General features: G+C 39.5%; 3 protein-coding genes across 5 annotated transcripts; all 3 read right to left on the bottom strand.

The window, feature by feature from the left end:
- Positions 1–13,508: 13,508 nt before the first annotated feature.
- LOC134796481 (alpha-amylase 1-like) lies at positions 13,509–20,085 on the bottom strand. The gene is made up of 8 exons (XM_063768673.1): positions 20,078–20,085; positions 18,661–18,836; positions 17,775–17,926; positions 16,827–17,007; positions 16,153–16,268; positions 14,681–15,188; positions 14,023–14,223; positions 13,509–13,703 (listed from the first exon to the last, which is right to left on the bottom strand). The coding sequence occupies exons 2-8, from the start codon at positions 18,829–18,831 to the stop codon at positions 13,509–13,511; spliced, it is 1,524 nt and encodes a 507-aa protein (XP_063624743.1). The 5' UTR covers positions 18,832–18,836; positions 20,078–20,085.
- Positions 20,086–28,690: 8,605 nt separating this feature from the next.
- Positions 28,691–55,623, bottom strand: LOC134795962 (alpha-amylase 4N-like). Of its 3 annotated transcripts, XM_063767854.1 has the most exons (11): positions 55,455–55,623; positions 42,630–42,809; positions 41,919–42,076; positions 40,534–40,705; positions 37,645–37,760; positions 36,773–36,962; positions 34,935–35,108; positions 31,914–32,045; positions 31,022–31,222; positions 30,083–30,244; positions 28,691–28,821 (listed from the first exon to the last, which is right to left on the bottom strand). In XM_063767854.1, the coding sequence occupies exons 2-11, from the start codon at positions 42,804–42,806 to the stop codon at positions 28,801–28,803; spliced, it is 1,503 nt and encodes a 500-aa protein (XP_063623924.1). In that variant the 5' UTR covers positions 42,807–42,809; positions 55,455–55,623; the 3' UTR covers positions 28,691–28,800. The 3 variants fall into 3 exon arrangements, with proteins under 3 accessions (XP_063623924.1, XP_063623923.1, XP_063623922.1); XM_063767853.1 differs by lacking the exons at positions 28,691–28,821; positions 30,083–30,244; positions 37,645–37,760 and adding an exon at positions 39,625–39,740 and having other exon boundaries at positions 30,986–31,222; positions 55,455–55,622; XM_063767852.1 differs by lacking the exons at positions 28,691–28,821; positions 30,083–30,244 and having other exon boundaries at positions 30,986–31,222; positions 42,630–42,806; positions 55,455–55,621.
- Positions 55,624–59,457: 3,834 nt separating this feature from the next.
- On the bottom strand, positions 59,458–66,781 carry LOC134796391 (splicing factor 3B subunit 4). The gene is made up of 7 exons (XM_063768585.1): positions 66,674–66,781; positions 66,312–66,395; positions 65,018–65,115; positions 62,052–62,228; positions 61,460–61,644; positions 60,727–60,929; positions 59,458–59,687 (listed from the first exon to the last, which is right to left on the bottom strand). The coding sequence occupies exons 1-7, from the start codon at positions 66,705–66,707 to the stop codon at positions 59,479–59,481; spliced, it is 990 nt and encodes a 329-aa protein (XP_063624655.1). The 5' UTR covers positions 66,708–66,781; the 3' UTR covers positions 59,458–59,478.
- Between the last annotated feature and the right edge of the window lie 5,308 nt (positions 66,782–72,089).

Raw genomic sequence — 72,089 nt, 5'->3', positions numbered from 1 at the left:
CCCGAAAATAGTAAATGATCACCAAACTAAGAACTCCATTTTAATGTAAAATTATAGCCAAATTTTTAAATCTTGTTATGCTATTAAAGCAAATTACTCCAAAATAATCATTGTAAACCCAAAAATAGTTAATGACCACCAAAATTGTAATCCCGTTTTTATTAAAAATGTGCAAATATTTAATATATCGTTATCCTATTAAATTAATTAATCCACTTCGTCGCCTTTTTCTAGTAGCATTTCATTTCTGTAACAGTCGCAGTTCTAACATAACCTACCCCACATTTCTCATAGCATTTCGTTTCTGTAAGGGTTGCAGTTCAAACCTAACCTAACCCACTTTTCTAGTAGCATTTCTTTTCTGTAAGGGTCGCAGTTTTGAACCTAACCTAACCTAACCCACTTTTCTAGTATCATTTCGTTTCTGTATGTGTCGCAGTTCAAACCTAACCTAACCCACTTTCTATTAGCATTTCTTTTCTGAAGGGTCGCAGTTCAAATCTAACCTAACCCACTTTTCTAGTAGCATTTCTTTTCTGTAAGGGTCGCAGTTCAAACCTAACCTAACCCACTTTTCTAGTAGCATTTCTTTTCTGTAAGGGTCGCAGTTCAAACCTAAACTAACCCACTTTTCTAGTAGCATTTATATTCTATAAGGGTCGCAGTTAAAATCTAACCTAACCCACTTTTCTAGTAGCATTTCTTTTCTGTAAGGGTCGCAGTTCAAACCTAACCTAACCCACTTTTCTAGTAGCATTTCTTTTCTGTAAGGGTCGTAGTTCAAACCAAACCTAACCCACTTTTCTACTAGCATTTATTTTCTATAAGGATCGCAGTTCAAATCTAACCTAACCCACTTTTCTAGTAGAATTTCTTATCTGTATGGGTCGCAGTTCAAACCTAACCTAACCCACTTTTCTAGTAATTAGCATTTCTTTTCTGTAAGGGTCGCAGTTCAAACCTAATTAACCTAACCCACTTTTCTAGTAGCATTTCTTTTCTGTATGGGTCGCAGTTCAAACCTAACCTAACCCACTTTTCTAGTCGCATTTCTTTTCTGTAAGGGTCGCAGTTCAAACCTAACCTAACCCACTTTTCTGAAAGCAGTTTGGTTCTGTAAGGGTCGCAGTTCAAACCTAACCTAACCCACTTTTCTAGTAGCATTTCGTTTCTGTAAGGGTCGCAGTTCAAACTTAACCTAACCCACTTCTCTAGTAGCATTTCGTTTCTGTAAGGGTCGCAGTGCTAACCTGGGTTAGGTTACTTAACTGATATCAGTTCAAACTTATAGCAGTTGAACCTACTTTTCTAGTAGCATAACGAAATGCTACTAGAAAAGTAGGTTAGGTTAGGTAGATATGCGGTGCGGGGTACGGGGGGTTGAGCGGGAGGGGCTAGTAATTTTGGCATCAGTTTACATTATTTGGTAATATGTATACATTTTTTGGTAATCAGAGTGGTTTATTTAGGTGAAAATATCGCATTCATTTGGTCTTCCAGATTTGGTGATCATTAATGATTTTTGGTGATCATTCAATATTTTTGGTATTTGAATACAATTTGAAGTGCAGTCGTAATTAAAGCGGTGGTACTTTTGTATTTTTAGGCCTTATTTTTTTGGTGTTCAGTATTTTTTTTTGGTAAGCATGTTTTTTTTATTTAGGGTACCAAAGTATTTTTTGGTAGTCGTTATATTTGTAGCCATAGTAATATTCATAATAAAAAAAAATCGATCCAACAATCTTCCAAAATCACCTTTGTATGAAAAACCCTCTCACCCCAAATACGAGGCACTACGGGGTGAGGTGGGTTTTCCTCTTTATCGTCAAAGTTATGAAATGGAATTACCCAAAATAGAATACAAACTAAAATACAAACGTCCGAACCACTTATTATATACACCATTCAGTTTTCACATGTAAAAATAAAATTTTATCGAGGTTTGAAAGTCAAATTTCACCCAACTCACCCCATTTTACGGTACCAAAGTATTTTTTGGTGGTCATTATATTTGTAGCCTTTATTGAATCGGTTTCATTTCATGTTATCAAAGAGATAGTATAGAGGAGTCCTGTTATAGTAAATTTTGTAGTCACAGTAAATTTACTGCCATCTATCGACACACGATTTAAACTCAAAATGAAAATGTATACAACTATCAAAAAAAATTATATATATGGATAAACGATTTTATTATTTTTATATCATTTCGACCCATGTTCTTTCACTGATACGTATGTGTTAAAATTGTTAAATATGAAACGGTGTCGTTAACGCCATCTAGCCGAGCATAGGCCAAAGGTGTATGCGCCTCTATCCGAGAATGACTTTTTCTTGATTTCCGAGGCACGTTTTTTCCTTAGACTTTATTCATCTTTATTCATGTTGAGGCTAAGATTAGCGATCGCGACGGTGACCTGCTCGTCTTCTATTCTCGAGTGATGTACTATCTCCAGACACCCCAGACACCCTTGTGTCGTTACAAGAAAAAATCCCGCAGGTCCCACTACTCCTTATTTTTTGGACCCTCCCATGGCAGACCAGGCCTGCCTGCAAATAAAAAATAAGACGGAATTCCGTCTTTCAAAGCAGGTTCTGCAGCGGGTCTGGACGGGCTTTCACCCCAGCATTTGAAAGACCTCACGACTCAATACGTGGGTGACGCGGGCGAACGTCTAATCGATTGAATAACCAAATTAATAAATTTTATGTATCTCGGTAAGGTCAACCCCGACATAGTTCCGATTCTATACGGGGCAAATCTAATCGCCTTGACAAAAAAGGATGGTGGCGTTAGACCAATTGCCGTTGGTACTAATAAGAGGGTCAAAAACAATACTGTGTTCGCGTCTTTCCTGTAGACATACACAAGAGTTAAGGACTATTTAAGGTTAATTTTCTTATTTAACCCTTATCCACGTGAAAAGGTCCTCTTTTTAATTAGAGAACTATCGTGTTCGCGCGAACTGTACATTTTTCTCTCCTGTGGGCAATAGTTAACAGCTTGTGGGCATGTAAGTAATGATTTTATCACAGTTCTCTGAATAAAAGGAGGACCTTTTCACGTGCATAAGGTTTAAATAAGAAAATTAACCTTTATAGCCCTTAACTCTTGTGTATGTCTACAGGAAAGACGCGAACACAGTTTTGTTTTTGACCCAAGACGTCTCGCCTAGAAAATTGCCGTAAGACATCCAAGTTACGACCTCTCTTTGAGCCAGTCCAACTTGGTTTCGGTGTGAGGGGAGGCTGAAGCTGCCGTCCATGCTTTACGCACATTCCTTTCCTGCGGGCCTTGTGATGTTCTGGTCAAAATTGACGTAAGGAATGCGTTTAATTCCGTTAATAGAGACGCTTTGCTTGCGCAGGTTAAGAATATAGTCCCGGAAATTTACAACTATCTTCTCCTTTGTTATGCAGCTCCTACAAAACTGCTTTACCACGAAAAAGGTTTAACCTCAGAGGTCGGTTGCCAACAAGGCGACTCACTCGGACCTGCAATTTTTAGTTTACCGTATAATTCAAAATTTAAAATCTAAATTCAATGTGTGGCATTTGGACGACGGAACCTTAGGCGGTGACTTGGAGTCAGTGCTCTCGGATCTGTCGGACGTAGTATCTAAGTTTCATTCCTTTGGACTAGATCTTAACTTTCCTAAGTGCTAACTTTTTAGTCGGAATCAATCTTTACGTTCGGAAGATGTGAAATAAAAGTTCGACAGCATGATGCCAGCCATCAAGGTAGTTGACAGAAGCTCACTTTACCTACCGGGGTCGCCAATTTTTGAAGAGTCATTTCAGGGATTCATTTCGGATACCATCCTTAAATTTCAAAGGTACGAGAGTCATCTTCTTGAAATTACCCCTCATTTCGCAATCACCATCATGAGGTTCTGTCTCTTTGTACCCAAATTAACGTATGTGCTCCGCTGCTGTCCTTTTACAAAATTCCAAAGTTTTTAACACTGGTTGATAATATGATTAAAGCAAATTTGGAATCAGTTTTGAATTTACAGTTGGCCGAGGAATCGTGGACCCAAGCGTCTCTCCCAATTCGATACGGTGGGCTAGGGGTAAGCAAGATATCGTGCGTCTCCGCACCGGCGTTTTTGCCTTCTGTTTATAGCACAGCAGCTCTCATAGGTAAGATACTACGAGATTTCCCATCAAACTATGAGACTGTTGGCTTGGCGGATGCCAAGAACGCCTGGTCTATTGCCTGCCCGGGCAAAGAATTTCCCAAGCAGGCAAATCGGGAATCACAGAGGGCCTGGGATGACGTGGAGTCCAAAATTCTATACGACGACCTTCTTAGCCGCAGCACTGGTTCAGAACGTACCAGACTCTTGGCGGTGGGGACGGAGGAAGAGGCCGGGGCCTGGTTGCACGCTGTTCCTTCGGTGCACACCGGAATCTTTTCGGAACCCAACACCATGCGCGTGGCAACCTGTTTGCAGCTGCGTGTCCGTGTTTGTGCTCCTCATCGGTGCCCTTGTGGTGCCGATGTCGATGTTCGCGGCCACCACGGACTTTCGTGCCAGAAGAGTGCTGGGCGTTTTTCCAGGCACTCGTCCCTCAACGACATCTTGCGACGCGCGCTCGCCAACGCTAACGTGCCGGCTTTGCTGGAGCCCTCCGGCGTCCTCAGGGACGATGGTAAGAGGCCGGACGGCATGTCATTGATTCCATGGGAGATGGGGCGAGTGTTGGTGTGGGACGCTACATGCGTCGATACACTGGCCCCGTCCCATCTTCATGGCACCTCCGTCTCACCGGGTGTTGCTTCGGATGCAGCTGAGCGAAGAAAAAGGGCTATTTAAGTACAGCCGCATCGACAAAGAATATAGCTTTACCCATTTTGGTGTGGAAACACTCGGCCCGTGGGGTCCCAGTGCCCTGAAATTTTTCGGAGCATTATCAAAGAGGCTGGTGGATGTGACTGGGGACCGTAGGGCTGGCATCTTCCTCGTACAGCGCATAAGCATTGCAATTCAGCGAGGTAATGCTGCCAGCGTCTACGGGACCTTGCCGAAGGGTGATTTTTTATTGTAGTTTAGGTTTAGGGATGTTTTATTTTTATGAATTTAGAATAGTTAGATACTTTTAGTTTATAAGTTTTCATACAATATTTATATTTATTTGTTAAATGTTTCAATAAATATTAATTTTAAATAAAAAAAAATTGTAATCTGTCTTGTTTTTACGATTGGCCAAAACAGGAGCGTAAGTAATCTTCAGTCAGTTTTCAGACACCTAATTTTTACCCGACTACGGCAACGCAAAAGGAGGGTTATGATTTTGACCGGTATGTTTGTGGGTATGTATGTATGTATGTATGTTCATCTGTTCCCTCATAACTTCTAAAGTACTCATTGAAATTTGACAAACGACGTGTCATTCGAATCGTCTTAATCGTCCGCTGGTTATAGGCAATATGACGTCACAAAAAAATGAACACGGCGCCCTCTAGAGGTCATAAAATCACGAACCAAAAAAATAAAAATAAGTAATGATGACGTGTTGTATATCATTTGAAAGAGCTCAATTAGCACATTTCAAATATATACATATTGTTAGCTTTTGCACCCTGCTTTGCTTGCATGCACCCGATAAAACATTAATTTATCTGGTAGGTAATTCGAACTACGAATCTACAACCGCTCTGGATTCTATCTATCCGCGTGTTACGCGACTACGGCGATACAAGAAGGATTCTTCAAAAGAAATTTGTTTGGCCGCTATATACATGGTGTTTTTTAAAATGACCTGCAATATTTTATAACGTGAATAGGTATAGAAGTCCAGATCAGCAAATTTTTTTACGAGGTCGGGTTAGGTCCCATGGTAAAAGTTGCTTAGTAATCTTAGTATATTCACCTCGTTAAAATTCGCAGTGGTCAGGCGAAGCATACTGAAACGTACCTATGTGACGCACCGAACTCGGTCCAAAAGGCGACACTAAAAGGGTCAGGCGTAGCCCGATGTACGTGGCGCGTTGTACGCGGTCCAAAGCCGGGCGCCTTCGGCACCCTCATACTAAAAGAATCGGGCGTAGCCCAACGTACGAGGCCTGATGTACGCGTTCCAAAGCCGGGCGCCTTCGGCGCCCTCATACTAAACGAGTCGGGCGTAGCCCGACGTACGAGGCTCGCTGTACGCGTTCCAAAGCCGGGCGCCTTCGGCGCCTTCATACTAAAACAGTCGGGCGTAGCCCGACGTACGAAGCACGATGTACGCGTTCCAAAGCCGGGCGCCTTCGGCGCCCTCATACTAAAAGATTCGGGCGTAGCCCGACGTACGAAGCACGATGTACGCGTTCCAAAGCCGGGCGCCTTCGGCGCCCTCATACTAAAAGAGTCGGGCGTAGCCCGACGTACGAGGCACGATGTACGCGTTCCAAAGCCGGGCGCCGAAGGAGCCCTCATACTAAAAGAGTCGGGCGTAGCCCGACGTACGAGGCTCGCTGTACGCGTTCCAAAGCCGGGCGCCTTCGGCGCCCTCATACTAAAAGAGTCGGCCGTAGCCCGACGTACGAAGCACGATGTACGCGTTCCAAAGCCGGGCGCCTTCGGCGCCCTCATACTAAAAGAATCGGGCGTAGCCCGACGTACGAGGCTCGCTGTACGCGTTCCAAAACCGGGCGCCTCCGGCGCCCTCATACTAAAAGAGTCGGGCGTAGCCCGACGTACGAAGCACGATGTACGCGTTCCAAAGCCGGGTGCCTTCGGCGCCCCCATACTAAAAGAGTCGGGCGTAGCCCGACGTACGAGGCCCGCTGTACGCGTCCAAATCCGGGCGCCTTCGGCGCCCTCATACTAAAAGAGTCGGGCGTAGCCCGACGTACGAGGCACGATGTACGCCTTCCAAATCCGGGCGCCGAAGGCGCCCTCATACTAAAAGAGTCGGGCGTAGCCCGACGTTCGAAGCACGATGTACGCGTTCCAAAGCCGGGCGCCTTCGGCGCCCCCATACTAAAAGAGTCGGGCGTAGCCCGACGTACGAGGCCCGCTGTACGCGTCCAAATCCGGGCGCCTTCGGCGCCCTCATACTAAAAGAGTCGGGCGTAGCCCGACGTACGAGGCACGATGTACGCCTTCCAAATCCGGGCGCCGAAGGCGCCCTCATACTAAAAGAGTCGGGCGTAGCCCGACGTTCGAAGCACGATGTACGCGTTCCAAAGCCGGGCGCCTTCGGCGCCCTCATACTAAAAGAGTCGGGCGTAGCCCAACGTACGAGGCTCGCTGTAAGCGTTCCATAACCGGGCGCCTTCGGCGCCCTCATACTAAAAGAGTCGGGCGTAGCCCGACGTACGAAGCACGATGTACGCGTTACAAAGCCGGGCGCCTTCGGCGCCCTCATACTAAAAGATTTGGGCGTAGCCCGACGTACGAGACACGATGTACGCGTTCCAAAGCTAGGGCGCCGAAGGCGCCCTCATACTAAAAGAGTGGGGCGTAGCCCGACGTACGAGGCTCGCTGTACGCGTTCCAAAGCCGGGCGCCTTCGGCGCCCTCATACTAAAAGAGGCGGGCATAGCCCGACTTACGAAGCACGATGTACGCGTTCCAAAGCCGGACGCCTTCGGCGCTCTCATACTAAAAGAGTCGGGCGTAGCCCGACGTACGAGGCACGATGTACGCCTTCCAAAACCGGGCGCCGAAGGCGCCCTCATACTAAAAGAGTCGGGCGTAGCCCGACGTACGAGGCTCGCTGTACGCGTTCCAAAGCCAGGCGCCGAAGGTGACTTCAAATATTATTGTAAGTAACGAAATCCTGACCCCAAAATTAATTAAATAAAAAATAAGTTCAAAAACTAAAACCCGACTACTGCAAATCGCGCTCTAAAAAGTATGAAACAAGATAGAATTCTTATCTGAAATTATCATATAGGAAAAGAAAAGATTCAGAGGATAGCCGTGGTCGTATGCCACTTTACCTTAAAGTTTATAATCGTGGCATACGTCCACGGCGATCCTTTGAATATCTCTGTAAATATATAAAAAAATGATAACTCTTATAATTTTCCTATATGATAATTTCAGATAAGAATTCTATCTTGTTTCATACTTTTTAGAGCGCGATTTGCAGTAGTCGGGTTTTAGTTTTTGAACTTATTTTTTTTTTAATATCTGATAATAATATCTAACACAATAACTACTGTGTTATTGAAAATAATAGTAAATACTGTGTTATATTATAATTATGTTATTGAAAATAAGGCTCTTAGATTCGACGTACCTATATTATGCGCATAAATAAAGTATCCCAATACTGTTTGTGAGGTCTCGTGTGTGTAGATAAGCATGCCACTTGATCATGTGTTATAATAGTTCGTTTTTTTTTTAGCATTAGAAAGAAGGTAACCGATCTTGACATGTCTTTTAATTGAAAAACTCTTTTTAAAAATCAGTAACTATTACTTATGAAAGCAGAAGAATATAAATGATCGTATTAAATAGATTCATAATTGTTACATATTTGCCGTAACTTATTTTTAAAACGTGTTTTTCAATAAAAAGACACATCAAGATTGTTTACCTTATTTCTAATGCTAAAAAAACGAACTATAGAGCAGCGGTCGGCAACAGGCGGGCCGTGGGCCGCCCGCGAACCTCTCACTTGCGGCCAGCGAGCCCCCTGGCTATTCTGTGTGTAATATTGTCTAACGACAATGTCTGATAGCGGCGCGCGTCAACTTCGTTAACTACTATGTGGCCCTTGGCTGCTAAAAATTTGCCGAACGCTGAGCAAGCCACCCACTAAGGCTGTTTCCACCAGAGATGTGCGAGGGTCCGTAGTCAGGAATGTGTTTGTTTAGAACCAATAGAATCACTTAATTTAAATATCCTTAGCGTAGCGTAGCGAAAAATAGAGCCCTTTCGAGCTAGTGTGGTCTGGTGAAATTGTATTTTATACAATCGTGACATAATGGAGAGCTTTTCAGTCGACGAGATTGAAAAGCTTGATTATATCACTATTGTATACAATACTTTTTCTACGAGTTAACTAAAATAACTAAAATAAGTAGTCAATAATACCATACTTTGACTTATAATACCATACTACCACTAATACCATACTTCTACTATCTGACTTATTTTACTCAAGTTAACAGAAATAGACTGCGTACATTTTTTAAGGTGCATTCATAATTTCGTGAAAAGAATCAAAAATATAGTGTTACAAATTATAAAAGAGGGCAAAAATGAATAATATAAGATAAAAATTAGAAGTAATCACGAACAAGTTAATTACGGTCCGATAGCCACAGATAAGATAAAAGATAAAAGATAAAAAATAGTTTATTCAAGTAGGCATATTACAATGCGCTTATGAACGTCAAATAAACCTTTACCGGCTCCAACCGTACACCTCTGCCCCGAGAAGATTTAAATCCCCCCTCAATTGGAGGAGGGTATCCCAATATGGGACCGGCAATAAACTCGGCGGGACACATCTTTTCAAAACATTATTACATCTTACAATTAACATGCATTACGAGTAATTAAGAAAAATACAATTTAAATTACTATAGAATTCATGCAATTATACTCAGTGAGTACATAACTTTATACAAATACGTAGCTCTTTCAGAAAACATATCAAATTCTTACAAAAGGAAAAGAAAATAAAATCAATAAAAGAAATGAGAATACATATTATATGAATCTGATTGATTGTTATGAGATGCTTTCATACAATTTGATGTGCTTTCTTACCCTGAGCTGAGTCACCTTTAACGGCTTTAACTCTACACATAATACAATGCTTTTAATAATTGCTAATTGTCGTTATTAAAGTTTCTGGTTTGGACCATGCATGTTTGTCTGTCAAGTAGTCCTCGACTCTGTAATAAGCCTTCAACATCAATGACTTTTTTAAGTAATTCTTAAGAGCTGGAAAGGGTAATCTTAAAGCATCCTCAGGTAACTTGTTATAAAAATGAATGCATTGCCCAACGAATGACTTCTGTACTTTACGAACACGAAACTTTCTGATAGCAAGCTTGTTTTTATTTTTAGTATTATAGTTATGGACATCAGAAATCTTAGTGAAGGAGTCTAGATTCTTAACAACATAAATAATACTATCGTATATGTATTGGGAAACTACAGTTAAAATATTAATTTCTTTAAAAAGTTTTAATGATTCACGCACCCTTAAATTATATATAGAACGAATGGCTCTCTTTTGTAAGACAAATATAGTCTGTATGTCAGCTACTTTGCCCCAAACCAGAATACCATATGACATTACACTATGAAAATAACTATAATAAACAAGGCGAGCTGTTTCAACATTAGTCAATTGTCTAATTCTCCTCACAGCGTAAGCGGCCGAACTTAATTTGTTTGCTAGTGTTCTTATATGAGGACTCCATTGTAGATTTTTGTCCAATGTTAAACCAAGAAACAGTGCTTTATCTACCGTCTCTAAGCATTCATTATTCAAAAGTATCTTAGTATCGACTGGTTTAACATTCGGCAAAGAAAATCTAATGCATTTAGTTTTCTTAGCATTAAGAAGCAAATTGTTCATAGTAAACCAGTTAAGTACATTAACGAGTGTGCTGTTAATTACACTGTAATCGGTAGATTTCCGATCAACCTTAAAAAGTAATGATGTGACAGCTTTTTTAACTAACCCTTAAGCGACGCAACGGACTGCGATTGCCTTAAGGAGGGAGGCAACTCATTCCAAAGTTGAACAGCTCGTAGGTACCGCAAAAGATTTACCATACGCACGAGATTTGTGATGAGGTGTTGCCAGTGCAAGATAAACTTGAATTTTTGTAAAAGATAGAGAGGAGAAGAAGGAATAAAAAGAACATTAAAAAGAAGAAAGAAGTTTTCTTTCAAGGCAGAGAAAATCTCGTGGGCGTCCATTGTGAAAAAATGTTTGTGTTGGCCAACCAATCACAAAGCAGAGGTGACGCAGCAGCGTGTTTATGTAGACGGAAGATGCCGCGATGGTATTAGTTCCAAAACGCCATCGTTGGCTAATTTGTATTGAGTCGAGTCTCCTTAAACAAGCAATATTTTATCGAAATGTATGAAGTTCTAATTTAAAATTATTAAAATTGACTAAACCGTATCGATACAATTATTATAATCGGAAGTGCCACAGACTATCCAACGTTGAAAAGAGTAAGGTTAATATAGTTGTATATGAAGTTGTAATACACAGATTATAGTCACAGTATAAGAACAGTAGTGAATCTTCATAGAAATGTGCCGCTGCCGGCTTGAATGTGTGCGTGCGCGCCGGGCGCCGTGTACGCACGCGCTGCCACGCACACATTAGCATAATATACGGGGGAATACGGTGGCGGCAGTGTGGGCCGTACCGCGACTGTGATCGCGCGCATTCGAGTACGCTACCCGCCCGCTCGCATTTGTCTGCTCTGACGGTACGCCTTAATTTTTTTGATCATGACTATGAACAGAGGCAATAGTATAAGTAAGGTACTAGATTGAAAAGCTTGATTATATCACTATTGTATACAATACTTTTTCTACGAATCAACAAAAATAATACTTTAAACTAGTAGAATCATACAAACAAACCAAACCAAAAGTATACAGCTAAGATCCGGGAGCAGCCGCGATACCTTCATAATACTGGTACGCGCCCCGGCCGCCGCGTTGGTTGGTCAATGACACCTTCTCGTAACTCATGAGGCCCTGGTACTTGCTCCGCGCTAAATTCAATTTTTAGACAGTTGTTTTCTCGATTTTGGCCACCGTAGCCTATGGAGACTAACAAGCAACACTAAGTGGTTTTCGTAGTCTATGGATGTTGCTATATTAAGGGTGTCACATGCGCGTTTCTGATTTATCAACCAATTGTTTCTACTATACAACCTAAAATTAATAATTAATTTGAGCTATGGTTTTGTTTCGCCCTCTTGACCGCGGCGAGCTGTAATTGGTCATTTTCATTATAGTTGACTAAACTGTATCGAAATGAATATTATAGTTGAGTTGGGAGCCCGTACATTAAAAATACCCATTTGCAGTTTGGTATAAGAAATCTTAATTCAAAAATTACAGTCGTACAGTAGAAAAAAAATATAGTGTCTCAATAACGACTCCTCAAACCCGGACTTGTCATTCTTCATAATACCTACCTACTTGCCCATGCTTCCCTAAAACCTTTTTACTAAATTTATACGTAAGGATGAGAATTTACTTTACTTTAACCGCTAACAATAAAGCGTTCCGAACATGCAGAAACCGGAGGATTTTTTTCTGTATCGAATTTATAATTTTTTTAATAACTGCCATTTCCTAATGTTAATATTTAAAAAGCGTTTTATTTATACTTCATTTATGAATTGATAGAACATTTCATTATATTATAATAAATAGAAACGTGAGTGCTACTCATAATACGCAAATAATATTTAACTAAAAATAAAAGTGACAACCCTAAGTGCCAACGCAAGAGTAGGCAAATAACTTGCCGAGCGGCCTTAGATTCACTACTGTTCTTAGTGTACTGTGTTATAGTCGACGAGTAGAAAAAAATATTTACTTACTAGCATGGTATAATAATATACTCCGCCTGGTACTCCATTCCCGTCTTTTCTAGGTCACCTAACTGACACGGGCCTACGTCATCATGCGACAGCGCTATATGATAATATGCGATAGCGCTATATATAGCGGCCATGTTGTTGTGACGTAGGCCCGTGTCACTCTGGGAATGGAAGACCATGTTTTATTAGACTATGCTTACTAGGTTAGGTACAAGAGTGGAATAAGTAGGAATGTAGGGAAGGTAGTAATCTCATTTCCAAACAATGTATAAGGTTCAATATTTATTTAACAACAACAAACATTAGTAAGTAAATAATAGACCAAAATAAATGAGTTTTCGAGTAGCGTAGTCTGATGATTACCATCTTGCTATATTCTTTACAGCCTCGACTGAAAAAGAAAAATAAATATTTTAAAATCATTAAAGCGAACTCAAAATTATAACACGGCACCAAGGTATATATTCTAGACGATATCAGCATAAAATGGCTCTTTTTTTTCATGATTTTTTTTATGAGAAATCATTTATTCGCATTGATACAGTAAACTTTCATCACATGTCTCTAGGCGAGATAACGACTCCATAAAGCGACTTGTGCAAGGAAGAGTGTAGGGAACCAGATCGCCCGGCAAATCACCTCTGCGCTGGCTGGACTGGCCAAATAAAATCCGCAGTGGGAAACCGAATATCTGACATGCTAGACATTCTGTCAACAGGGAGAGATGGCGGGAGACCGTACAAAGAGCTGTCGGCCTCTACTACTAATGCCGACGCCTCAACGTGATGACCACTCTGTCAAGAGCGATACGACAGAGAAGAAGAGACACTTACCCTTATTTATAAACGTTTACTAAAGTTGACAAGCCGATAATAATCGTTTGACCCTTTCCATCATACCAATACGTCGGAAAGGGACAAACGATTATTATTGGCTTGTAAACGTTTATGAATAAGGAGGTAATACTTTACAAGCCACCACTACGCCGTTCTATACTTACATGATCTCCTCTGTGTATAGCCAGCATCATGTCGAACTCGTGCGATGCGATGTAGATTTGAGCGCGCCCATCGTTGCCAACCGTCACGGATTTTCCCGTGCAGCTGTTGCCGCTCTTGGAGCCGCTGATCACGTCACAGTACGTGCCTGCTGGTAGGCAAGTCTGTAAATACGAAAGACGGTTAATTTCATGATAATTTCCACATAAAAACACCTAAAGTTACAAAATATCAAACAGTTCTCTGTATAGATGTGCAAGTTACGGAATATTTCCTAAAAGTTCCAAATATTCTCAGAAATTTCTTATTTTAATTTTCGAAACGGAAAGTCTCAATCTCTATACATAAATATTAGAAGTTTAGCAATTTTGGAAACTTGCTGTTATTGTTCTACCGTTCTACCATTGACATCATTGTACCTAGCTTGCTACGTAGATGCTACTTAAAGCCAACAATTTATAATCCAAGACCTGAATATCTTACCTGTAGACTCTGGTTGAAATCCCAATTATCATTGTTGAATGCGATGAAACCCTGTCCACCGCGGCAGAAAGCGATCTGGTTGCTACCGTTGTCCCACCAGTCGTTAAGGCCGGTGTTTTCAGCAACGTTTCTGAAGTCAACCATCGCGAAGATTTGCCGCCAGCGGTGCTCGCAGACCCAACCGTTTCCACAAGTGCCATCCTGAATAAAAAATATTTTGAGAACTTCCGAGTTCACTGCCGAAATAGGGGCATCCCAAAAAAGTGTCGGGTACGTTGGTACGTAACACTTCTGATAGAGCTAAGAAACTGATATTAAGCATGTTATAGTTTGATAACTTAGTATTAAATTCAACGGTATATGTGTAATACCTACAGCTTCCTCACTACTCGCTTTCGGTTTCGTTATATCCCCGATCAAGTAGACTTAACTAAGATCTTTTTGTGCAAATCCTCAATAAACACCTAAATTGAATATTAGAGTGAAATGTTATCATTAATTTCCATCTTCCAGTTAAGGAAACTCTTTCACTAAGATTTAAAATCGATGTACAGTCAGCTGCGAAATTGCATGGAGATACTATAAATAAATTCATTGGTTAATTCGCCATGCACTTTTGCGGCTGATGGTACGATGAGAAATTCATGTAAGCACTTACAGAATTGATAGATGGAGAAATAATATTCCCAGAGTTGTCCATAGGCGGTCCAGCCTCAGTATTAGTAAAATCAAAACTGCTCATCAGCTGCGGCTCGCCATATGGATGCGCCAACATGAATGCAATCGCGGCTTTGTACGGTTTAGCGTTCTTGTAAGTCAGGATATTACCGCCAGCGCCATGCCCTCTCTGGTTATCGTGGTTATCAATGAAAGTCAAAGCATCTTCATGAGCTAATAAAGACCACTGTGGTCCCCAGTTAACCAGCCATCTAAGTTGGTTACCGCCTTCGAAGGCGCGACTCAGCTCCAACCCGAATTTGAACTCTGTGACCGCTGCTAAACTGGTGTATTCGTCTCTCGAGATGGCCTCGCCTCCTAAATCGATGACTTCTTGGTAGATGTAAGGACGTGCGCCGGATGGGAAGCCGTGGGCTGTGTTCAGGTTGTTTAGCCTGTCGTAGATGATACGGAGATCCCCAGGCCACATGTGTTTGGCTGCGTCGATTCTGTACGAAAAACATTCAAGGAATTTAAACTTCATGTTGATTGAATTATTGTACACCTTACTTCTTTGGTTAGTTATTTCAAAGAAAGTTAATTACTGGAAATAGTTATTTGTACAACAAGAGATAAAAGTTTGATATTTCTTCGAGTGCTTATTTTGAGTCCCGTGTAAGCGAAAGATTCTATAATAGATTCACGAGCGTAGCGAGTGAATCTAATTTAGAATCTTGAGCGTAGTAAGGGATTCAAAAGCGCACGAGATGTAAATAACTTTGATCTCGTGTAGTACACAAAATTTTTCACCCTAAGCAGTGAGAACATACCTAGAGGGACAGAGATAATAGAACCCAAGTATATCGAACTTGTATTAGACCCCGCATGTTGAAATGACATTTGACTATAAAGGTCACTTGAATGTCATTTTGTCTCACTCAGTGAGCAAAATCGCATTTTGCTCACTGAGTGAAACACGCTCAGTGAGCAAAATGCGATTTTGCTCACTGAGTGAGACAAAATGCGATTTTGCTCACTGAGTGAGAGCAAAATGCGATTTTGCTCACTGAGTGAGACAAAATGATTCAGTGAGCAAAATCGCATTTTGCTCACTGCTTTTAAGAAGCAAAGTACCCTTGTTCGAGCTGCTGAGGTGAAAACATATTTGCGAATGTAAGGTACAACCAACGTTGTGAAGTTAATCTATTTTATCAGTTTTAGTACCTACGGAACACTATTTAAAAGAACTTGAAGAAAATTTAATCTATATATTAACCAAAAATGTTTTAATACAACTACGTTTCCACGAATATTTATGTAAGTATTAGAAACATTAGGTGTGTTTATAAAAATGCTTAATTATCGGCTTAATAATTGCAAGAGATAAAGAAATCGACCACAGGTTATATTCAGTCAAAACAAATCGATCGTAGATATTTTTTGCATAATGAATAATAATAAAATACACTGCACCTGAATCCGGCAACACCCATATCAATAAGCCTGTTCATATAGCCGGCAATCATCTGACGCACCCACTCGGTGCCCTGATTCAAATCCTTCAGCCCTGATAGCTCGCAGTTGCGGACCTAAAAAACATTTATCATTATTAAAAGCGGTTGAGTCATTGTTATTAACATTTTCGACTGGACACATAATACTAGTGGAATATATCTTATACATATTGTGCATAAAACACAACGTAAATTTCAAACCAACAATTAGTACATAGTCAATCATATAAAAAATACTATAATACCATCTACCCGGTAAAATATACCCCGTTTAAAAAGTAGTCAATATAAAACTTGGGAGTTGGCTATGTACCTATCAATGACAAAAATGTCAATCACCAAAGTTGTAACGTAGCTGTATACGACTGAGTATGGATGAGATTCATGTCTAGAAGTCTTCTAAGCTTCACTCGGATGCAAAAGAAAGTAAGCGGATCAACACGGATGCGGACTAAATTTATTGCTGAAATTCCCTCTTCATTTTTCTTGGACATCAAACGTATTCTCCTGAACGCACGTTTTTCAAAAAGTAATTTGCTACAAGGAACTAGGCTTGGTCGTTCTTTATTTTATTCCGTGATTCTACTAATATCAACATTAGCATTGTTAAGAAAAACAAATAGTTTCACTCACTCTTTCCGGACAGCAGCCATAATCATTTCCAGAGATGACACATTGGGGCCAGTTGAAATCATTGGTGCCAAAAGGGACCCCAGGATAGTGCCATTGGCCGAAGTTGGCTGTGCTTCCACCAGTGCCAACGTTTTCGTTCCACGAGCCAGACATGTGGTTGATAATGGCGTCGACGTAAATCCTGTTATTTACAATATTGTAGTAAGACAATTGGTAAAGAGAAATTGACCAGAAACCGCAATCATGGAGTAAAGGTTCAGGGGAGAGAGAGTGCATGTATAGCTTAACGGATTGCTGAGCGGTAAGCCGAACTTATTAGGACACAAAACTGACAATCTTATGTGTAGTTAAACGGGTCCTTTAAGTGAAGAATTCTAATCAGAGAGAACGGTGTAAGGACGTCATTTATAATGGCTGAAGTAACAAATTAATCCACGTGGATGGATGAGAAAGACCAAAGTTTTATACATATAACAGAAGAGATGATGTACTTTCAAAAGAAATAGCTTTTTGGTGATAAATCAGCCAATTATTTCTGGCTTTGGCATTATTTTTTTTATTATGGCGTGTAAAATGTTATGCTTTATTATGTCCTTCAAATAGGATAACGTTGAACATAATCATGGTGTGTTTCGTTCTACGGAATTCATAAGTAGGTGAGAAGGTTTCTCCACAAGAATGACAAAATTTCCTTACTCTAAGAACAAATAAATTACTTTCTATCTCGGCATCTGTCTGTTTACCGGACAGGTGCCGGGCAGGTAAACAGAGGACGCTGGTTCGATTCCAGTTCAGAACACTAAAGGCTTTGGTCATTTTTTCGTATAATATATGACATTAATTTCGGTTTAAAATTTCCTCATTTAAATCTTCTCTTCCCTGAATCTTCTCGTTAGCACTTAAAAAAAAGCAACTGGCACATCTATAGTCGTAGGAGGAGAAACCAACCTGACACCAACATTGTTGCATCGGCGGACCATGCTCTCGAATTGTTGCTCGTTACCCGAGCGAGTGATAAGACGGTACGACATGGGCTGATAGCGTTCCCACCACGGCCGGTTATGAGACCAGATCACAAGGTTCTCATTGGGCGGGGAAATCTGTAAAAAAGATAACCTCAGCAAACTTTCATAGTTTCCCTGGATTTGCACAACCTTCCTCGAGCCCTCCCCTCCTTCAAGCGCTCGATTTCGTCACTAAAAATCTGGCGAAATGTTATTTATTGATTTGTTAATTTATTTACATTTTTGAAATACGAGCGATAGAAATTGGGAATCTAGTGGTATTAACCCCTCGTTTTCAATTCTAGAATAGTAGAATTTAAATGCCTAGTAGTGAAGATATTAGGTAGGTACTAAAGGGATAACACGAAATCGAGCAATCGAAATTCGAAATGCGGCCCCCTGTACATGAAGGTTTTGAAAAAGATATGACTATGTAATACCAGGTAATACTGTAGCTCAAAACTGAACCTTGGAAAAGGCAGACAAGGAGTCTGGATAGCGGACTCCAGATAATGGGATAAAATTTGAGGCAAGATTTTATGTATAACTAACATTATTTTATCATTTTACTTGCTAAAGAACATTACCAATTTTTGATGCGTCAATAAATGTTCAACATAAATGCCATAACTGTGAAATAAAATCAATTTTATGACCTCAATTGCAGCTATTATGGAATACTCTGTATCAAAAAACAACCTTGGTTTTATGACGCCGGCGCCGTACCTTCACGTGTACAGCGTTACATTCAATTTATTCTCGTACAATATGAGCCTAGTTTTACTGAATGCCTTGTAGCCAACAATCTTTGCGTGTTTTTTTATGCTTACCTGAACACCACCGAAGCCCCTAGGTCCAAGGAATCTCTCGCACTCGGCCGCGATGTCGTCCCACTTCCACTCGAACAGATGCACCATGGTAGTGCGGCCCGCGGCATAGTGCGGGTTCTTGTATGCCACCGCCAGGCCCAGGCCGAACAACAGAACGATGAGGCGCATCATCTTGCCTGAAATAGGAAAAATGTTAAAGGGTTCTTATTTTCTATAATTTATTTCTATATTTCTATTACTTATTTTGATACACCCTTGAAGATTGCTCACGCTGAGGGCCTACCGCGAACCACGTTCGATGTGTTGCCTCCCTGTCACACTTACATCGAAGGTGATTCGCGGTAGGCCTTCTGATTGGTACATGCGAAATAAAGAATCGTACATAGGTCGTATCAAAACCGGTTCGTAACAAGTTGTCGAATTTGAATAGGGCTCCAGTAAATTTTGCTTCATATTAGAGACTCTAAGAATTTTTACTGAAACCAACTAGTTGTGAATTATAATAGCAATTATGTAATTTATTTACTGTTTATTCTGTCAAATAAACATTTTATCTTATTTGGAATCAATTAATACGATAAGGAATCTATAATAGAGTATTTGATTGCTCGATAATCAATAGCAGCACTGGTAGAAAAAAACTTTCTTGTTTTGGTAAAGAAATATGATTTCTGTGGCACTTTGTCCCTAGTCACAGTGACCAAAATAAAATTCTTATAGTAGGTAACCACGTACGCACGTAGGTAAATAAATTAGGTTCGATAAAATTTAAATCTTTTTCATTCGGAATACAGTTTTAAAGCATCTGTGTGCTTTGACGACCCGTCTGGCCTAGTGGGTAGTGCGTACCCTAGTGGGTACCCTACCTGTGAAGCCGATGGTCCTGGGTTCGAATCCCGGTAAGGGCATTTATTTGTGTGATGAGCACAGATGTTTGTTCCTGAGTCATGGATGTATACTATATATTTAAGTAGTTATTTGTATGTTATATCGTTGTCTGAGTACCCACAACACAAACCTTCTTCAGCTTATCGTGGGACTTAGTCAATTTGTGTAAGAATGTCCCTATAATATTTATTTATTTATTTTATCTGTTTTGTTTCGTTTAATTTCAACCTAACCTAAATCAATTCTATATTCTACACTATAGATTTAAATTTCACTAATTAAATTTATATTTCAAACACTGCCAAATTTTGAGTTTGTGGCTTGTATGGGTGGGTAGGCTAAAGTAATTAGTCAGTACTAAGTGCGATACCTACCATAAGAAATATGTAAATAGGACCCAAAAATGTTCCATGGAAGCAAGAAATAAATGAATACTGAATGAATGAATGTTGAATTATGAACAATTGAAATTATGAAGAAAAATTACTATTATCACTGATATATTATAATTAGGTAGGTATATACTTACTTCCAGACTGCTATATACCCCACGGCAGTCGCGAATCTGATGCCCACCCGCCAAGATATTCAATTTATACGACATAATTATCATCATATCAATAGATCAATAATCAGTAATTAATCAGTGCGAATCTCCGGTAGGTGTTTATTAAAAACAATAATAAAAATGATTGATTGAGATTGATTTTTATTGTATCCTATTTACGTATTTTAACACGTAGGTAATAAGGTAGGTACCTACGTAACGTAATCCCTATAACGGAAGTTAAGTGTATAATGAGATTGGTAGGACCATTGTTATGGACGGAAATTTCAATTTTATAGATATTATTGATTTTTATTGATTTTAGCCTTCATTGATTAAAAATCATATTAATCATCGCAACGTCGGGCTGTGCTCGTTGACATCACCATCCCCCATGATGAGAATCTCGTGAAGGCCGAGAAGGACAAGTCCAGTAAGTACCTAGACTTGGCTCACGAGATAACCGCCATGTGGGATGTTGATTTGACGATCATTGTCCCGATAGTCGTTTCAGTGAACGGTCTAATAGCGAAGAGTCTCGACCAACATCTTGAGAGACTCTCGCTAGGTGGTTGGATCAAGGGTCAGATGCAGAAGGCGGTGATCTTGGACACGGCGCGGATAGTCCGCCGGTTCCTCTCTCTGCGGCCCTGACCACCGGTATTAGCTTGGGGCTTGCCCCGCTGTTGGCGGCACCCTAGGTTAGGTTTTTTATAATGTGTTTATATGTATTTTTTTATCGTTTTGTAAGTGTTTTTATATTTTACTTTTATATTCATATTATAAATAACCTAACTTGAGATGAAAAATAAATAAATCGATATTAATCATAATTCTATATAAATTCACATTTTAATTAATTCCATTGTGCTACCTCAATTAAGGATGACTTACTAGACCGGGCCGTGCCCGGGCCGAGGCGTCCGATATGTCATTTTCTATGATGGCTGATTGGTGATCACGTGGCAGTTTCCATAGAAAACGAAACGCCGGAAGCTCCGGTCTGGCCCCGGCCCGGTCTAGCGTGAGTCATCCTTTACCTTTATTTCACGTCAACCTTGTTTAACCCAGTAGGTAAGTAGGAACTTTTGGTAGCACAATGCAAAGGAATCCATTTTTTTTTTTTCAATTCACCCAATTTCCATTTGGCAATGTCCGTGCCTCAATTATTTTCTATAATAAAAATATCATAGTTTAAAGGTAAAAGAGTTTTGTCCAAATTCAAATGAAATGGTTGCAATTGAATTTATTGAATCGGTTTCATTTCATGTTATACGGGTGTGGCCTGTAATATGAGCAAAAAATTAAACTGTAGGCTGTACTCCTCATACTGACCAACATTTGTTCAGCGACTTTTAAAAATAAGTTGTGGTTTGATTTTTAATACACTTAAAAGTTTATTCTAAGACGCAATGTATTGCTAATTTTGTTATGTTTAAGGCGTGACAAGCAACGTCAATCACAATGATATGGCGTGGCGATGGCGTCCATTGAAGATAATATTTATTTTGTATGAAAAATAGGGAGTCTAAATACTTCATAATTTTTAAAAGTTGTAGAACAAAAGTGTCACCGTTTGAGGAGTACAATCTATGTTTTAATTATTTGCTCGTGTTACAGGCCACACCCGGTATAACGACTCAAAGACACGTGCTTACCATCCAAGTTGCCGAGATTGAAGATGCTGACGTGGATGTGCGGGCTGTGCGGCGTTACCAGGCTCGACAAAATCCGTAACGAGTACGTACGAGGAAGACTGGGCGTGCGCGACATTGCCGATAAAATGCAGGAAAGCAGGCTGCGATGGTATGATCACGTAAAAGAAGGCCTTCTGACTACGTAGGAAATTTGGCACTACAACTTTCCATCCCAGGTCGAAGATCTAGGGGCAGACCCAGAACAAGATGGAAGGATGTAGTGCTAAAGGACATGAGTGAGTGCAAGTTATCCGAGGACGATGTCGTGGACAGGGCGAAGTAGAGAAGGTTAAGTAGGAAAGGGCTTGTGCACAAATCACGCGAGGTTCGATAGGGGGAGGGGGGGTCACGAAAAAATCACGATAGATCACGTTGGGGGTATAAGGAGACCTCACGTGTATATTTCTACAGTGAACGAAACTAAGAAAAAAAAACCTACCACATGAGTAGATACTTTCAGGGCTCGGAACCGGTATTGATATACCGGTTAATATCGTTCATAAACCGTTATATTATTTCGTTCATTAATAAACCGGTTAATTGATGGAACGCGAACTTTAAAATTTAGTTCTCTCTTCTAACCGGTTAGTTGAGAGAACCAAATGTTTTCGTTCTCGAGGAACGATATAATACCGGTTAATCTCAGCCGTCTACAATATTAATACATTATCCGGCTACCCGCTCTAAGTACTCGATCTCGATGTTGACTTGACGGTGCTGCTTGCTGACTGAATTGTTTATTTTTTATACTTTTTGGGCGTGTGAGTTTTGACTGTTGGTGTTGGTGGTGTTTTGTTACATTTAAAATGGATTCACAAAGTTGTAAATATATTCCGGACAGTCAACCATTTTTCAATGAAGAAGAGACCAATAATTTCGATTCTGACAACTGTAAGTAAAATAAGTGGGTACACATTTTTTTGATAATCCTAGTCTGAAAGGATATAACGGTCTGAATTGTATTAGCAGCTTGTCCTACTCTCCTCCTTGCATTTTGTATGCAAATTAAAAAGAATATTAAATGTTGGTGGACGTAGTTAAGCAAACAATGCTGACACGCTGGCGTGCAAATTATTTATTATCTATAGATATTCATTTTGAATTTTGTTAATCCTTTTTAACCGAGTTCCAAATCCCAAAGGAGGAGGTTATCAATTCGATTGTATGTTTTTTTTTTTATGTTTGTTACTCCATATCTCCGTCATTACTTAATTGCTGGACCGATTTTGAAAATTATTTTATGATTGTACGTATATGCATACAGACCGCTGTGATGATAACTGGGATGCTTTTAAAATTGCCAGAAATCGATGCAACAAGATTATTAGGGACGCTAAGCGTAGTCATATTCACAAAAATGTTGTTTCATGTTCACCAGCGGACACCTGGAAATTTCTTAAAACTATTGGCATAGGGAAATCGTCAACTAATTTTAACAATTTCTCATCATTTTCTTTAAACGATTTAAACATGCATTTTTCAAAATCATTTTCGCTAGACCCTGCCACTACATCTAAAAGTATCTCGTACCTCCGTGCCCTACCTTCCTCCTCTCGTTCTACGTTCACTTTCACACCAGCCTCTGATGATGAAATTCGTAAAATAATTAATTCTGTTAAATCAAATGCAATCGGGCATGACGAGCTGAGCAGGATCATGATATTGCGCATCCTTGAATGCATTGTGCCCATTATAACGCATGTAGTCAATCTTTCCATGCTTACAGGTGTTTTTCCTTCCTTGTGGCGTAGTGCTTTCGTAATCCCTCTCCCAAAAGTACCCAACCCTTCATTACTCAAAGAATTTCGCCCAATTTCAATTCTCCCGTTTTTGTCTAAGGTCCTGGAAGCCATAGTGCACAAGCAACTGTCCACTCACATCTCCAATAACCATATTCTTTCGCCATTTCAGTCAGGCTTTCGTTCAGGGCATAGTACAACTACCGCTTTACTTAAGGTTCTTGAAGATGTGCGGCTGGGCATAGAGGAATCCCTTGTCACTGTTCTCGTTTTAATAGATTTTTCGAACGCGTTTAATGCCGTAAATCATGAGCTTCTCCTTGCCGCTCTAGACCATCTCAATATTTCATCATCAGCGGCCGAGTGGTTTGCCTCCTACCTTTGCGGTCGTCGACAGGCCACCCGAGCCAATCGGACACTATCTGATTGGTGCGATCTTTCTTCCGGTGTTCCACAGGGCGGTATACTCTCTCCACTGCTTTTCTCTATTTTTGTTAATTTAATTACCCCCTTCATAAATTGCTCATATCACCTGTACGCCGATGACTTGCAATTGTACACTCAAGTCAAGATCGATGATATAGACGAGGCTGTATTGCGCCTAAATAACGATCTTTCTAGCATAGCATCCTGGTCGAATGATTTCGGGATCGCTGTCAACCCGTCTAAGTGTCAGGCTATCGTTCTTGGGAGCCCACGTTCAGTCTCACTCTCTGACTTCGCACATGTAAGACCGATTCTCTTTGAGGGCACCGTAATACCACTATCATCCCAAGTGAGAAACCTGGGGTTGATCATGGATCGGGGCCTAACTTGGGAGCCACAGGTTTCTGACGTGTGTCGCAGAGTTACAAATACCCTGAGAGCATTGTACAGGTTTAAACATTTCCTGCCGGCCAGTACTAAAACTTTACTCATTCAGGCTCTTGTGCTTCCAGTCATAGATTATAGTGATGTGTGCCTTACCAACCTTTCACAAGGACTCTTAGACAGACTGGATAGACTTTTAAACAGCTGTATTAGATTTATCTTCGGCCTCCGCAAGTACGACCATGTCTCTGCCTTTCGACGGAAACTTAATTGGCTTCGTGTACGGGAACGCAGGTGCCTCAGGGTGCTGTGTATGCTCTACAGTATATTAAACGACCCAGCGATACCGGAGAACCTGCGGTCTAAATTCCAGTTTGTTACCGCACAGCCAGGCCGTGAGCTACGTTCCTCCCGAAAACTAACTCTGTCAGTTCCATTGTATCGCTCCGGATCCATGACCAACTCCTTCACCATGTATGCGATTCGTCTTTGGAATTCCCTCCCTCTCGAGATAAGGCAAAGTCAGACTAAAACTCTGTTTAAATACAAGTTGCGCAGACATCTTTTAGAAAAGTCTCTTAGTTAAGTAAATCTCATAAAAATCTGAAAGCAGGTATATAGATATATATGTATATATTTATATATATATATATTGTATTATATGTACACATATGTATATTAGTATTTTATGTATGTAAGTATAAGTAAGTATATTATAGCAGTATGTATAGTTGAAATAGTATGTTGTTCAACATAAAATTTATGCTTAATATTAAATTTTTCGTACTTTTAATTTTTCTTGCACCTATTACGACTTGTTCTCTGTTTGGCTCGAGGGTTAACTGGTAGAGAATGCCTTCTGGCATTAAGTTCGCCTTTTGTACAATTTTTACTGTGCAATAAAGTTTAAATAAATAAATAAATTGGTCCCGTTTTTGTCAAAACCCAGTTCTGATGATGGGATCCATGAGGAATCGAGGGAACTCCTCAAATCTTAAGGGCATACATATAGTGATTTTTGGGTTTTTATCAACAAATTAAGCATATACATCCAAAAAAGTCGCATTTGATGAAGTGGAACTGCTGATGATGACTAGAACAGAACTCTTTAACGACGCATAGTTCACGTTTGGTGATTTCGAATTTCGATTTTGACTTGGACTGCGACCCGGACGCGAAACCAGAACCGGACTCATACCCGGATCCGGTTCGGACCTGGACCCGGACCTGGACTCGGACCCGGATTCGGACCCGGACTCGGACCCCGGACTCGGACCCGGACACGGACCCGGAACCGGATTCGGACCCGAGCTCGGAACCGGACTCGGACCCGGACTCGGACCCGAACTCGGACCCGGACTCGGACCCGGACTCGGACCCGGACTCGGACCCGGACTCGGACCCGGACTCGGACTCGGAACCGAACTCGGACCCGGACTCGGACCCGGACACGAACCCGGAATCGGAACCGAACTCGGACCCGGACTCGGAACCGGACTCGGACTCGGACTCGGAACCGCACTCGGACCCGGACTTGAACCCGGACTTGGACTCGGACCCGGACTCGGACTCGGACTCGGACCCGGACTCGGACCCGGCCTCGGACTCGGACTCGGACTCGGACCCGGACTCGGACCCGGACTCGGACTCGGACTCGGACCCGGACTCGGACCCGGACCTTGACCCGGATAACCACTATGATACCTTAACTAAACATGGGGGCCACTTTTAGGGGGTCAATGAGAAAATTTAAAAATAAATAGTTCAAACTAAATCGTGTTGATATGTATCAAATAAAAGTTGTGAGAATCCAAATATATTTTTTTTATAATTTTAGGATAAACATTTTAGAAGTTATTAAAGTAAATAGGCAAAACTGACCATTCCTCCCTTTATCTCCGACACTACTGGGTCTAAACTTTTGAAAAAAATTCATAAAATAGTTCTTTACCTATTAGATGACAGGAAAATCTATTAGAAATGTGCAGTCCAGCGTGAGTCGGACTTAATTACTTCGTTTTTGATCCGACCCTACGGGTTTTTCACTCACGTTTCACATAAAAAATACATTGTTAAAAATTGTGTAATGTTACATTTCTAATGTACGAACGGAACCCTTGCAACGCGAGTCTGACTCGCACTTGGCCGGTTTTTTTTTTAATTTTCACGCAGATGGGCTAATTGATGGTGGCAAATATGAAACTGATTAGTTTTCTTGTATAAATAAATAATCGGTTGATTTTAATCAATAATAAAAATAATTAATAATACCTTCTAGCAGCTTTAGAATGATTATAGATAATCATTCTAAAGCTGCTATAAAAAAAAAATATTAAATAAAATTATAAAATAAAACATCTGAAACTATTATTTATTAACAAACAGGAAAAACATGTAACAAACATACACTAATTAATTAATAAGTAGAAAAGTAATAAAAAACAATAAAAAAAAACACATATTTCGGCGCACACAGCGTACTGCAGGACGCAAAAGGATTCCTACGCAGCGATACGCTTCGCTTTTTCGAGGAAAGCACTGATATTCTGCCGGTTACAAGTAATAATACTCATTTTATCTTGCTGCGACGTTTTCAATTTAACCGGTTTATTTCGTTCCTCAAGAACGAAACGAGAACGTAATTGGTGTAAACCGTTATTTCAAAAGAACAGTTATTTAACCGGTAACCGCAAACGGAAACGAAATCCATTTCGTTCCCGGGCAAATGAACGAAACCGGTTTGAGCGTTGAGAACGGTTTCCGAGCCCTGGATACTTTTTCTCGGTTTCGTTAAACATAAATCTTCACTCTGCAGTCTGCACTTCAAAATAGCGAGTCTATTTAACGAAAATAGAAAAATAAGCAAGATTTTCTATGTACTTACAATACTATTTATCTTAAAAATAGGTCGAATGAAAAAATAAAAAATAAAAATACACGTGAGGTTGTGTGGGGGAGGGGGGTAACCAAAAACCTCACCAAATATCACCAAGGGTAGGGGGGGTCAAAAAGTAGCCGAAAACACCTCGCGTGATTTGTGCACAACCCCAAAGCTGACCCCGCCACCATGTGGGATGGATAGCTAGGAAGAGAGAGAGAGAGAGAGAGAGGTTTCATTTCATGTTATGTGTTGGTCGTATAATATTAGATTTATTAGATGAAGATAGATTTAATAGATGTAGCATAGCTAGGATTTGTGTTTTTGCATGCCAGTTGCTGGAAGTCCATCTTTTGTACCATATTTTAAGCAAAATAAAGATAATATATTTGATATTAGGTTTCCAACCTTCCACAGATAGTTTTCTGAAATCTCATATTAAACGTCACGTATCCGGTCCGGTACGACCGGTCTGGCCTAGTGGGTACTGGGTAGTGACCCTGCCTATGAAGCCGATGGTCCCGGGTTCGAATCTTGGTAAGGGCATTTTTTTTATGATACAGATAGTTTTTCCTGAGTTATGGTTGTTTTCTATGTATAGTATTATTTTATGTATATCGTCGTCTGAGTACCCACAACACAAGCCTTCTTGAGCATAGCGTGGGGCTTAGTCAATTTGTGTAAAGATGTCCTATGATATTTATTTATTTATTTATTAACGTATTTTCACTCTTCAAAGTTCCCTTTGAGCGATTCTGTTTTATTCCATTAGTGGAAACTGTTTTGGCTCATGTATCTGTGTAGTCATATATTATATAGTTTGTCAAAGGACTGTCTCATTTCAAACATAGACAGAGAAAATCATACTATATTTGTCTTACACTAGTCTAGTACTCAAAAGAAAAGGATCAGTATAGTTTTATTGTTTTTTTCACTGACAAATATGGTTTGACCAACTATAAAATCTATAGCCTGTATTATTATTGTAAACTGTTTCTTTCCCAATAAAATAAAATAAAGTAAGCTCCGGCCCGGACACGGCCCGGTCTAACTTGAGTCATTATTAATGTGGACACAGAATTAATTTAAATGTTATTTTATGTTTATGTTAAGGTAACTAAGGACCACTTGCACTTGCACCATCCCACTAACCCGGGGTTAAGCAGTTAAACCTAATAATCTAATGTCAAATTGTATTGTAATCAGGGTAATTCCAGATTTAACCGGTTATCCCCGAGTTAGTAGAATGGTGCAAGTGGGCCTTAAAGGTATTTAAGACGGTTAGGTATAGTAGTACCTACTGCCTCTTAGGCCCACTTGCACCATCCCACTAACCCGGGTGTTAACCGGTTAAACCGTTAACCCAGTGAGAAATTGTACTAGTAACCATGGTAACTCTAGGTTTAACCGATTAACTCCGGGTTAGCGGGATGGTGCAAGTGGCGCTTATTGTACAAATAAAACGAAATAATAAAGTTTACAAATGTATTTTATTGGTATAGTTATTATCAGTATTATCACACAATTTTGGCTCGTGATTCATTTTTACTTTAGGTACGATGATTGATTACTTGATTACAATCACAGCGACAGCAACTGAGACTGAAACAGGAAAAAAATAGTGGTTTATAAAACTCATAGTACGTAATACGAAGTTTTTTTTCGTACCATTCCCTAAAAATTACAGTATTCCCCCGGTACCGAATTTGTATACAAAATTAGTCCCACAACCAGAAATTCCCGGTTCTCGCCATACATATTCTGAAAAGCGATGGGTTATTGATTGTAAAGAGATGAAAAGTCAGAAAAAAATGTGGCGTAGTTGAAACAAATGGCTTTGTACTGTGCCATATATTATGTTTTATATTATCACTGAATAGGGAGTATTACTCCAATGTTCTGCCGCCAGAGTGCAGCACTACCGACTCAGTAAATTCATAGACTAACTTATACATACTGTGCCTTAAACTGTTTTTTGACAAGTTTTCACAGACAATAAAATATGACATTGATGCATCAAGGCGGTTTGTTAACAAGGGCCTACCGGTAAACGCGAAAATGGAAATTTAGTTATCTGCCTCTTTATCGCTCGAATATGCAAGAGTGATAGAGAGATTAGATAACGAAATTTTGTTTTTCTTGTTTCGCGGTAGGCCACGTGATTGACGTGACGTGTGATGTGTCAATGTGGTTTGTTTACTGTATGTGCCACAAAGGTGCCACCTACGCAGAGCTTTGCCTAATATTCCCTATTGTCAAACGACAACTGTTGACAACCAGAATGACTGGAACCGTACAGCGGCCTCTATTACTACACCAAGCGAAAACCAAAAATTGCCAATCTGGGGAAATAATTCGTGTATAAGCGTATTTTGGCATAGTTGTAGGGAAAGGTGTATTAAACAACATACTAAAAGTACCGGAGGGTGGGGGTGAAGCTAACGGGTAGAGGGGGATTAAAAGTCCCTTTTCACATCACCTATTCGAAAAAGGGCTTTTTCTTCCCCGCTAGGAGGGATCAAAGTGGCAGTTTTCTTTTCTGCTAGGAGGGATCAAAGTTGCACTTTTCTGTTCTAGCACACTTTTTTTATTTCATTTTTACATACAATTTTATATAGTGTTTTGATACATGATAATATCCTCATTTTTTTTTCCTCATAGTTGATGTGAAAAGCAGTAGGTATGTGTCACACGGTATCAAAATTATTTCGTCGTGGGCGTTAACACTTGAATCCCTCATTACGCTCAGGATTCAATGTACGCCCTTGACGGAAATATATCGTTTTGATCCCTTGTAACACAAATTACTATTTTATAATTTTTCGTAAATAACTCGTAAACGGTGGCCTGGGTAGAATCTCACCTCTTTCCCAACATGTATAGCCAAGTGCATGTCCTCGCCATTCGCCGCTACATATATTAGGGCGTTACCATTGTTGTCTACTGTCACCTTCTTGCCGGAACATTCGCTGCCCTGTCTCTTTCCTGTGATGACGTCACAATATTCACCAGCAGGCAGACCAGTCTACAAAAAAAATACAAGAGGAATTTTGTCGGTGTCAGGTATTATATTTTGTCACTTCCTTTTTAGAGTTCCATAGCCAAAGGGTAGAAACGGGACCCTATCACTAAGACTTCACTGTCCGTTTGTCTGTCTGTCCGTCCGTCTGTCTGTCTGTCACCAGGCTGTATCTCATGAACCGTGATAGCTAGACAGTTGAAATTTTCACACATGATGAATTTCTGTTGGCGCTAAAACAAAAAATATCCCATAAAACAAACGTGATTTTACTGCCGTTTTTTGCGTCATGGTCTTCGTCCGCGAGTCCGACTTGCACTTGGCCGGTATTATTATTCATAGTGTGGACACGCCACCATAAACAACAACAACAGAAAACTGCGTCACGAAAATGATTTTTTAGTATTTAAGTTTTTTATTATTGTATATATATGTTAGTTTGTAAGGTATGTATCTATGGGCCTTAGTAGCCTGAAAATAAATGCTTTGATTGATTGATTGATAAACATCAAATTCTATGAAAATATGACGATTTGTCGCCAACGATATTGACAACTTACTTGTAAAGTCTGATTCAAATCCTGTCCTTCCACATTAAAAACGATAAAACCTTTGTTTCCCCTACTGAATGCAATCTGGTTGTTCCCGTTATCCCACCAGTTCTGGATCTGTGTGTCTTTTACGGCGTTCCTGAAGGCCACCATCTGGTAGATCTGCCTCCAGTGATGCTAGCATATTAGAGTCTACTAAACTATTAGCACCTCAACGATATTGACAACTTACTTGTAAAGTCTGATTCAAATCATTTCCTTCCACATTAAATGAGATAAAACCTTTGTTTCCCCTGCTGAATGCAATCTGGTTGTTCCCGTTATCCCACCAGTTCTGGATCTGTGTGTCTTTTACGGCGTTCCTGAAGGCCACCATCTGGTAGATCTGTCGCCAGCGGTGCTCGCACACCCAGCCGTTGCCGCAGGTATCATCCTGGATTAGCAAGAAAGCAGTTTGATATTTAAAGACTGTTTCACCGGTTTGAAAAGTTGGATTGCAGAGGTAGATCAACAATGGTATAGAACATCCGAGGTAATTTATCAAACCGAGCAAAGCGAGTAAAGGATGACTAACGTTAGAACTGGCCGGAGCTTCCGACGCTTCGTTTTCTACGGAAAGCATCACGTGACCACCGGTCATCTGCCATAGAAAAGTAAGCGCCGGAAGCTCCGGCCCGGGCTAACGTGAGTCATCCTTTAGTCGAAAAAAGGATACTTTTTCTGTGCTCAAATTGGTTCATGTTTTTGCGTCGGTGTTTCATAGGATTAGGATTAGAAACCGGGGAACTACTTAGCACATGCACAATTTTATACAGCTTTCGATAATCATAATGACAAATTTACATACATATATGTGGTTTCTTCGGTCATCTGAGCAGGACAGGGCCAGATAGCCTGGAAAAGCTCCCAATTTCTGGCCGCATGGCAATGAAATGTAGAGATGGACATATAGCCACGCGTTGGGCGGACAGAATAACGTCAGAGACAAACGCCACATCGCAGGCTAGCATGCACTGGGCCGAAGACAGAGCGGCTTGGAGAGCACTGGTGAAGAGTGTCCACAATCATCACGTCCCTCAGCCATCAGGATACGACAACGAAGAAGAACATAAAATTCTACTCACGCTATTGATGCTGGGAGAAACAATGTTCTCATTGGAGTCATCAGGAGGCCCCTGGTCGCTGGAGTCGAAGAAGTAGCTGCTCATCACCCGAGGTTCACCGTAAGGATGTGCCAGCATAAAAGCTATTGCTGCCTAAACAAAAAATAATCATTTTATAATCTCCATTAGCTTACAGTGACGATGGCAATCTATCATACAGCTAGCTTGATAGAACCTAAGCTGAAATAGTATATAAGAGCTTGCACCTGGAATTGTCATAATATGCGAACTGCCAAAACTTTAAAACTTTAGACATCCGTTAGGTATCTGAGTGTGAAAACGCTCTCACACTCCATTATTGAAACACCTAATTAAATAATAACAAACAGGATATTTATAGAAAAAGTGTGTCATGCGTGAAAATGGAAACGAAAGGCCCAGAAATAAAAATATGCCGAGGAGTCAGACAAGGTGATCCCCTCTCACCTAGAATTTTTATTACTGTGCTCGAAAATATAATGAAAAAGCTCAATTGGCAGGGAAAAGGCATATACATAAAAGGCGACTTTTTAACTAATCTTAGATTCGCTGATGATATCATTATTTTCTCAGAATCAGCTAGTCAACTGCAGAAAATGATATGCGAACTCAACACAGTCAGTCTCAACATTGGCCTAAAACTAAACACTACAAAAACAAAAGTAATGACAAATTCTACAAAACTACCCATTAACGTTAACAACACGGCACTAGAATATGTATCAGAATACGTTTATTTGGGAAAACAAATATCATTTCACAAAAATAGACATCAGGACGAATTAAATAGACGAATAAACATAACATGGAATAAATTCTGGAGCTACAAAGAAGTATTGAAATCAAGAATCCCTATAAAACTAAAGAAAAAAGTTCTAGATTCCTGCATACTTCCCTGCCTGTCCTACGGCAGCCAAACATGGATATATGGAAACGACACCAAACACAAAATTCGAACATGTCAAGCAGCTTTAGAGAGAAGCATTTTAAATATTAAAAGAAAAGACAGAATACGCAACGTCCATATCAGGGAAAAAACGAATGTTATAGACGCTCTAGAATACTGTAAGAAACAAAAATGGAAGTGGGCTGGCCATGTTGCCCGTATGAACGCCGACAAATGGACAAAAAAAATCACTACATGGACAGGCCCGCCCAATAAAAGAATGCAAGGAAAGCCGAAAGATAGATGGAACGATGAGATTGTCAGAGTGGCGGGAAAAGACTGAATAAGAAAAGCAAGAGATAGAGACACCTGGAAGAGTATGGAGGAGGCCTTTACTCGAGAAAAGGTCCTTAGAAGATATTTTAACTAACAAAAAACATATATATACCTACTGCATGTTATACATTATTATTATTTTGAATTTTTTATATTTTTAATCGTAAGTTTACAATTTATCGAGATGAAATGCGTTTTAATTATTTACAATTTATTTTAACTTTTTTTTGGATTTAATAATGCAATACAAACAAAATGTGAACTATTTTTATAATGCAATTATTATTTTTGTTTTGATTAACTTTAAGACTGTGATATAGATATATTATGATTATTTCAATATTTTTAAACGGATTTTAAATAATTTTATACAACAATTTTGCTCATTTATTAAATTAATTATCTTTATTTCACGGTTTATGACCAAAAATAATTTATTATTAGGTATACTTTTTTATTATATTTTATTTTTTATTAAATTTTACAATCTTATTTTTATTCATTCATGACTTCCTAAATGTTGTTATTAAAATTATTTAAATATCTAGACTACTATAAATCAAATATATTTGTTGCTCTAAAAATTAGGTAACCTATTGTTATATAAAATCAGCATAGCATTAAGCATATTTGCAACTTATGATAATGATGAAATGTATTTACTACTTCAAGCTGTAAAAAAAAAAAAAAAAAATTATGTATATACTTGTAACTAAATGTGAATCTTTTTAAGGAATAATAAAGGCTATAATAATAATAATAATGGCGAGCTGTTGGGGATTAGCGACCTCACGTACCCGAGTGCTCCTGGGGAGTTCTGTTACCCGCAAGGAGGGTGGGTGGGACAGGATTTTCTGCCTCTGGCTTGCCTTAGCCGGCCGGCCAGAGTGGAGTCGTTAGAGCTATAAGCTCCAGGGGTGGAAGTGAAATATGCATAAGACGCGAGTTGGCACAGTGGCTGTTAACAGCCACTGGGTAGAAAGCGGCGCACACCTCTCGACACCCTTGAGCCGCTCACACCGGTGTTGCCCTTGAGCCATCTTAGATGTCGCTTTTTTGGGGGCCCATCTTGTGAGGGCGAGTCACCGTCTGCCGGAAATAAAATTGCATACCGTTTTATTAGGCAGGCGTCCGGTTTTTTTACCCCATAGCTCAGTACTTAGTCCATCGCTTTCACCCAATAACCTAGTTCATTTTAGATTCCATCAACTCTCAATAGCCCTTACACCCTGGCGGGTGCTGCCTCTGCGTGCGTCCCATGACACGGGCAAGGGCAGCATCCGCTCGGTGTACCCCTTACATTTCATTAAAGTGTCAAAAGGGCCTCTACGTGTTGGCTTCGGCTCCACGCACGCCTCCCAAAGGTCCGGAACACCATTGTTCCGTGATGGGAAAGACATACAAATAATAATAATAATAATTAAATAATAACCGTATTCCGATAATTTTTTACATATTTCTACACAGAATCGTGAGTAACTACCTACTTCCTAGTAACCTTTCTAAAAACCTACAGTTTCTCAGAATTCGAAAAACTTTTAAAAACTTACATCGACTTTCTCTTCCACTTTTCTACGAAAATGTACCATCAGCCGCAAAAGTGCATTGCGACTTTATCAATGAATTCATTCATAATTTCTCCATGTAATTTCGCAGCTCACTGTACCTACCACCACTGGACTTAAAGAACCTGGCCGAGGACTGCAAAACTGGCGCATACTCCACCGACAAGCTCATGCACCGGCATGCTCTTAAATTATGATGATGATGTACATATGTACCTTATAAGCCCTTGATTCCTTGTACGTCAGCACATCATTGCTCCGTTGTGTGTCGTGATTGTCTATAAAGACCAATGCCGTGTCACTGGGCGACAAGCCCCACTGTGGGCCCCAGGATACTAGCCATTTTAGCGGGTTTTGGCCGCGGAAGCAGTTCTTCAGTTCTGAGCCTACCTGTGAAAATACCATTATTATTGATATCACAAAGGGATTGAAAATCAAGGCTGTACGCTTTGGCTGATATTTATTCCAATGAATAATTTGAGCATCAATCGCCTCCCACTTGTCAATATCCCTGGGAGCCGCGTTAAAGCCTCCTAAAACCATGCGTACATATCTTTGTAAGTACATAATCTATTTTGAACTTTTATTGTGCAACTAAGGCCCTCAGTACACGAGGCGTAGGCGTAAGCGTGGCGTAAGCCTTATTACGCGACGCTTACGCCTACGCCTAAGTGTTCCAAATACAAAAACAAAACAATTACCCCTGGGTCTCAGGAAGAAAGTCGAGCATAACCGAGACTTCCACCTTTATATTAGGTCATAATACGTTATAATTTAATATAACGGCTCGTTGAATCGCAAATGGACCGTCGGCGTCGGTGCCATACAAGTTGCTCTATTGATACATTTTTTGAAATCACACACTCCCAAGCCCGGGTTCAGGTGCATTAAGATCAAATACCTAACATATCAAAGACCTCCAGTAGGGCACATTGATGCCGTTATCAAAAGGTTTCTTAACGATGTTGTTAAATAGTGATTTCCCTTCAGTCCAATGATACTTAGATTTTATGGAGTAATAAACTTGCTTATTGTATTTCATTCAACACTACGTTATTGTCAAAAATCTGTTAACGACACTCGAGGCGCCATCCCTTGGCCTTATACATAAAAGACATTTACTCGAATGCTACAGAAAAAAGTGTAATGTTTTTCTGTTATACTTACCTACGTTAAAGATCAGTGTTCTTACACTGATTTAATCTTTCACGATTTTTACACATTATTAAATTGCGAAACGGGACTTATTCGCGTATTTAAGTTTTAAGATTTACCTCCGACGTGTCTAGGATGTCGATGCGTTGTCCCCGTGGTCTCGGAGAAGACTGGCTAAAGTTGACATCAACCATTGGTCTTCTATTCCCAGAGTGACACAGGCCTACGTCACAATAACATGGCCGCTATATATAGCGCTATCGCATATTATCACATAGCGCTGTCGCATGATGACGTAGGCTTGTGTCAGTTAGGTGACCTAGAAAAGACGGGAATAGAGTACCAGGCGGAGTATATTATTATACCAAGACATCAACATCTTTTAGCCGCGCGAGTTTTTCGAACTACCCGCACTTGGTCTTGTTTATCAACTTGAACTTAAATACACGATTATCTCCCATTTTACAATTTAATAAATAATAAGACATTAATGAAGTTACTACGTTAGAGTTCTGTAGAATAAGCTTGTATGTAAAGAAAGTAGTTGCCATTTTGACTACGTAATAGATCGATTTAAATAGATTAGCATTCATATCATACAATACCGACCGGTCTGGCCTAGTGGGTAGTGACCCTGCCTATGAAGCCGATGGTCCCGGGTTCGAATCCTGGTAAGGGCATTTATTTGTATGATGATACAGATATTTGTTCCTGAGTCATGGTTGTTTCTATGTATTTAAGTATTTATATATTATATATATCGTTGTCTGAGTACCCACAACACAAGCTTTCTTGAGCTTACCGTGGGACTTAGTCAATTTGTGTAAGAATGTCCCTATAATATTTATTTATTTATTTATTTATAATACCAATGTCATTGAAAGGTTTCAAATACTTACTCTGAACTCAGTGACGTCACCCAAACTAGTGTACTCATTCGGTTGGATGGCTTCGTTGCCATAATATATAACCTCTTGAAAAATGTACGGTTTCGAATGAGGCTCGAATCCGAAATCGGTATTCAAATTGTACAGCCTTTTGTATATTTCCTTTAAATCGTTGGGCCACATATGCTTGGCCGCGTCGACTCTGTAAGCAATTTTGAATGGAACAAAGGCGTATTGTGCTGAAATTCGCAGGTGAATAAATGTGCTATCTGTTCTATAAAGGAAGGTGCGATAATTATTAAAGGTTTACGTACTTTATGTTTTGTTCACGAAAGCAACAACATAGGCGTGAAGTTTATGTAAGTAAGTTAGTTAAAGGCCTTTAGCCATAGTATGCGTTCTACATCAAATTCATTGATTGTATGAGATGCGTTAAGTCAAAAGGGGCCCACTGATTAACAGTCCGCCGGTCGGTATCGGCCTGTCAGTTAAAACAATATTTTGACAGTTCCGAACAACTGATCGACAGGCCGATACCGTCCGGCGGACTGTTAATCAGTGGGCCCCTTAAGAATAATCATGCCCTGTTTGACGGACAAAGAAGATGGAGCTAGTACGACGTCACATTATTAATTGTGGTAACTAAAACGTAGTGGTTTAATACTCTTTGGTGGTAACTCAATTTTTACCACAGAATATAAGGAACCTTGCAGCGCCATCTACATTAGCTGTCGAATTCGAAGCACGAATTTGTATTTACTTTTATACAAGTGTGTACAATGAAATTTTGTTCTACATACAGCGTAAATAACTAACTAGAAGTACGTAATTTTTTTAACATACAAGAAACATGCAATAAAATATGAAAAATGATAAAAACCAACCTGAATCCCGCCACACCAAGAGAAATGAGGTGATTGAGAAACGAAGATAGTTTTTCAACAACGTAAGGAAGGGCGTGGTTCAGATCCTTTAAGCCGACTAGGTTACAAGACCTCACCTAGAAAGTTCAGATAGGATAGAGTCCGTGCGGAAAGTTAAGAGTCGAAGAATGTATTGTGCCCCATACATTCAACGACTCTTCTCTTTCCGCACAGACTAGTAAAATAAAGATATTAGGTCACTGTTGCGAAGTATAGTAGTATAGGCATACTTTATTTTTTTTTGACTTTGGAGTGATCTAGTTCCGTTAAATATTCACCTATGTTACTGCTTGTAATCGCATACGATGAAGAATTTAATAATTAATAGTTTAGCCTTAGTGACAGATCATTTCAAGCACAAATTAAGCAAAAACAATGGCATTTTTTTAAATTCGGCGAGTAGACGGACTTCCCGTGCAGTTTAAGGGAAGTCCGTCTAGTTATTATGATATCAGCCAATCTATGGGTGCGTATATGTTCGTAGTCAAATTCCTAAAAAGAACGGATCAAGACAATGAAAAGTGTATTTTAAACTTGTTAATATACGGTTCAGATTCGAAATAAACACCATTTTTCTAAAACAAAGGCAAGTCCGGCATATACTACCAAAATGGGGTGGTAAACATTTTTTGGCAAATAATTAAACATAATTATTTTTTTGATTTCCGAAATAAAAGATCAATAGTAATTTTAAAATGAATTTTAATCGTTTCTTTTAATTTACTGAGATCAAAATTTAATAAAGTAACGTCATGCGTAAAGTCAGGAGGATTTTTTGATACCTTATCAAATCGTTATAATATTAAAGTCGCAAAAACAGTTGGCAATCTCTGATTTAACGAAAGTCCGGCATATGACGGACTTGCCTTGAACATAATAGACGGACTTCCCAACTTAGTCAAATTTTAATATGATAAATTGTAGAACGTATAATTACAAAACTAAGCTAATTTCTGATATTTTAAAAATAGAATAAAGACAACTGGTTCTTATGCTACCTACGTAGTTACTTTCTAATGCACAATCTTTTCAAAAACTATTTTTAACAATTTTTTTTCGAACGGCTGTCGCACTATGACTTCGAGTTCAAAACACGAAATGACTTGTTGAGGCGGATTGCTCTGAAGTTGGTTGGCACAGCGCCATCTGTTTTACAGTGACGGAACTAGCGCGAAAAACTGGTCAATCGACTGGACTCCAAAGTCGCATACGCCTTCAAATTCAAAAGTTATAACATGTTGACGGACTTGCCTTGTAGACGGACTTGCCCACAGTGACCTTTATTATTAACAGTAGGTGTGCTGAGTGCGGTAGTGTGAAGAAAGCGACATGAAAATGTAAGAACAAGAGAAAAGAAGAAAATAGTGCAGCAGCCTACATCGAAACCATTGCAAACCAAACCATTGTCAAACAGCATTTAAAAAAAAAAAAAAAAAAAAAACATATATACACACATATATATACATATATGTTTATTTTGTTTTTAATAAAATATTAGCACAACACACGAAACAAAACAACAATTAATAATCTGGTTGCCTATTCGACTCGCTCGGATCACATTTTGTGACTTAGCTACCAATTTCTACTTTTTATCAGAAAAGTAAACGTAATAATGTGGTTGTGCCACCTAAAATAAAAGACTGGCACATCGATCAGCTGCGGACTGATGTCCATGGTGACTATTTAACCGACTTCAAAAAGGAGAAATGTTTTATTCCCTCAACGCAGTAGACTAGCTCTGTGTCATATCAGTGTGTAGACACCACCATTCACTAACCCGGGGTTAATCGGTTAAACCTGGAGTAACCATGATTACAATTTGACAATGGGTTAACGGTTTGACCGGTTAACCCCGGGTTAGTGGGATGGTGCAAGTGGCGCTTAAACATCAATTTGACGAGTCGAATAGGCTATTTATTTTGTGCTAGTACTAGGTACCTTAAACCGGCGACTCCGTAGTGGATAAGTCGATTAAAGAATCGTCTAATCTTTCTTTGAACGTACGATATTGTCTGGTTCAGGTCTTTGAGCCCTACCAGTTGACAATTGCGAACCTGTAGGTACGTATATATAAATAACTTAGTTTTGCACAAATTGCATTATTATAATTACGGGACTGTAGAGATCATAGATACATCTGTATTTGGAAGAGGTACCTATTCTAGGATGACATATACTTTTGGTGCGTTATTTCATGCGCTACTATTACTGACTGTACCATTATTGTGGTCAGGCGGTGTACCTGCTTAGGTACCATTAATCACATTATTCGCTTGACGGCAGTAAGACTGATTCATAAATTAAAATAATATGTTGTGCAACTTGTGCAAATTTAAATCTTATTGTATCATATCGTAATCAGGCCTGGTATCGGGACGCGCTTATTTGTAGGTAGGTACATTATTATAAAAATATATGGAACTATATGTAGGTACAAGTATAATAATAGTAGGTACTATTTACGTACTGTAATGTCAGATAACTTTAATCCACAACTTACAATATGGTCCAAATTCGAGTTCCAGTAAAATATGTACTTTTCTAATTACGTTGAGTATATAATAAAGAAAAAGCATTAGTAGGTACTTATATCTAAGCACCAAAATAAATGTAACGAGTAGATACAAATCATAAAGGCTCGTTAAGAATCAACGCTGACAAATTGGACCATGGTTGTATTATAGCCCCCTCATTCATAAAACTTTACGGGCCTGATTTCGTTAAATTATGTTTTATCCCTTCCTTGCAAATATATACCTACATAAGTCAAAATGACAGGACAGGGGGTAGGACTACGGTTACCTGAGTTTACGGTACTTAAACTCATTCTACGAATTACTGACTCACCTGCGAAGCATCATTGTAATTCTCAATAGAACAGTACGGGTAATGGAAATGCTCCCTACTGTACGGAACAGCGGGATATGAGTAATTCTTAAAGTCCGCCGTGCTGCCAGCTGTGCCTACGTTGTTCGGGTTGTCGCCTGTCATGTGGTTTACTACCACGTCAGCGTAAATTCTGTGGGATGTACACAAAATGACAATATACTAGTGGCTCTGTTAGCTGTAGACCTTGCGAAAGCCCATGGATAAGCTATTTCGAAAAAAAAAAACTGTCGGCCTAGCACATGATTGGCGCAACAGTATCTCGCGGCGAGATAGACTACCTACCCGTCTTTTTCTAACTATGTTTATTTATTTATTTAAACTTTATTGCACAAAAGAAAACTTATCGTACAAAAAGGCAAAAGCATTCTCTACCAGTCAAGTAGTTAAGGCAAAGCAGAGCGATATGATGAGAGAGAGAGAGAGAGAGATGTTATAGTAAAGACGGTATCTCGCCGCGAGATACTGTCGCGCCCATCATGTGCTAGCTCGGCTGGATCGACAAAATAGTTTTATAAACCTATCGAACCGGCTTACAAAATTTCACGAGAATCGATTCAGAAATTCGACCTGTAGAGGATAATATCCGGATACATGAAAGCATTTTTCCCCAAGCTGAAAAGGAGACCTTCGCTAACGCTCGGTCAAAAATATTGTTACATTGCGGTACTGGATTTTTCCTTCTGTAGTGGCTAATAAGATTGAGTTTATTAAAATGGGAAACCTTTTGCTTAAAAGATCCAGGCGGCAACCAAATAACTTTAGATAGTTCCTGACTCATTTTATCTGTAGGAATAAGTGATTTTCTGATGCCGTGAACTGATAGCCGAGTAGTTTGTAACTAAATCAAAGATCGTTGTTTAGACCCGTTGGCCCTCCAATGAGTAGAACATCTTGCTCTCAGACCAATTGTTCTTGGTGAAGAAACATTCATACTACCTTTATAACCACATTTAGTTAGATTTTTACAAGAAGCGGACGAATGTGCCATTGTGGTAGAAAAAGATGGTTCCCGGACCATATAAATATTTGTATTGTTAGAATAGAATAGAAAGATGTTTATTTCCCTAGTTCGTGTGTTACTTTATACTTTACATCACTATTACTTTATCCCAAACGTATTGGACCTTACGTACAAGTTAAAGATAACTGGGCCTAGGATGGAACCTTGGGGGACTCCGTGTGGTACAGTTTCCTCGTCTCCGCTGGTAATTCTGAAGCGTTCGTAGGTTTTGCGACCAATCAGGATTCTCTATTAGTTTGATGATGATGTTCAGGACATCAGCTGTTTCAGCTGTTTGAAGCTTCTTCATTAAACCTTCTTGATATTTGTATTGTAGCTTTACCTTACTCCCACTTTGTTGCATCTGCGCGTCATGTTGAGTAAATCCTCGACGTTGCCGGAGCGAGTTGTCAGCTTATAGGACATCACTTGGTAGCGTTCGTACCATGTCCTCTTGCCGTTGTCCAGATGTATGATCAGGTTCTCAGACGGTGGTGATATCTGCAAGTCCACAATTTAGGTAGGTACTTAAGAATATCATGTTTTAACCAGAAAACTTCTGTGAGACACAGTAGAGATTATAAAGTAAATTTATACCGGTATCTCGCGTACCTAACGAATTGCTCTCGACATTCCGGTCCCTGACGGAGTTTTGCTGCACATGGTGCTGCCGATGAGGACTCTCGAAACGGATCCCGTTGAACGAAATTTTCCCAAGATTTCGTATTACGTAAATTTGTAACTACGTACCCAAACTAGACCAGACTAATAAGGTAGGTACCTACAGTCTTTAATTTTTGCGCACCTTCGTTTCGCACTGAAGACTCGAGTTTAGAATCCATACCAGAATATTTAGTGGACTCATGTTCATACGAGTAATCAGCTTATAGACCGCGTTTAAGAACGATGTGTAATGAACCCACGTGGGAATCAGCTGCCGCTCCGTTGGTGGGTTGAGGAACGGCAGCCACCCAAACACGAAAATTACCATAGAGGTGGGCCATCGATGTGGTAATGGTAATAAGAACTTTTGAATAGAAACTCAAGTATATACCTGAACACCTCCAAACCCCTTCGGAGCGAGGAACCGCTCGCATTCGTCCGCTATATCTTTGTACTTCCATTCAAACAGATGCACTATAGTAGAGCGGCCAGGAAGCTGGTTGGTCCTGCTATGGTGGTCGCAGACCACTGCCCCGAGCAGGGTCAGCAATATTAGTCGGATGTACATCTCCTGAAATAAAACAGGTGTATGTAGAAAACACCCAGCACGGCTGGTCCCCGCGGGAGTACTAGACCAAAACCCTCCAACAAAAGTAACTAAAAGAAGTGAATCCGTCAAAATTGCAACACTGAATACTAGAACATTAAGACAGCAAGAAAACTTGATCGAACTACAAAACGCAATTGAAAATATAAATCTTGATATACTAGGCATAAGCGAAATGAGGAGACTGGGGGAAAAAATTGTAGAGATTAATGACTATATACTGTACCAAAAAGGGGAAACTGCAGGACAAAGAGGAGTGGGCTTTCTAATCAAAAAAACACTAAAAAACTGCATACAAGAGCTGATAGGAATCTCCGACAGAATCGCAATACTTAACATTTGTTTCCCCAATTACAAAAGGCCATGGACAATCGTACAAGTTTACTCACCCACAGAGGCAGCGTCGAAACAGGACATTGAGAAATTCTACACCAATTTATCGGAAATCGTAAAGAAATACCAAAACAACCCCCTCATATTGATGGGCGATTTCAACGCCCAGCTGGGCACCAGAGAAGCGGGTGAAGAAATGGTAATGGGGAAGTACGGCCATGGAGAGAGAAGCAACAATGGACAAAACCTTATAGACTTTCTACTGCAAAATAACCTAGTACTTCTCAATTCCATATTCAGGAAAAAACCACACACCAAATGGACCTGGTTGTCACCAGATGGAAATTACAAAAACGAAATCGACTTCATAATAACCAATAAGCCAAAAGCCTTCAATGATACACATGTAGTACAGAATCTAAACTTCAATACAGACCATCGAATGGTACGCTGCCACTTAAAAACACATCCTGTAAAACAGTCAAGAAACAGTATTAAAAATTCAATGAAAACAACAGAGCATTGCGAGAACAGGATTGACCCATCCCATATCAAGACAATGCAAGAAGCAATAAACTCTGATACAAGCACATTAGAAAAATACAGATACATAGAAAAAACCCTTTCATCATCATCTAAGAAGACAGCAAGTACAGTTAGAACCACAAAATTTAGCGAAAAGACAACAGAACTCCTGGAGAAAAGAAAGGCACTAATAGCAGACAAAGTAAATAGAAAGGACAACCGTAGGATAATATCAAGCATAAGCAAACAAATAAAAGAAAGCATAAGGAAAGATAGAAAAACACAAAGACTGGAAAAATTAGAAGATACAATTCAAAGAACAGGTGGAGCCAAGAAAGCTTTCAAAGAACTCAAAGAACAAGGCATGGAATGGATCCCGACACTAAAAACAGGCAAAAACAGGGGATCAAAACAAGTGACAAATCGTAAGGATATCCAGAAGCTTGCTACTGAGTACTACAGAACCCTCTACTCCAACAAAGATGTGAACCTAAACAAATGTGCCTATCAAATATCACCCGTCAGCCTTGAGGAAACACCACCCATACTTAAACAGGAAGTGGAGAAAGCCATCATGTCTCAAAAATTAGATAAAGCTCCCGGACCGGACAATATATATAATGAGCTAATGAGGGGCACGCTAGAAGAAATATGTCCAATCCTAACGGATTTTTTTAACAGCATTCTAACCTCAGGCATGGTTCCAGATCAGTGGGGGGACTCGTACATAATTCTTCTCCATAAAAAAGGAGACAAGGACGATATTGGAAACTACAGACCAATAAGTCTTATATCAAACGTCTACAAGGTCTTTGCAAAAATAATCCTAGAAAGAATCACACAAACACTTGATGAAAACCAACCACTTGAGCAGGCAGGATTCAGGAAAAACTTCAGTACCATTGACCACATCCACACAATCAAACAAGTAATGGAAAAATATAATGAATATCAGAAGCCCCTATACATTGCTTTCATTGATTATTCCAAAGCTTTTGATAGCCTGAATCACGAATACATATGGTATAGTCTAAGCGAACAAGGAGTGAGTAGCACCTACATAGAATTAATCAAAAACATTTACAAAAAGAGCAATAGTCGAATAAAACTCGAATCAAAAGGAGCCCCTTTTCCAATAAACCGAGGAGTCAGACAAGGCGACCCATTATCACCTAAGTTGTTCAATGCCGTACTGGAACATACCTTCAGACAACTGGACTGGGAAGCTTATGGCCTCAAGATCAATGGAAACAGTCTAAATCACCTAAGATTCGCAGACGACATAATCCTATTAGAAGAATGCCCAATTAAATTAAAATACATGATAGAGTCGCTAGCAGTTATGAGCAGTAGGGTAGGGCTAGAAATGAATGCGAGCAAAACAAAACTGATGACCAATACCAAAGAGATAAACATAGAAGCAAATGGAAACACCTATGAATATGTGAGTGAATATGTCTACTTGGGACAAATTATTTCCCCTAAAGACTCAATGGCCAAGGAAGTTAACAAAAGAATAGCTTGTGGATGGAAAAAGTACTGGTCTTTAAAAGAAATAATGAAAAACAAAGATATCAGTATGCACATTAAGAGAAAGACTTTCAACACCTGTATTCTACCATGCATAACCTATGGATGTGAGACATGGTCACTTACAGCCAAGGATAGAGAAAAATTGGCAAAATGTCAAAGGGCAATCGAGAGAAGTATCCTAGGAGTCAAGCTAAAGGACAAAATCTCAAATTCAGCGATAAGAAGTAAAACCAAGGTTATAGACATACTAAGTCGGATAGACCATCTAAAGTGGGGGTGGACAGGACACATGCTGAGATGCAAATTAGACAAATGGAGCAAACAAGTTACCCTATGGTACCCAAGAGACGGAAGAAGAAAACAAAAACATCCAAGAACAAGATGGGTAGATGAAATCCGCTTAACCTTGGGGCCTTACTGGTCCAGAGTTGCAGAAGACAGAGTACAGTGGAGAAGGTTGGAGGAGGCCTATGCCAAGAGGCATACCGAACTGCGGGACATTTTGTAGAAAACACGATAACATTTCAAAAAAGCTTTTAAACCCAAGGATCGGAAACAAAAGGCTATATAGATATAGATATAGATGTAGAAAACAACAAGGTAGCCCGGTACTTCCAAAAGCAATCTACTATCGACGAATCATCAGAGGCAAAATCAACGTCACACATTGAATATCATCGTCCAGGTTGCATTAGTACCATGAATACCATTAGTAGCTTTCGACGGCCTCAAATGCTAACAACTGCGCAAACGCAGTGCATCTCGCTTGTACGAGGGAAATGCATTGTGAGTTAGTTTACGTAGTAGCTAGCGAATAGGTATGTCAGTGTCAAACTCCTAGAAAGGGTACCGGTTTTCTAACTCAACGTAACAATATTTATAACCTACTAACATCCCATCAGTCTTCGCTATTCGTTGCTTGAAATCCTAAGAAAAAAGACCATTACACAAAACGTGAGACCTATAGGTAAATATTAAGCAATAGAAATTGATTCACTTGTAGACAATTGTTAACTGCAAGAAACTTTCATATAGGTAAGTATTTTAGAGATAGCTAGGTAGCATTTAACTTTCTTCTTTCTAAACAGTCACTCTTTATCTTATAGAAAACTCGTATTACGTGTGTCTGTGTATTCAGTGGAGCGAGCCAAGTCGGTCACAATGGTTATTTCTAATCTATTGCTAATGACTCATCGAACTAGAAGACTTACCTACTCGAGACGATCAATCGATTGTTATTAATTGCCCAATATATCTGTCTATACCGAGCTTTACCCAGCCGCCGGCAGCATATCTTGCTTCTGGTATATTTCTATTATATATGTCGAACCCTGACACCAGAAAGACGTATTGCAGCGTTATAGTTCATTATTTTAGACGCCTGTATAAAATCGATTAGCAATGTTGAGCTACGTTTTATTTGGTTGTAACGAAATAAATAAAGTTGCGTAGAGAGTAACGCCGTCTATTGGCGCATTGTTGAAATAAAGTTGCGTAGAGAGTAACGCCACCTATTGGCGTGTTGTTGAACTGAGATGACAGGTAGAAGGCTTTGGAACGTCGAGAGGTTTCTCTCGAGTGAGCGTAGGCACGAGTTGGTATTTTTGTCGGTATGTTGGTAGACTGGTCGAGCAGGTTTACCAACTTGACTGAGGCGGGAGCGGAGAGGCTCCGCCGCTGGTATTTCTTCTTGATCGGACCGCGCTAGAGATCGGACGTACTCGTTAGCCAACCTCGTGCCTAACTCGCTACGTTCCTGAAGGCTTATACCTAAAGGATTATTCTGATAGCTTATAAAATCCCGCGTTCTTTAACCATTTAGCTAAGTGTTTTATTTCAAGTGTTATTTTGATTTCTTATGTTTCATTAGAAGCTTACTTTTGTGAAATAAAGAAATGATGTGTTATGTGTTGTTTTAACTTGTTTTGAAAAGATTTGTCCCTCTGAGTTTGTTGCCGGTCCCATATAGGGCTAAATCTTCTCATGTTAGAGGCGTAGGGCTGGAGCCGGCCTAGTTTGACTTGAATAAAGATTTAAACGGTTTCTTTTTACTTTCATATCGCTCCCTTGAGTTAAACATAGCAATTAGTTCTTTTAAACATTTAGTACTGAAGTATAGTAGGCACTAGTATGGTTAACGAGTCCTAAGGTTTATTTCATGCACTGGTAGCATGGTAGCATACTGGTTTAGCTGTGAAGTAATACATTATCGTACTACCCCACGCGCCCACCGCTTTTAGGACCATCCGTATTCGACATCAGCAAGTGGGATTGCCAAGGTATCATGTATTGCTTACACAGCCACCTGGGAGCGTGGTGTATTTCTGGTGACCTACATTCCATAATCTGGACACGTGGTAATGGTAAGCTCACGTGTCTAACCTTGATTGAAAGGTGAGTGTAATTCATTGTTATTTGGTGAGAATTATTGTGAAATTGTGAATTATGATTGAGGCAGTCTAGCATAACGGTTGTGACGTGACGTCATCTCTGGGATCGTTAAGTTTCTTTGTAATTAATTTTTGTAATCCATTTAAATCGAAGCGATCTTGAGTTATTTTGATTTGAAATCCATACTGTTAATTAAAACCGAGTATTAGCTATTACAACGTGATATTATTTCATCGCTTACTTGTGAATTTACCCTCAATAATTGTTTTTTTTATGAAGATACAATTAATTTTTATAATCCATTTAAATCTAAGTGATCTTGAATTATTTTGATATGAAATCCATATTGTTAATTACAATCAAATATCGGCTATCACGACGTGATATTATTATATCGCTCACTTGTGAATCTACCCTCAATAATTGTTTTTTTATGAAGATACAATTAATTTTTATAATCCATTTAAATCTAAGTGATCTTGAATTATTTTGAAGTGAAATCCATGTTGTTAATTACAACCAAATATCGGCTATCACGACGTGATATTATTTCATCGCTCACTTGTGCATCTACCCTCAAAAAATATTTTTTTTTTCATGAAAATACAATGCACCGTTAGAAATTGATCCTGCTGATTTGCCAATGCTATGCGTTTAGTAATTAGTAAAATTGCTACAAATTATTGCCCGTAATGCCGTGATAGATCACAAATCGTGCATACTATGGAAACATGAGCTACGCATATGAAAATTAATGTTACAGTGTCCTGCAGCCAGAGCCGAGCGAACTTGCAGACACCATTACGCCCGTGACACAGAAGCAGCTGTGCAGTATCTTCTGTGCTGGAGATTTGGAAATAAAAGGACAGGTTTCGTTCTGATTGTTTATTAGTGAATTTTATTTTGAGTGTAATGGCGAAGCATAACAGTCGAACGTAACTAATAAGCTGTCACTTTTCGTATTGGCCCATTTTACCGTGTTACTTATTTTTGGAAAACGTGTTTGTTTGTTCATAGAATGAAATAAAACGCACTCATTGAAGTTTAAATTTTATTCTGAGATTTTTGAAGTCCCGTATACATTGGAAACATGTTTTTTTTGTCTGCTACATTGCATTTAATAAACCTTTGAGTTTATCCTGCTTACATGATAAACCTGATGCCGTGCTAATGATGATTTCAGTAACAGCCAGCTATGTTAAACTACATCGTGCATCTCGCCATCTGCCGCAGCAACGGCAACTGCAAGGCGGAAAGCATCAGCCTTAGTGCTTGGGTTGGACTTCACCACCACCTTTGTCTTGGACGCGTGCATCATACTTTATTAATCCGGTGAGCAGTTCCCATTTTGTTGGGATTATTTTGAGAGGATTTACTTCTGCATAGAAGTTTTGAGCGAGTTTCTGTTGTTAAAGCTAAAGTAGAAAGCTGAGTTTCTGTTGTTAAAGCTAAAGTAGAAAGCTGAGTTTCTGTTGTTAAAGCTAAAGTAGAAAGCTATCTTTAGTGATTTTGATCAGTGATGTTCAGTTTCAGTTGATCAGTTGACGCTGATAGTACCAATGGTTCTGAGTAACATGATTTAAAGAACCGTTTTTATTTTCTTTTTGGAATTCACTCTTAACATTGTTTTTGCTTTCGATGGACTGAAAGCTTGTACTTTCGAAGGACTGAAAGTACGCCCGATGGACTGGGCAATACTGTCATGCTTTCGATGGACTGAAGGCAAGCCCGATGGACTGGGCACTACTGTTTTGCTTTCGATGGACTGAAGGCAAGCCCGATGAACTGGGCACTACTGTTTTGCTTTCGATGGACTGAAGGCAAGCCCGATGGACTGGGCAACACTGTTTTGCTTTCGATGGACTGAAGGCACGCCCGATGGACTGGGCACTACTGTTTTGCTTTCGATGGACTGAAGGCACGCCCGATGGACTGGGCACTAATGTTTTGCTTTAGATGGACTGGGTATTGTTTAGTGACCGCATCAGAAGTGCCGGAGCATGTAAGAGGTGCACGTGGTCTGCTTTTTATGTGCAGAATGCTCTTTGCGAAGAGTAGCACTTACGCGGCTGAGATGGTTACTACTGACGAGGGTCTGGTATCTGCCGAAGGACTGGCAATGCACCGAAGGACTGGTGTTGTTTTGTTAAAAATGAATTCCCGTTGATGTACTGTGTTCATATGAGTAAAATTTGCATTATTAAGTCAGTGCTATTTATTTTAAGATGTCCTACAATGATTATTATCACATTTGACCAAAATATTTTTTTGGATGCCAGATAATTTCCCCGTAAATTGATATTGATGACAATAGTAGTGATACTGTCGAGCAATGAATTAGAGCTGTTGTGATTTGTGTTTTTGATGTTTGAGATTGTTCTGTTTTCACATAAATTTGAGAGTATCCGCCAGATGGAGGCGATGATTAATGGAGTCTATCCGCTAGATAGCGGCGATGATTACTGATTATTTTTATTAAGTCGTTGCTCGATGGACTATTTTTGACTAGAGAATTGAGGATTGTTAAAGTAATTTTGAACAATCATTTTTTCTGGTTGAATTGATAACAAAGTTTGATTTTAATAGTAATTTGAGTGAGACCCAAATTGTGGGTCAGGAATGACCGAGCGATGAGATACTGTGCTGAGTATTTTGTTACAGAATCAAATGCATACACCCACACACGAGGACGTGTGTAGCGCAGGACGGCCGTGTCGAACCCTGACACCAGAAAGACGTATTGCAGCGTTATAGTTCATTATTTTAGACGCCTGTATAAAATCGATTAGCAATGTTGAGCTACGTTTTATTTGGTTGTAACGAAATAAATAAAGTTGCGTAGAGAGTAACGCCGTCTATTGGCGCATTGTTGAAATAAAGTTGCGTAGAGAGTAACGCCACCTATTGGCGTGTTGTTGAACTGAGATGACAGGTAGAAGGCTTTGGAACGTCGAGAGGTTTCTCTCGAGTGAGCGTAGGCACGAGTTGGTATTTTTGTCGGTATGTTGGTAGACTGGTCGAGCAGGTTTACCAACTTGACTGAGGCGGGAGCGGAGAGGCTCCGCCGCTGGTATTTCTTCTTGATCGGACCGCGCTAGAGATCGGACGTACTCGTTAGCCAACCTCGTGCCTAACTCGCTACGTTCCTGAAGGCTTATACCTAAAGGATTATTCTGATAGCTTATAAAATCCCGCGTTCTTTAACCATTTAGCTAAGTGTTTTATTTCAAGTGTTATTTTGATTTCTTATGTTTCATTAGAAGCTTACTTTTGTGAAATAAAGAAATGATGTGTTATGTGTTGTTTTAACTTGTTTTGAAAAGATTTGTCCCTCTGAGTTTGTTGCCGGTCCCATATAGGGCTAAATCTTCTCATGTTAGAGGCGTAGGGCTGGAGCCGGCCTAGTTTGACTTGAATAAAGATTTAAACGGTTTCTTTTTACTTTCATATCGCTCCCTTGAGTTAAACATAGCAATTAGTTCTTTTAAACATTTAGTACTGAAGTATAGTAGGCACTAGTATGGTTAACGAGTCCTAAGGTTTATTTCATGCACTGGTAGCATGGTAGCATACTGGTTTAGCTGTGAAGTAATACATTATCGTACTACCCCACGCGCCCACCGCTTTTAGGACCATCCGTATTCGACATCAGCAAGTGGGATTGCCAAGGTATCATGTATTGCTTACACAGCCACCTGGGAGCGTGGTGTATTTCTGGTGACCTACATTCCATAATCTGGACACGTGGTAATGGTAAGCTCACGTGTCTAACCTTGATTGAAAGGTGAGTGTAATTCATTGTTATTTGGTGAGAATTATTGTGAAATTGTGAATTATGATTGAGGCAGTCTAGCATAACGGTTGTGACGTGACGTCATCTCTGGGATCGTTAAGTTTCTTTGTAATTAATTTTTGTAATCCATTTAAATCGAAGCGATCTTGAGTTATTTTGATTTGAAATCCATACTGTTAATTAAAACCGAGTATTAGCTATTACAACGTGATATTATTTCATCGCTTACTTGTGAATTTACCCTCAATAATTGTTTTTTTTATGAAGATACAATTAATTTTTATAATCCATTTAAATCTAAGTGATCTTGAATTATTTTGATATGAAATCCATATTGTTAATTACAATCAAATATCGGCTATCACGACGTGATATTATTTTATCGCTCACTTGTGAATCTACCCTCAATAATTGTTTTTTTATGAAGATACAATTAATTTTTATAATCCATTTAAATCTAAGTGATCTTGAATTATTTTGAAGTGAAATCCATGTTGTTAATTACAACCAAATATCGGCTATCACGACGTGATATTATTTCATCGCTCACTTGTGCATCTACCCTCAAAAAATATTTTTTTTTTCATGAAAATACAATGCACCGTTAGAAATTGATCCTGCTGATTTGCCAATGCTATGCGTTTAGTAATTAGTAAAATTGCTACAAATTATTGCCCGTAATGCCGTGATAGATCACAAATCGTGCATACTATGGAAACATGAGCTACGCATATGAAAATTAATGTTACAGTGTCCTGCAGCCAGAGCCGAGCGAACTTGCAGACACCATTACGCCCGTGACACAGAAGCAGCTGTGCAGTATCTTCTGTGCTGGAGATTTGGAAATAAAAGGACAGGTTTCGTTCTGATTGTTTATTAGTGAATTTTATTTTGAGTGTAATGGCGAAGCATAACAGTCGAACGTAACTAATAAGCTGTCACTTTTCGTATTGGCCCATTTTACCGTGTTACTTATTTTTGGAAAACGTGTTTGTTTGTTCATAGAATGAAATAAAACGCACTCATTGAAGTTTAAATTTTATTCTGAGATTTTTGAAGTCCCGTATACATTGGAAACATGTTTTTTTTGTCTGCTACATTGCATTTAATAAACCTTTGAGTTTATCCTGCTTACATGATAAACCTGATGCCGTGCTAATGATGATTTCAGTAACAGCCAGCTATGTTAAACTACATCGTGCATCTCGCCATCTGCCGCAGCAACGGCAACTGCAAGGCGGAAAGCATCAGCCTTAGTGCTTGGGTTGGACTTCACCACCACCTTTGTCTTGGACGCGTGCATCATACTTTATTAATCCGGTGAGCAGTTCCCATTTTGTTGGGATTATTTTGAGAGGATTTACTTCTGCATAGAAGTTTTGAGCGAGTTTCTGTTGTTAAAGCTAAAGTAGAAAGCTGAGTTTCTGTTGTTAAAGCTAAAGTAGAAAGCTGAGTTTCTGTTGTTAAAGCTAAAGTAGAAAGCTATCTTTAGTGATTTTGATCAGTGATGTTCAGTTTCAGTTGATCAGTTGACGCTGATAGTACCAATGGTTCTGAGTAACATGATTTAAAGAACCGTTTTTATTTTCTTTTTGGAATTCACTCTTAACATTGTTTTTGCTTTCGATGGACTGAAAGCTTGTACTTTCGAAGGACTGAAAGTACGCCCGATGGACTGGGCAATACTGTCATGCTTTCGATGGACTGAAGGCAAGCCCGATGGACTGGGCACTACTGTTTTGCTTTCGATGGACTGAAGGCAAGCCCGATGAACTGGGCACTACTGTTTTGCTTTCGATGGACTGAAGGCAAGCCCGATGGACTGGGCAACACTGTTTTGCTTTCGATGGACTGAAGGCACGCCCGATGGACTGGGCACTACTGTTTTGCTTTCGATGGACTGAAGGCACGCCCGATGGACTGGGCACTAATGTTTTGCTTTAGATGGACTGGGTATTGTTTAGTGACCGCATCAGAAGTGCCGGAGCATGTAAGAGGTGCACGTGGTCTGCTTTTTATGTGCAGAATGCTCTTTGCGAAGAGTAGCACTTACGCGGCTGAGATGGTTACTACTGACGAGGGTCTGGTATCTGCCGAAGGACTGGCAATGCACCGAAGGACTGGTGTTGTTTTGTTAAAAATGAATTCCCGTTGATGTACTGTGTTCATATGAGTAAAATTTGCATTATTAAGTCAGTGCTATTTATTTTAAGATGTCCTACAATGATTATTATCACATTTGACCAAAATATTTTTTTGGATGCCAGATAATTTCCCCGTAAATTGATATTGATGACAATAGTAGTGATACTGTCGAGCAATGAATTAGAGCTGTTGTGATTTGTGTTTTTGATGTTTGAGATTGTTCTGTTTTCACATAAATTTGAGAGTATCCGCCAGATGGAGGCGATGATTAATGGAGTCTATCCGCTAGATAGCGGCGATGATTACTGATTATTTTTATTAAGTCGTTGCTCGATGGACTATTTTTGACTAGAGAATTGAGGATTGTTAAAGTAATTTTGAACAATCATTTTTTCTGGTTGAATTGATAACAAAGTTTGATTTTAATAGTAATTTGAGTGAGACCCAAATTGTGGGTCAGGAATGACCGAGCGATGAGATACTGTGCTGAGTATTTTGTTACAGAATCAAATGCATACACCCACACACGAGGACGTGTGTAGCGCAGGACGGCCGTGTCGAACCCTGACACCAGAAAGACGTATTGCAGCGTTATAGTTCATTATTTTAGACGCCTGTATAAAATCGATTAGCAATGTTGAGCTACGTTTTATTTGGTTGTAACGAAATAAATAAAGTTGCGTAGAGAGTAACGCCGTCTATTGGCGCATTGTTGAAATAAAGTTGCGTAGAGAGTAACGCCACCTATTGGCGTGTTGTTGAACTGAGATGACAGGTAGAAGGCTTTGGAACGTCGAGAGGTTTCTCTCGAGTGAGCGTAGGCACGAGTTGGTATTTTTGTCGGTATGTTGGTAGACTGGTCGAGCAGGTTTACCAACTTGACTGAGGCGGGAGCGGAGAGGCTCCGCCGCTGGTATTTCTTCTTGATCGGACCGCGCTAGAGATCGGACGTACTCGTTAGCCAACCTCGTGCCTAACTCGCTACGTTCCTGAAGGCTTATACCTAAAGGATTATTCTGATAGCTTATAAAATCCCGCGTTCTTTAACCATTTAGCTAAGTGTTTTATTTCAAGTGTTATTTTGATTTCTTATGTTTCATTAGAAGCTTACTTTTGTGAAATAAAGAAATGATGTGTTATGTGTTGTTTTAACTTGTTTTGAAAAGATTTGTCCCTCTGAGTTTGTTGCCGGTCCCATATAGGGCTAAATCTTCTCATGTTAGAGGCGTAGGGCTGGAGCCGGCCTAGTTTGACTTGAATAAAGATTTAAACGGTTTCTTTTTACTTTCATATCGCTCCCTTGAGTTAAACATAGCAATTAGTTCTTTTAAACATTTAGTACTGAAGTATAGTAGGCACTAGTATGGTTAACGAGTCCTAAGGTTTATTTCATGCACTGGTAGCATGGTAGCATACTGGTTTAGCTGTGAAGTAATACATTATCGTACTACCCCACGCGCCCACCGCTTTTAGGACCATCCGTATTCGACATATATATAATTGTATGTCTTACTTATTTTTTTTTATTTCATTTTTTTATCATTTATTTACATACAATATATATACAGTAGGTATTACTTATTAGGTATTCCTTTATTACAAAAAATTACCTAAGGTATAAAATTTATCGACGTTTCTTGGTCCAAACTTGCAAATTGATTAATTTTATTTACAGAATTGTTGTACATCGATTGTGTTACTGGCATTGCATTAATTATGGCCTTAGGTAACTACATTACCTACCTATGTATAAGTATTTAGCTAATAAATCGTATTGTATTAATATCGTTATTTATAGACTTTAACAAAGAAATAGTAGGTACCTAAAACATGAGATGGGTGAAATTAGTTAGCCATAATACAATATATAGTAATAGTAAACCACTTACGTTCAATATCCGTCAAGTACTCCCACAAACCAAGTCACATAACAATTTATATCATATAAGTTAGTTTGTTTACGCCCGTGCCCCTCGCTACCGGTTTTCAAATACAATGATCAATATATAACTGTAAACAATACAAGTCGATCTAGTTCAAATGCAAAACTACTGTTTCAATCACTGTTTACCACACTTCCTACACTGAATAGAACACATTATTGTACGTAGGTACCTGAGATTGTTACTTACAATGCAATGTTATACCTACAGTTATATGAATGATTCACTACCGCTCTCAACGCGTGATCTTGACAGCTATACCTATAAAAATATGAATAGGTAGGTGATTCTGTGAGGGTCAGATGGTTTATCTCGAACTTATCTTCATTTGGACGCGGTCTCAGAAACTGCCGTTTTGTTCACTGAGGTTTACGAGGTTGATACATTTATTTATTTATTTATTTATTTAAGCCTTTTATTTCTTTAATAATACATTATAATATATACAATACAATTAAATTTAATTTAAATTATACATTTTACAATTATACAATTATTGTTGATATAAAATTTGATTATTATTATTTTTTTACTTTTCAACTTTTATTATTATTAAAGACCTCTCGACGAGTATAGGCCTCCTCCATTTCTCTCCACTTTTTCCTATCTTGGGCTATTCTTGTCCAGTCGTCGTTTGTAAACTTTGTAAGTTCGTCCGCCCATCTTTCTAAAGGGTGACCTCTTTTTCTTTTACCGGGGGGGCCAGCCCATGTTGAGATTCTTTTAGTCCACCTTTCTTTGTCGTGGCGTGCAACATGTCCGGCCCATCTCCATTTAAGCTTTTTGCAGTGGGTTAGAGCGTCAATGACTTTTGTCTTCCTCCTTATCTCCGTATTTCGTTGTCTGTCCCTGAGTTTTAGATTAAGAATACTGCGTTCCATGACTCTCTGGCATGTTTCAATTTTTCTTTTTGTGTGGGTGTTGTAGATCCAAGTTTGGCTTCCATACGAGAGACAAGGTAAAAGGCATGAGTCTAAGACTTTCTTTTTTAGCTTTACGGACAGATTAGATTTTAAAACTTCTTTGTGGCCCCAGAATTTATTCCACGTCATGCTCACCCGTCTGTTTAGTTCTTCAAGGTGTCTGTCTTTTGAGAAAGATATTTGCTTTCCTAAATATATATATTTCTGAACATATTCCAACTGCCGGTCGTCCACGAATATGGGTCTTTGAGCGCTATTAGTCATAATTTTGGTTTTTTCTATGTTAAGTTCTAGACCGATACCGCGGCTGACTGAGTTAAGTTCGCTAGTCATTTCTTCGAGTTGTGATGCACTTTCTGAAAACAACACTATATCATCGGCGAAACGTAGGTTGTTAAGGTAGTTGCCTTTAATATTTATGCCTTTCTTTGACCAGTTTAATTGTTTCATGATGCTTTGTAAAACCGTTATAAATAGAGTAGGGGACAGGGGGTCGCCCTGCCGTACGCCTCTACAAATGTCGATTTCGGGGCCGGCTCTATCCAGTTTTACTCGGCTTACGCTTTTTTCGTAGATGTTCTGTATTAGTTCTATTGTTTCCAGTGGTGTATTGCATTCCTGTAGAGCTTTCCATATGCTTGCGTGGGAAATTGTATCGAAAGCTTTCGCATAATCTATAAATGCCAAGTATAGCGGGCGCCTTTGCTCTACATATTTCTCTATTATTTGTTCTAGGACGTATATATGATCTATTGTTGATAGAGACTTCCTGAAACCCGCCTGTTCTATTGGTTGGAATTTGTCAGAGATTTTTGATAAACGGCTTTCCAAACATGAGGCAAATAGCTTGTAGAGACACGGTTGCAAGGTCTATAATTGGCGGTTGATACATTGATAGGTACCTATTACTGAAATTAAGTTAGTAAATATTTTTAGTACTTAAGTAGGTAGATAGAAGAGCTATCAATCTACCTGAGATCGTCTTAAGGCCTGTGCATACGGGAAGCGTGTGCGTAGACGTGCACGTTCGCTTTGTAATATACAAAAGTTTATGAGAAACGGCACACCGCTTGCGTGCCGTGTGCGTGTACGGCTCCAAAATATTAGCGCACTAGAGTAATTATCATCAAAGAGTCGAAATTTATTACAATTAGATATTAGGATTTTGAATAATTTTACGGTTTAGACTCGTATTAATACAAGTGAGTCTAAACCGTAAAATTATTCAATGTTAAAGTATGTCTCACAGCAGTTTAAATTCGAATACCGTAAAACGGGGTGAATAAAAATCGCGGGTGAATAGAGAAATTTTGAACTTTTTCTTTCAAGTTGTTATATTTAAAAACGTACATCTCCAAAATTAGATGTTTTGGAATGCGTATAAAGTAGACTATTTATTCTCTACATTGATACCAAAAGAACTTAATCAAAGATTTTTTTGACTCTAAAGTAAGGTCTCGCCAAGGTGAGAAATGAAGCCTGTCTGAACTTTGTTCTAGCGGTAAATGTTTTGACATAACTAAGTAAAAGTTAGCTAACCTGGTAATATAGTATCTGCATGTAGTACCGAAATAATAAATAATATCACTAATTTTCTCTATAATAAAGCATTTCTTTGCAAAAAACCAATAACAAGCAAATTTACGTGATAAAGGGGTCAGTGGACACGCATATGGGGTGAACAGTTACGCCATAGGGGGTGATTAGATACAACAAAGGGGTGTAAAGATACGCATTGGGGGTTAAAGACACGAAAAAATGATTTTGTGTTAAATAACTGTTTAACAGATATATATACCATTTGCCAATATAGTATCCACATAATAATGACCAAATTCGATGCCTATGACAGCTAAAACTTAATATTTCTATTCACCCCTTTCTTGTGTCTATCGACCCCGTTTTAAGGATATGGAGAAAACAGGTAGTTTTCTTTGATTTTCTCTGAATTGGGTAGGTTAAAAATTATTTCACGAATACAAAATTGAAGAACTAACCAAGACTCAAAAAATGATATCAAAATTATTACTTTTATCATTTGGATTATTGGCGAAAATCGTCCTTGAAGTTGAAAATCGTGTCTTTTCACCCCGTTTTACGGTATTAGGATTTCATTGTGAAAAAATAAATAAAGAATTATGTAACCTAACATTGTCTAACAAAAGACCAAAATAAGTCACTAATCTTACCAAAGTGCCTTAATGGCCTAAAAAGCACTTACGTAGGAATATACCTATACCTCGTAAATCTCGCTAAATCTGTACAAAATGGCTAAGTAAGCCAAAACATCGTAGGCGTAAAGTGTCTATATAAATCTCCACCTCAGTAATTTTTGAGGCACCTTAATGGTGCTCCCACATTGGCTGTTATAAAATCTTACACATCGTGTGAGAGGAACAACAAGATAGTTTTTATAGTGTTTTATTATGTTGTCCCTGTCACAATGTTAATAGGCCCCGTGCATGAACTATAGGGGGTAGCATAGTTCGTTTTTTTTGCATTAGAAATAAGGTAAACTATCTTGATGTGTCTTTTAATTGAAAAACACATTTTAAAAATAAGTTACGGTAAATATGTAACATTTATGAATCTAATGCGATCATTTATATACTTCTGCTTTCATAAGTAATAGGTAATAGTTTTTGATTTTTAAAAAGCGTTTTTCAATTAAAAGACATGTCAAGATCGCTTACCTTCTTGCAAGTTCTTTCTAATGCTAAAAAAATGAACTATAGGAGCCGCCTGATTTTTGACGCGAGGCGTAAATGTGTCGTCTATGCTTCCGATGTAGCCCACAAGATGGCAGAACCTACTATGCACAAGGAAACGTACCGACGAGAACGGTAGATGGTAGCGCTCGCTTTGGCAATGTACATGTGCACATATGTTTCCGATTCAGGCCACAAGATGGCAGACTCCAACGCACACGGTCCCTATAGGGAACATTTTATAACAGCCAACGTGGAAGAACAATAAAGGATTATCAAGTTAGTAAAGTTTAAAACTGATAGCAATTAAAACCCAAGTTACAATACAAAATTTATTGACTAATAATTATAGTTAGGCTCGGGGGGGTGGTGCGGGAAGTGCGGGAAGGGCGGCGGGCCGCGCGGGGGGAACTGCGCGCGGAACGACGGCGGCGGCGGGCGCCACGGCGGCGGGCGCGCGCCGGGCGGCGGGGGGCCGAAGCCCGGCGGCCCGAACGGCGGCGGCGGGAAGTGGTGGAACGGCGGCGGGCCCGGCGGCGGCGGCGGACCTGCAACAGATCACAGAATAAATAATAGTACTAGGTACAGGAGACTCACTAACAAAACGCGTCTGTTACGATCGAGACAGATATGGCCGCTAGGTGGCGACAGCGCCACGCGCGGCTTATGGCTAGCCACCAAAATTGGTTTCGAACGAATGTACTTGTAGCTACCTGTTGCAAAGCGACGAAATCAGATGCAATAACAAACATTTAATTCATATAGTTGGTCAAACCAATTTGTCAGTCAGTAAGAACCAGGAAAATATACTCATCCTTTTTTTTTGGTGCTAGTACTAGTGTAAGATAAAGACAGTATGATTCTCTGTGTCTATGATTGAAATAAGACAGTCCTTTGACAAACTATAAAACTCTACGGGCCTGTTTTAGTTAAATTATGTTTTATCCCTTTCTTACAAATACCTACATAGGGCAAAATGACAGGTAAAGATAAACAATTCATAGCTAATTCAGGCCAGTAACGTGCTTATGAATAACGCAATAATTCTTTAATAGTGCTCTGAATCAAAATGGGTACAAAGAGCGCAAAATAGAACAAAATGGCAAAAATTAAAGGAGGTCTACTACATCTCTAAGATTGAAAAGCGCTAAGAAGAAGAGTGTTTAGAATTTTTTTATATATCTGCGGTGCAATTTCTCATACACTTTTGCGCACGTGGCGATACGTGATTGGTCAAATTCATTATAATACACTAAAGTATATCGTTATAGTTGAATCAGGAGCCCATAGTGAAACGTACAAACAGCAACAACACTCCTAACTGTACTTCGGTGGACCTTATTAAAAAAAGCATAAGGTCCACCGATGTACAGTTAACAATGTGGGCGATAGAAAAAGGCGGCAAATTTAAAAAATGTAGGCACGAAGGGTAATCGTCCCATAGAAAATTTGAATTTCGCGCCTTTTTCTACTGACAAGATTTGCTTGACAACTGGAGTTTAGTATACGAAGTCTAAATTCTACCCTTGAAGTCGACGAGTAGAAAAAGTACATAGTACCTACTATTATTCATTATTTTTAAATCACCTGGAGGTGCCATCGGCGGCGGCGGCGGCGCGGCCATCGGCAGCGGCGGCGGCGGGCGCTGCAGCGGCGGCCCGGGCGGCGGCAGCGGCGACGGCGGCGGCGGCGGCGCCATGAGCACGGGGCCCAGCAGCGTGGGCGGCGCGTCCGCGAACAGCTGGTGCGGCCGGTCGGCGTGCGACAGCGGGTTCTGGGCCGCGAGTAATCTGAAATTAAAGAATAATTAGTATAGCAGTTTTGAATGATTCACGGTAGTTTCACTAGAATGTTAAATATATTTTTCCTTTTTTATTATTATTTTATTTATTTACATTTATTTTAGAATTCATAAATTATTATTACTTATACATTTTATTATTATCTATAAATTTACATTTTATAAATTTATACCTGCTGAATTTATATAAAATCTTACCTCTCAGCGGCCGAGCCGTGCCTCTCGCCTTTAACGTGTTTTTTGAACGCGTACGACACAGATATAGGTCTGTTGCAGAGATATTGATTGTTCACGGCCTCTATAGCCGCGTCGGAGGCCTCGAACGACGCGAAGTTATACCTGCTGAATTTATATAAAATCTCACCTCTCAGCCGTGCCTCTCGCCTTTGACATCCTTTTTGAACGCGTACGACACAGATATAGGTCTTTTGCAGAGGTACTGGTTGTTCATGGCCTCTATAGCCGCGTCGGAGGCCTCGAACGACGCGAAGTTATACCTGAATTTATATAAAATCTCACCTCTCAGCGGCCGAGCCGTGCCTCTCGCCTTTGACGTCTTTCTTGAACGCGTACGACACAGATATAGGTCTGTTGCAGAGATATTGGTTGTTCATGGCCTCTATAGCCGCGTCGGAGGCCTCGAACGACGCGAAGTTTATGAACGCGAACGCTTTTGAATTACCCGTCTCTGGGTCGCGCATCACCTAAAACACAGATGAACATAGCAGTATTAATATTATTAGAAAAAGTTGCACTTCTTTTGTATCGTTGAATTTTCTAACAAATAAAAATCAACTCTATTCCCTGCACTAGGTATAGGTTAAAATTTCAGTGGCAAATTTGGGATTTTAATTTGTAACACAGAGGGTAGATCCGTCCTTGCGACGGTGACGTCGCCGCCACATGTCATGACTTCATGAGCATTAAAAAATATTTTTAAATAAATAGGAATGTTTCTGCCGAGAAACCAAAAGTAAAGGCCACCCCACAATAGTGTCTCCCGAGCGTCTGCTCGATGTAACGTTGGCGCAACGCCATTGTCCATAGCGCTGACTAGACGCCAACGCTCGAAAGATGCTAGTGTGGGATGTCCCTAATAAGCAGACAATACCTTTGGCGTTTGTAAAATGACTCCAAAAGCAGAGAAGGTGTCGTAGAGCAATTTCTCATCCACCTCCGGGTCTAAGTTACCGATGAACACATTGGCACCCACATCAAGGTTCTTCTGATGTGCCGACGCTTTATTTACTCTGACTGGCTTGCCATAGAGTTTTATCATGTTCATAACCTGTAAAAGAAAATTAATTTGCATTATATCTTCGAAAAACGGCTAGCTAACCAGTAACCAGCGGGCGCAGCACGGTTCCATTTTTATCGGCTGTCACTATGTGCGTCCCTTTCGCACTTTCATACTTGTTAGAACATGACAGGCATGGTGATAGCCGATAAAAATATGACCGTGCTACCGCCGTAGATTTTAAAATTAAAAGACCGCCTAAGTCTCCTAGAGTTGTCTTTATTTAATAAAACTTAGTAAACGTCTGTTAAATTTTGTCCTTTTCTAACCAACACAAATATCAAAATGACAGAGAAGGACAAATTATTATCAACGGCTAATAGACTTGACAAATGCCAGTAGACTTTGACCAGCGGCCTTTTAGTTTGAGGACAACAGTAGTGTTAAAATGTAACAATGCAAGTGATATCCCCATGACCTATTATAAAAACCGCCTCTAGAAAACTAATATTGGCCATTTTGTTCGCGACGCAAATCACCAAACTGTGAGGTGCGGGAGGGGTGCTCACGGCGTTGCGATTGGTCGTTTCAAACATGGCGCGCTGACACGTGCAAGCGTAGGGATGGGACATGTTCATTACAGGTAGTGGGTACTGCTACCGTTATACCGTAATTTATTGTGGTAAAATTGTTACCAATTTAGTATACTTAGAGTAAACTTACTTAATAATTATATTGATTAATTTAATATTTCATTAAGTAATTTAACAATTTAGCTGAAAATTTTACTTAACATATTAGGGCATTTCTGTTTAAAGTACTTACCCAGAAATTGAATTTTAAAGTTTAGAATTTTTATATTATTTCCACTCAGAATTGCAATCTCATTCGATACGAGAAAAAAGTGTCGCTAAAATTTCATACAATTTTCTTTTGTCCGTTTTGTTAAGGTCATGGAAGGTTGTATAGAAAACGTATTCAAATGGACCAATAACATATGCCTATTACAAATCAACACCGAGTTCTCTCGCACTTCTTATAAGTTCATCATCAGGTCCATCTCGTGACATGAGACCTAACTGCTCACCTAGAAAATTCTAAAAAACCCATACAACATAATGTCTATCACAAACCAACACCGAGTTCCCTCGCACTTCTTTGAAGTTCATCATCAGGTCAATCTCGTGACATGAGACCTAACTGCTCACCTAGAGGATTCTAAAAAAACCCATACGACATATGTATATCACCAACCAACACCGAGTTCCCTCGCATTTCTTTAAAGTTCATCATCAGGTCCATCTCGTGACATGCGGCCTAACTGCTCCGCTGGCCTAGAGGATTCTAAAAAACTTACACAACATATAACCTATATATTATGTCTAAAATGGTACAATACGGTATGAACGAAAGCACGAAGTTTTCGCAACTGACGAAACCATCATCGTCACATCACTAGTCGAAAGGGAAAGGGATAGCACATTGCATTTTCAAGTTGACGAAAAGGGACGAAAATACTTCGCCTCTGCTTACTGACCAGTATAAAATGAACCCCGCGGACAAGAAACATTATTCAATGAAATAATGAATTTGACTTTCCTGTGGGATGTTATTCCATCTGTTTTGTAAGTAGAAGTCTTAGATGACTTGCCACAACATTTTACGTTGCAATATCCCATGATTTCCCAATGAATTAATAATTTACGATTTATTTTCTTAGACTCGTGCACACTGCTAACAGGCCCCAATTTCACCACGGTGACAGGTGCGACAATTGTAAAATCACTGTTGCTGACGTCACAGGCATCCATGGGCTACGGTTACCACTTACCATCGGGCGGGCCGTATTCCTGTTTGCCACCATCATTGTATTATTAAAAAAAACTGTATTATATCGGAAAAAAACAGATATTTCTTTTGCGAAGTTTCTGACAATTGTCAAGATTTAGAAGAATTGTAGGTAATGAGTTATATGTCGGAATTTCGTGACAATTGTAGTGTTTCTTGTGACAATTGTCATAAACTTAGCAAGAGAAATATCTGTTTTTTTCCGATATAATAAAGTTTTTTTTAATAATACAATGATGGTGGCAAACAGGAATACGGCCCGCCCGATGGTAAGCGGTAACCGTAGCCCATGGATGCCTGTGACGTCAGCAACAGTGATGTTTTACAATTGTCGCACCTGTCACCGTGGTGAAATTGGAGCCAGGTCGTTACGTTGGGCGCAACTGATCGGAGCGGCGCGCGAGCAGTCTTATATTTGACCTATACACCATACGGGCGGTGACCGCGAGTCGTCCTATAAGCTCGGTCTATAGGGGTTGGTCTGTGTCTGAAGCAAACAATTATAAGCAAATAAATACATTTCTCTCAAGTTCGGACCCAAAGCCCCGGAATACTGCCGCCACAATCTTAAGCCTTAAGGAACAAAACAAATAGATGTAAAGGCTCCGTCACACAGGTGCGTTTTGCGAGCGGGGCGTGAGCGGGGCGCGCCGCTTTTACATATAAAACGCTCACGCCCCGTCCGGAAAACGCGCCTGTGTGACGGAACCTTTAGGATTACATTCCCGAAGGGTAAAAACGGGACCCCATTACTAAGACTCCTCTGTCCGTCTGTCTGTCTGTCACCAGGCTGTATCTCATGAACCGTGATAGCTAGACAGTTGAAATCTTCACCGATGATGTATTTCTGTTGCTGCTATAACAAATAAATATTTAAGTGGGTGTCCCATACAACTAACGTAATTTTTTGCAGTTTTTTGCGTAATGGTACGGAACCCTTCGTGCGCGAGTCCGACTCACACTTGGTCGGTTTTATTTATCAAATACCTTACCTTAATAGCATAATCAGCATCTTCCTCCCCCATAAACTCCACAAAGCCATATCCTTGATGTGTCTGTGTGACGCGGTCTTTGGGCATGTGCACATTCACTGAAACACATGATTACATACATTTGGGTGGAATTCTTACACTACATAAAGTGACTAGACCATTCCCAAACAGGACACGCCGTGGACAGTAAGAAGGGGCGTCGTGAGGCAATTCTCCTCACCATGTTACCTATCTATTTCGGTTAACATAGCTAAGTTAGGGCACAGTGATAAAATTTTAAAATTGTAAGTGCGCCCTGGACTGAAAAAGACTGAGAACCCCTGAGCTAATTTCCAAATGAGCTTGGTTGTCAAAGTAGACCTATTAAGCACAAAATAGGCCAAGCATACACATTACATACTGCTATCCCTTGACATTAGGTCCACCATTTGTATGGCAAGGAATATAATTTCAGTACCATTCTGTACCTTGTCACAGTGACAATAGTATGAGGTCTCTAGTGACTTTCATACTGATTGTCACTGTGACAAGGTACGAAATGGTACAGATTTTAAATTCTATGACTGAACAATTTTTATGTATTCATGCAATAAAGTGATACATAACAAATGATCTCTGGTCACTCAAATATCTTTTATTGAGTATATATCTAAGGATTACAATTCCTCACATATTGTCAAGATTTAGAAGAATTGTAGGTAATTCTTGACAGGAAATGAGTTATATGTCGGAATTTCGTGACAATTGTCGTGTTTCTTGTGACAATTGTCATAAACTTAGCAAGAGAAATATCTGTTTTTTTCTGATATAATAAAGTTTGTTTTTAATAATACAATGATGGTGGCAAACAGGAATACGGCCCGCCCGATGGTAAGCGGAAACCGTAGCCCATGGATGCCTGTGACGTCAGCAACAGTCATATTTTACAATTGTCGCACCTGTCACCGTGGTCAAATTGGGGCCAGATAAATAAAATATTCAATGGACAATTTTCAAATAAGTAAAACTTTTTGACTCCTTGTACAATCAATAAGCAGATTTCGGTGCATACAATGGTTGTTTCTGGGAACTGAGGGTCTACCGTGAACCACATTTGACATGTTGCCTCTTTGTTGTACTTAAATCTCTGTTGTAAATTTGTACATAAGTGTGACTGGGAGGCAACACGTCGAACGTGGTTCGCGGTATGCTCACTGTATACCCATAACTTTAGCTTCAACATTTCATGGGCAATGCTGCCACTGGTGTCGCAAATTATCAGAATCATTACAAGTTTGAGTATCAAAGTACTCACCAACGGGCCCTGACTGGACGAAGAGCTCCCACAGCAAGCTCTCCGAGACTCTATCATCGAGTCCTCCAACGTATATCGTTGCATCTGAAATACATGTAAATATAATGTGTACTTGGATGCAAAAAAAGATTATCTATCTCTAATAAAAGTTGACAAGTAAACCTTATTTTATTTTAGATGTCATGTGGGCATGTTTTAAGGTGCGCCTGAAATAATTAGCCCAATTTTTATGCCTAAAGTAACATACTAACATAACCTAAATGGACCTATAAAATGAACACATAATTAAGGGCACTGGTTTATAATTTTAACAAATCTATTGTAAAGCAGTGTAAAGTTTTACTAGTAATTAGCGTGCTTACCTTGATTTCTTTCTGCAATTGGCCCTGCTGCCATTTTATTATGACATTAAAATCGGCGTCCGATACAGCCGCCATACAGCGCGATGACGTGCGTGACGTTTACTTGACGTTTGCTTTTTCTACAAAAAATGAGACGTTCAGAAATTGAGACATTTAGTTTAAAAATATTATAATTAAAATAAATACATAAATTCCTTTTAATTATACGAAATTTTGAATAGAACAGGAATAGAAAAATAATATTTATTGATTTTAATACAAAAGTACTAAAAATGTATTAATTTTTTCACAAAAACGTATAAAAACAATCTACCACAGACAATTTTTACTTTTTAATCCATTGATTTTCTGTTCATAACTTGTTTACATTTTGGCGCAATCTGTGCAGCAAAGAGTAAAGTAAGTAATATAGGTAAAGAGAGCCCTCTTGAAGCATTTTATGGAAACTCATTTGAAAGCGCCATCTCTGATTCTCCCCCGAAACTAAGTATGTATGTGTGCGTGTACAACTACATATGCATCCATATGTGTACTTTCGTCCCACATAATATTAGGTCTACTTGGTCGGTTTACAAGTCCATTTTTTGATTGGTTTCTTGTAACAAATAACTGTAATTGTTTACAAGAAGTCAAACAAAAAATGTACTTGTAAACCGCCCAAGTAGACCTAACATTGTATCCCTATGGGTCGAAGCGTATCCGCAAGGGCCCCCGAAAACAATAAGATAAGATAAGACGTAACATTATGTGGAAAACGTTAATGTTATCAATAATGGAATAGAAAAAAAACAGAATATTAAAGTAAATATGTTTATTACTTTCATTTTGTTGATAGCGTAAGTAATACAATAAGTGTAGGGAAAATAGTAACAGAGACAATAGAATAAGTGTATTCGTAAAGAAGCAAACTTGTTGTTTACCTCTCGTGCTTATATCGAGGTCAAAACATGCGAAATATTCCAAAATTACTAGTGTATAGAGAGATTTAAAAAGTGGAATCTTGAGCGTTGCAGAGTCACGAGAAGCGAGCAAACTTTGCTGCCTAGAGTAATACATGTTTTACACCACATTATCGCTAGGAAAGTACAATTTTTGGTAAATAATAGAAAAGAAAGCGTGTGGTGAAAAAGCATTCACACACAAGAAAATACATGTTAATAAGAAAATTTACTACGAATACCTAATAGAGCCTAAAAATATGCGTTATACCAGTGCCAACTCAATTTATTTATTTATTTTTGTGATGTTTATGTTTGTTGTAATATGATTGTGCTGCACGTTTAGTTTCGTCTTCGTCATCATTATAATTTATTTTACCACATAATATGCGATTAACTGATCTGCACCAACTGTACAGTTGTATTTATTGTAGTGTTTGTGAAATACTGGGTCAGTTTATCTTTATGTATAAAACATTTAAAAGGATAATCAGTTCGCATTTTTGGAATGGAGCGAGTTATAATTGTTTAATAAAAGCGCTTTAAAGGCGGCTTCAAACGCCGTAGTATTAGGTGCGTTGTTTCTTGCCCCATAGCTGCGAATGTTCCCGAAAAAGATTTCTAAGGGAGCCTGATTTAAGTGTCGGGTTAATAAAATGTCAAAACCGAACTTTTCCGACAAAACTGTCCATATTCTTTCTACACCTTCTATAGTTTTAATAAAATTAATAACAGATCGGACGGTCTGTTCGAATTTTCGCATTTTATTCCCACTCATTTCTTGTTTTTTTTATAAATGTTACTGTCTTTAAAATTGTTTTACAGCCTTGCCATAGTTTATGATGTGGCGAATTCCGCTTCACGCATCCTATGTATTTTTTTCCGTTAGGAATGCTTATGGTATTTCCATTCAAGCTGTCGAATAGGTCGTCGAGCATCAAAGTAATGTCAATTAACTGACGACAATCCTGAGGCAGATCGCCACTGGCCGATAGGTGTTCAGCGGCTACATGCAGCTACGCTATGGCTAAATAATATGACTCGCATTTTTTGATTTTTTTTGTCGATTAACATGCTCTTCGGTCAACTTGTCCACTAGCCGTAGTTCTCTATATGTTCGGTCGGAGGCATATAACATTTCATAATATTGCCACATCACTATTTTCTCTTGCCCGTTTGTGACGTAGCGCATGTCCTTGGAAAGTAAATTATTCCTGAGTCCCTTCATTAAATGGGGAGTGTCATAAATATGGATAATGTTTTTGCCATTTATTTTAAAATGTTCATATGGTGACTCCTTCTGTACCTAGCTGTTTATTTTCTTTTTTTGTGTCATTTACTAGTTCCCTGATGGCTCCAACATTTACTTGGCTCTGATCACAAACAGTGTTCACGATTATGAGACCGGATTTTTGTGCGTGTTTGATAACATCCACATTTTTTTTTTTAAATTCCTTTTTCTGCAAACCTGTCGTTAAATAGTAGGCAATCGGTTGCTTAAAATTATGTTTCATTACTTTTACCATAAATACTAAGGCGTGGTCCGCAAACGCCTTGTCACGGTTGCAAGCAAAGACTTCCATTCTATCCTTTTGCGCATTATAGAAACCTGCGGTTTTAATGACATCTCGTCGAACATGAGGCTGCATAATCTGTCAGATAGGTTTTGCTTCGCAACAGTTTCCTTATTTTTTTTGAAAATTATAGGGTTTATCCCCGGTCTAAGTTTTATCTGGCCCAGATAAGCGCTTCATAGCTTTTGTAGATGGCAACGTAAAATATTTATGAAGTAATGCATAGCATTTCGGACTCTTTTTGTATACGGTTAATGATAGCACCTTTTCTCCAACAGTGAAGCGTCGTCCTTTTGGTGTTTTTTTCGCTTGCTGCTGCATCTGCATAAATAGTCGCGCTGGTTTTGTCATGTTATTTACAATATCCTGGAATGCAGGATTGGTTGTGAGGTCTTCGGCATTTGCCAGCCTCGCTGCAAATGACTTAGATTTTTTCTGTAACCTTAATATCTCCGTACGTAGCCGCTTGATTTTTGTACGCAGTGAGATTGATTCTTCTAAGCTGGTGCTAGATGATTTTGTTTTCAGCCCACCTGAAAAACAAAACTGAATGTGTGAATTTGGAAGCATGGTTAAAATAACAAACCGCACTGTTACAATAGAGACTATTACTGCCATGTTCTGCCGCCAAAGAGCAGCATTAATTTGTTTAGTAAACCATAGAGCAGTGGTTCCTAACCTTTTCAGTTCGGTCACCCCTATGACTAACTAGGGAACCTGATATTAGGTCAGCTTATTACCCCCGCAAAATAACAGGTTTACCCCCACGGGGGTAAATAGGGTCCATATTGGGTTGCATACAATTTTAGGTCATATCTTTGATGCGCATAACAACTTGTGTCATAATCATCATTGCGCATACAAATGAAAAGTCATATTATATTGTGTCATACATTTTTAGCCATAATATTTGATGACATACTCAGCAGTTATCATAATTTTGACATTGGAAATGTCTTTTCGTTCGCTCCAGTATAGGCTCCGATTTCACGAAAAAGTGCGATCCCCTTATATCTCGGAAAGTTGTGAAGATATGATATTAAAAAATAGGCTCAAAAGACGCATAATCACGAGAGCTGTAAGGTGCAAAAATAATTATTCGAGAAAGTCAAAAACAAAAAAAGTTATGGTCGAAATAGTGAAAATAAAATTAATTTTTTTCCGAATTTTTGATTTTGGTGCTCGATAATTTGGAAACGAAGAATGATATCAAAAATTTGAGAAAAACGGCTCTGGACAATTTAGTCAGCTACAATTTGAGCCTAAAACAAAGACGATCGGGTTAAGGGTTTGCCCTGTAGCCTAACCTTTAAATAGTCAAAAAGTCAGAACGACATTTTTCACATGACATTTATGACTTCATGTTTCGCAGAGTTCGTTATCGGTGTTTGTTGTGAATTATTGATAGGGAGAGGGAGAGGGAGAGGGAGAGGGAGAGGGAGAGGGAGAGGGAGAGGGAGAGGGAGAGGGAGAGGGAGAGGGAGAGGGAGAGGGAGAGGGAGAGGGAGAGGGAGAGGGAGAGGGAGAGGGAGAGGGAGAGGGAGAGGGAGAGGGAGAGGGAGAGGGAGAGGGAGAGGGAGAGGGAGAGGGAGAGGGAGAGGGAGAGGGAGAGGGAGAGGGAGAGGGAGAGGGAGAGGGAGAGGGAGAGGGAGAGGGAGAGGGAGAGGGAGAGGGAGAGGGAGAGGGAGAGGGAGAGGGAGAGGGAGAGGGAGAGGGAGAGGGAGAGGGAGAGGGAGAGGGAGAGGGAGAGGGAGAGGGAGAGGGAGAGGGAGAGGGAGAGGGAGAGGGAGAGGGAGAGGGAGAGGGAGAGGGAGAGGCTGCTGTTTTGGTCATCGGACTCATCTCGATCATCTGAACCCTGGCTGTACCTAAAGGAACTCAGGTTTGTTGCAACATAGGCACACGCTGTTTTGGTCATCCGACTCGTCTTGATGAGCACTTAGGAGAGTAGTACCCAAGATAGCTGATGCTGAACCCTGGTAGTACCTATTGGAACTCAGGTTTGGTGCAACATAGACAAACGCTGTTATGGTCATCTCTCGTCGCGTCAAACTGCTGTCAAGACAAATACATATCTTGCAGCAAATGGGCCGCTGCCGATCAAGACTCGAGTGACGATAACGGCGATGTGGCTACCACTTCTCGAGTTGACTACGGATTTGCCGTGTAATAATTTTCTTGTACTTTGAACATTAATATATTCTGCTTATTAATCGAAAAATGAAATATGTACCTATACTTATGCGCCACGGCGACAATTATTCAAACTTCGATCCGCGTGTGGAAATTTTGCAATTTGTTTGTTCACATGCGTTATGTCCAGGATACTTGTGTTAGTCTAAGAATAAAAAAATTATCATTCAACGTTGTAGTTTTATTTTGTAACTTTTTCCTTATCCAGACTTTCTCGTCGCTCTGCGACAATATTTTTTCGAATTCCGTAGATTCATTTCCAATGTGCTCGATAGTCGTGTGAGGCACGAAATCTGTGAATTTTTTTGTGCATATAGGTTTTGATTATAATGATTCAAATGTCATACAGATAAAAGCATATTTATCGATATTTATAAGGTTTTTACGTATAACGTTATGTAGCAAAATAATTTTCAACCATAATAGTTTAAATAAATAATTTAAGAAACAAATTTTAGCCTCTCAACAACTACTCGAAAAAAACCTTTTCCCTAATCTCCGTCCAAACACTTAAGTCCAAACACCTATTTCTGCGTAGTTTGCCCTTCGGGCATCTAAAGCACCTAACGAACCTAACCTACCTATTATGATTAGTTTCTTTTATGACCACTAAATATATGACTTAATTTCTTATGTCTATATTAATACTATGCACTGCAATACTTCGAACGAAAAACAATTATGGATATCAAGCAGATGACTTAAAATTTT

Source organism: Cydia splendana, chromosome 13 (assembly GCF_910591565.1).
Source record: "Cydia splendana chromosome 13, ilCydSple1.2, whole genome shotgun sequence".
NCBI classification, from domain to species: domain Eukaryota; kingdom Metazoa; phylum Arthropoda; class Insecta; order Lepidoptera; family Tortricidae; genus Cydia; species Cydia splendana.
This window is presented reverse-complemented; position numbering and strand designations above follow the sequence as displayed.

Excerpts from the sequence above, each read along its gene's own strand:
- LOC134796481 (XM_063768673.1), bottom strand. The coding sequence starts at position 18,831 with ATGATGCGCCTCATCGTTCTGTTGTTCGGCCTGGGCCTGGCGGTGGCA. Across the intron at positions 15,189-16,152 it reads ATGGGTGTTGCCGGATTCAG|AATCGACGCAGCCAAACACA; the intron begins GTGCAGTGTATT and ends TTTTTCGTACAG. Across the intron at positions 14,224-14,680 it reads TTTCTCCATCTATCAATTCT|GATGGCACTTGTGGAAACGG; the intron begins GTAAGTGCTTAC and ends TTTTTTATTCAG.
- LOC134796391 (XM_063768585.1), bottom strand. The coding sequence starts at position 66,707 with ATGGCAGCAGGGCCAATTGCAGAAAGAAATCAAG. Across the intron at positions 65,116-66,311 it reads CGTCCAGTCAGGGCCCGTTG|TGAATGTGCACATGCCCAAA; the intron begins GTGAGTACTTTG and ends CATGTGTTTCAG. Across the intron at positions 60,930-61,459 it reads CACGGCTCGGCCGCTGAGAG|ATTACTCGCGGCCCAGAACC; the intron begins GTGAGATTTTAT and ends CTTTAATTTCAG.
- LOC134795962 (XM_063767854.1), bottom strand. The coding sequence starts at position 42,806 with ATGTACATCCGACTAATATTGCTGACCCTGCTCGGGGCAGTGGTCTGC. Across the intron at positions 40,706-41,918 it reads TGCAACAAAGTGGGAGTAAG|AATTTACGCTGACGTGGTAG; the intron begins GTAAAGCTACAA and ends TACATCCCACAG. Across the intron at positions 35,109-36,772 it reads GTGACGTCACTGAGTTCAGA|GTAGGCTCAGAACTGAAGAA; the intron begins GTAAGTATTTGA and ends GTATTTTCACAG.